Source organism: Phallusia mammillata, chromosome 7 (genome assembly GCF_965637545.1).
Source record: "Phallusia mammillata chromosome 7, kaPhaMamm4.hap1.1, whole genome shotgun sequence".
Lineage (NCBI taxonomy): Eukaryota > Metazoa > Chordata > Ascidiacea > Phlebobranchia > Ascidiidae > Phallusia > Phallusia mammillata.
In genome coordinates this window covers 793,014-863,154 of record NC_137258.1, presented here as the reverse complement: position 1 = coordinate 863,154, position 70,141 = coordinate 793,014, and the positions used below count along the sequence as shown (strand labels likewise).

At 39.9% G+C, this 70,141-nt stretch overlaps 6 protein-coding genes and 1 long non-coding RNA gene across 12 annotated transcripts in view; 5 read left to right on the top strand and 2 right to left on the bottom strand.

Annotated features, from left to right (window-relative positions):
* Positions 1–6,592, top strand: part of LOC145238964 (uncharacterized) — an 11,672-nt gene extending 5,080 nt beyond the window's left edge. For both annotated transcript variants that reach the window (XM_080102258.1, XM_080102259.1), the window contains exons 3-8: positions 436–611; positions 1,579–1,720; positions 2,187–2,575; positions 3,490–4,547; positions 5,070–5,438; positions 5,834–6,592. In XM_080102258.1, coding sequence (XP_079958384.1) covers positions 436–611; positions 1,579–1,720; positions 2,187–2,575; positions 3,490–4,547; positions 5,070–5,438; positions 5,834–6,197 — 2,498 coding nt within the window. In that variant the 3' untranslated portion in view covers positions 6,198–6,592. The remainder of the gene's footprint in view (positions 1–435; positions 612–1,578; positions 1,721–2,186; positions 2,576–3,489; positions 4,548–5,069; positions 5,439–5,833) is intronic.
* Positions 6,593–12,288: 5,696 nt separating this feature from the next.
* On the top strand, positions 12,289–15,443 carry LOC145239712 (uncharacterized). Of its 2 annotated transcripts, XM_080103102.1 has the most exons (4): positions 12,297–13,008; positions 13,381–13,541; positions 14,042–14,189; positions 14,799–15,443. In XM_080103102.1, exons 1-4 carry the CDS (start codon positions 12,426–12,428, stop codon positions 15,023–15,025), a joined length of 1,119 nt encoding a protein of 372 aa, XP_079959228.1. In that variant the 5' UTR covers positions 12,297–12,425; the 3' UTR covers positions 15,026–15,443. The 2 variants fall into 2 exon arrangements, with proteins under 2 accessions (XP_079959227.1, XP_079959228.1); XM_080103101.1 differs by lacking the exon at positions 14,799–15,443 and having other exon boundaries at positions 12,289–13,008; positions 14,042–14,529.
* A 3,448-nt stretch (positions 15,444–18,891) lies between these two features.
* Positions 18,892–22,036, top strand: LOC145237668 (uncharacterized). Its single transcript, XM_080100614.1, has 5 exons — positions 18,892–19,095; positions 19,681–20,144; positions 20,311–20,451; positions 20,650–21,217; positions 21,605–22,036. Exons 1-5 carry the CDS (start codon positions 18,892–18,894, stop codon positions 21,893–21,895), a joined length of 1,668 nt encoding a protein of 555 aa, XP_079956740.1. The 3' UTR covers positions 21,896–22,036.
* A 33-nt stretch (positions 22,037–22,069) lies between these two features.
* Positions 22,070–34,298, bottom strand: LOC145237973 (general transcription factor 3C polypeptide 3-like). Of its 3 annotated transcripts, none has more exons than XM_080100987.1 (21): positions 34,069–34,298; positions 33,161–33,338; positions 32,622–32,713; positions 32,008–32,310; positions 31,700–31,800; positions 31,238–31,355; positions 30,839–31,030; positions 30,075–30,234; positions 29,475–29,622; positions 29,235–29,304; positions 28,980–29,129; positions 28,318–28,589; positions 27,872–27,978; positions 26,839–26,920; positions 26,525–26,570; positions 26,325–26,452; positions 25,268–25,446; positions 24,605–24,719; positions 23,928–24,029; positions 22,962–23,090; positions 22,070–22,515 (listed from the first exon to the last, which is right to left on the bottom strand). In XM_080100987.1, exons 1-21 carry the CDS (start codon positions 34,148–34,150, stop codon positions 22,237–22,239), a joined length of 3,033 nt encoding a protein of 1,010 aa, XP_079957113.1. In that variant the 5' UTR covers positions 34,151–34,298; the 3' UTR covers positions 22,070–22,236. The 3 variants fall into 3 exon arrangements, with proteins under 3 accessions (XP_079957113.1, XP_079957114.1, XP_079957115.1); XM_080100988.1 differs by having other exon boundaries at positions 27,878–27,978; positions 34,069–34,297; XM_080100989.1 differs by having other exon boundaries at positions 22,320–22,515; positions 22,972–23,090.
* A 174-nt stretch (positions 34,299–34,472) lies between these two features.
* LOC145237975 (small ribosomal subunit protein mS35-like) lies at positions 34,473–37,072 on the top strand. The gene is made up of 6 exons (XM_080100990.1): positions 34,473–34,639; positions 34,851–35,091; positions 35,186–35,310; positions 35,388–35,527; positions 36,000–36,179; positions 36,635–37,072. The coding sequence occupies exons 1-6, from the start codon at positions 34,546–34,548 to the stop codon at positions 37,004–37,006; spliced, it is 1,152 nt and encodes a 383-aa protein (XP_079957116.1). The 5' UTR covers positions 34,473–34,545; the 3' UTR covers positions 37,007–37,072.
* Positions 37,073–39,295: 2,223 nt separating this feature from the next.
* On the top strand, positions 39,296–66,546 carry LOC145237516 (exostosin-1-like). The gene is made up of 11 exons (XM_080100413.1): positions 39,296–40,247; positions 40,380–40,532; positions 48,054–48,255; positions 48,496–48,615; positions 54,820–54,952; positions 57,417–57,535; positions 59,064–59,264; positions 61,397–61,557; positions 61,836–61,966; positions 63,991–64,114; positions 64,756–66,546. The coding sequence occupies exons 1-11, from the start codon at positions 39,439–39,441 to the stop codon at positions 64,871–64,873; spliced, it is 2,271 nt and encodes a 756-aa protein (XP_079956539.1). The 5' UTR covers positions 39,296–39,438; the 3' UTR covers positions 64,874–66,546.
* Positions 53,065–54,403, bottom strand: LOC145237517 (uncharacterized). 2 transcript variants are annotated; one of them, XR_013862003.1, is made up of 4 exons: positions 54,129–54,403; positions 53,788–53,860; positions 53,617–53,728; positions 53,065–53,553 (listed from the first exon to the last, which is right to left on the bottom strand). It is a non-coding gene; the product is annotated as an uncharacterized LOC145237517 (long non-coding RNA). The 2 variants fall into 2 exon arrangements; XR_013862002.1 differs by lacking the exon at positions 54,129–54,403 and having other exon boundaries at positions 53,788–54,100.
* Positions 66,547–70,141: the final 3,595 nt, after the last annotated feature.

The window sequence follows — 70,141 nt, the reverse complement described above, 5'->3', positions numbered from 1 at the left end:
CGCAAGGTCTTTAAATATACTTAATATAGCCTGCGAAATTTGCAAGCCGTCACAACCTTTGTTAAACTTCCAACCAAAAACGACTAGTTGCAACGCACGGTGTCCCCCGATTGGTTTAAACGTGACGTGGTCCGCAATATCTGTGCCTTGTGATTTGTTAAAAAATACCCGATTGACAAATTCGAATACATTTTGATAATATGCCAACCGTTTGAAATACAGTTTTAGTCTAGGCAAATGCACGACCGACCACACAAAGATGGCGGCTGAAGTGCCCAGGTAATCTTGACAACATTTCCAATAATGTTGATCCAAGCAATTATCATTGAAATCGAGCCAGATAACAAGATTAAGAATTTACTTTAGAATGAATACGGCGCTGTAGCCGATGTGGCTGAGTTTCACAAATGAAACAGTGAAGTTTGTTTGTTGAAGGTTACGGGCATTCAGTTCCACAAACTTCAACGGGCAAAATCTTCTGCATGATTTATGCAACGGTTGGAATTCCGATCTGCCTCATCATGTTTCAGGCGATGGGAGAGAGAATCAACAACGCAGCAAAGTTTTGCCTCAAAGCCGCTGGACACAAACTCGGCTTCAAGTTTGACGAAGTAAGCTGATTGTAATGTGTGCCTCTAGTAACAAAAAATAGTAAATCAAAAATACTTTCTAATAGTTTGCACAAAAAGTGGTTCACAAAACAATGTTTTGTTTTCTATTTTTTTTTGCTTGTCTCCTATGTCCGAAGTAATTCAGCAGTTGTTTAGTTGCAAATAATACGCAACCACCTGATACCTTCATAACTAAATGTGGCCTACGATTGCGAGTAAAACAAAAAACAGCAACAAATAAGACCACTTATGTTTAATTCACGAAAAGCCTAAACCTAATGCTTTGGCTTAATGTGCGAGGAGGAAATATCGCGCCAGTCAATAAAACTTGGAGTGGCCTAATTCTGATAAAGGAGATAATTTGGCAAAATGGCAAAGTTAAATTATTGATTTGTAGCGGTAAGCCGAAAGTGCAACTCGAGTAGCACTCCACCCAATAAACCCTTTCATTTAAATCCAATCTGAAAATGTCGGCTCCAAATATGATGGGTGTTTTTCGGGTCACGTCTGGTGGATAAAGCAAATAACTATAGGATGGCCAATATGCGTTTGACAGGGTGGAGCTACTAACATAACAACTCACAGTAGACAGGTTTGCTAAATAACGATAGACGGCACACGCAAATATTTTAAATGCAGTTTGTGTGAAAAACGCTAAATGTTAGGGCTATTAGGGTTGATCTGGGGTTTCATAATAATAATAACAAATAAATCAACCTAAAAACCAAGTTCGTTATGTTAAATTCAGCCCCTAACCCTATCCCCGTCTCAATGTTAATTTAAACAACTGCACTCTTTATTCCATATATCGGTATTTAGCAAGCATTTCTACTGTGTGCGTTCTTATGTTATAGCTCTACGGTTTGACAGCCATTATAAAGGTCCTGTTGTTACTTCACACATAAACCCTATATATGCAGGTAATTGTGATTGCGTTGGTATTTTATTTATTCTATTTCCTGGTCAGATTTCCCACCGCTGTCTCGTTCCCTTTGGAATTTTCAGTTGCGTTTTGACCGTGGTCGTCGGTTCCACTTCGTTCGCAGCATTCGAAGATTGGTCGTACATCGACAGCGTTTACTACTGCGTTATGACGCTGAGTACAATAGGTATAAGAATCCTTACGTGTTGTTGTTGCGGGAAAATCTATAAAGTGAGATCTGTAATTTAAATTACCCCTGCAAAGTGGGGAAATTTTGCTGTTTTGTAACTTGCACATGTGGTTGAATAACTTGTTTTTTAGGAACAGAAATATTGAAATGTAAATATAAATATTTGCAGTTTAGTTGATGGAAGTCGCAATGTGCCGTGATTTTGAACCAAAACTGAAAGTAAAATAAAATGTTTATCAAGTTTAATTATTTCGACTTTTCGACTTCCTATACAGGTCGCCTTCATCAGAGTAAAAATCGCACTATTTAAAAAAAATCGCAACTTTTTACTCTGATGAAGGCGACCATAGGACATTGAAACGTCGGAACAAAAATACATTTACCAGAAGAGCTCTATAATCTTGATATTATGCCTGGCAGCAATAGCTTATATAAAATGTTTCTCTTGACAATTCTCGGGCAGGTTTTGGGGACTATGTGGCTCTGCAAGACGACGGGGATCTGCAGGAACGACCTCACTATGTCGCCTTCAGCCTCATCTACATCATGATCGGACTCACAGTGATCGGAGCTTTCCTCAATCTTGTCATACTCAGGATGATGGTGACGTTACCGGACACACCCGAGGGATCAACCAATGGGGACAAAGAGTCCATCGACCAGAGAGTTTACTCATCGGGGTCACTCCAGGTCACTGATGATTACCGATCGTGCGATGACGTTTCAAGTCATTACGGAAGCGATTACGGTCGAGGCCCGGGACGGAGGAAGTCACGTGCTTTGAAGAAGTCTGTCCGGGATTATTTATATCGCGACGCTGAACAAGGGAAGCAAAGACAACCCCTGAAACTGGTGAGGATTTTGATTGTTGCGTGTCGTTACATTGTTTTCACCGTGGCGTCATCAACATTTGCAATTGTAATCAAGATAATTTTCTTCTTAAGCAGAGAAATAGTTTCAAAATACATGAATCTGCTACACGTGATGATTCATATATCACCCAAAACATGTAACTGCGTAACAACGAAGCCTTTTCAATCATACAAAGGTTTCAGAATCATGTTATGGCTCTTCCCTCTGATACAATCGTTTGCAATCTGTCTTTATCGGCTTGGGCGGGTCATTAGGTGGTTTACGACTCGAAGCTTCGCCGGTCAGCAACGGTCACTCCGTAAATAATTGAAGAGTTTTCTGACACTTGGTCGCGTGTCACCGAACCTTAGCGACCTCCCGCCACTTAATGCCGCTAGACTTGTGACAAATAAGGGAATATAATTTCGTCGCACAGAGCAACGTCACAAAGGGGCCTATGAACAAAAATGCGAGATGATCAATTGTGCATAATCAAGCCATAAATCGTTTGATTAGCTATCAATCTTTATTCCCGTCTTAATTCATATTATCTGGTTTAATACAATGTCATTAATGGTGATTAGCTCAGAATAAAAATCGATTTTACACAGCTTAATAAGGCTCCTTAATGTGACAAAGTTAAATTTTGACAGCTTGGGTTTTAATCCTTTCAAAAGCTGTCACCCATAACGTTACATTTTACGACTATTCAACAGATAGCAATAAGGAACGTTAATCAGTAGACTTAATTGGGCAAACGACATGACTTACATTAAATAACCTATTGCTGCCAGGCATAGTATCAAGTTTATAGAGTTCTTCTGGCAAATGTATTTTACATTTGAATTATCATGTCAAAAGGCTGGCTTCCCATTCGGAAAACTTTTTTAAATTACACATTTGTCCCTTTTCAGGCCAAGTTTTGTCGGATGAGCAAGCGCAAAAAGTTCGAGCGGAATTGGAAGCGTAAAAATAACTGCGGCACACATGGCGACAGTTCATCCGATGAGAGCACGACGAGCGAACGACCGACACGCAGTGGCGCTGTTGTGCACAACAACAACGTCAGCAGCAACTCATTCAAGCGAATTTCGGGGCAGCGGAGTTCACAAAGATTGGATAATCATCAATTATGTAGAGATGGGAGACTCGACATGGATCGGTGTGTCAACAAGTGGAGTGACGACACGTGCACGTGCGTAAGTTGCTCATGTGTGAACTGCCTCAATCAAAGGAGAGGGCGCCAGCAAGCGGATGCAGTGCGTAAGATTTCTATGACCAGTGAATCTGACGCACACGAGACGCGGGGAAAAAGCGGGAACTTGGAAGTTTTTTCGTTCAGCGATGGCAAGCTGCATGTGACGACAAACCGACGAACCCGGGCTGTGTCAGATGACAGCGGTTACTCGCCCAATCATCCCCACGACAACAACATTATGTCGACCTCGCAAGCCAGCGCGTTTCGCGAAGTTAGCGCGACTGCATTGAATGGTGCAGATTGCGGAGGCCCGTCAACCACTTCCACATCCAAACTGCACAGCCAGGTGGCAGCAAAGGGCACCGCGCAGAAGCAACAGCGCCCTCCATCGCCTCTTCTCAAACACAACAGTGACCCGGTGGTCGTTTTCAACAAGACGGGAGCGGGCAAAACTCTGACAATTCGAACTCGCGGCAGATTCGGCAGCAACAGCAGCAGCACTCCTACCTCGCCCGTCGGGGAGAAACGAACTGGTGAAAAGGCGAGTTTTTCTGATGCTGAGTGCGCAAGACTCACAGAGATTCCTGCCCAGCATAAATGCCTGAAGCGACTCGCCGGTGAGCGTCCTGCGACCCCACCATTGCTTCGCCAGGACGGATTTTCGGACCCGGTTCGGCCCTCTATCGTAGTGACTTCATGCTCCCCTAAAATCCAAAGAGCAAGTGACAGTTTGTCTCACCAGGACAGCAACGAAACAACAGTCACGCTGCTAACGTGAGTGGGGATTTTTCTAATTTATTTGCTATAAAACTGGTTTAAGTAAACTGGGTTGTACAGTATTTTTGACTTTAACATTGTACGGAGTACACGGCTTGCAATTTGTCCCCTTTTCTCACCGCATATACACACGACATTACTAATTGGAAATACAGTTTCTTCGCACAAACCAACGTCTGAAACGCAAGATGGTTAGTTACGTTTCGTTTAGCTATCAATCTTTATTCCCGTCTTAATTCACATGATCAGGTTTCATACAATGTCATTAATGGTGATTAACTCAGAGTAAAGCTCGTTTTTAAGCAGCCCAAATAAGTCTCCATGATATGACAAAGATAAATTAATGACCCTCACCCACAAACAACATCACTAATTGAAGCTAAGTTTATTCAAACCGACGTTTTTTGTGATCAGCAAAATATCGAATTAACAAACCAATGTACTTGGCCTTCAATGAAGCCTTTTGAATTTCTAAATCAAACACGATTTCTTGATTAGATGAACGTTTTATATTTTCAGTGCAACGAGCGATCAGGATGAAACAGGGGAGCAACATCTTGGACAATCTGACCACAAACATACGAACCAAGTAAAAACCCCGCCCATGACACGCCTCCAAAAACACAACGACGTCACACACCCTGTTCAATCCTGCGCAAGCTCGCCTCCTAGGGGCGCAACAGACCAACTCTGTGACGTCAAAAACACAAACTGTCGCTGTGGCGCATGCACGCAGGCACAGTCGTCTCGCATGGTAACTTTGGATAGCGACAGTACCCACCAGCGCCACCATGCAGCCAAAAAATTTCGGAAAACTCAGCGTTTTCCTCGAAGACCTGCAAGGGACGGACCAAAGACGACAAGTCCCGAAGCTGTCCAGAAAAAAAGGTAAATTTGTGTTGCGTTTGATTGAAATAAGAATGAACTTTAGTTGGTCGAAACTTGTGTAACCAGAATTGTAAGTCGGGCCAGGCTTTAGTCGTGTTTGTGTAAAGCAGGTTTGTATTGGGAATGACCTCACATTTACCCGATTTGGTGGTCATAATTTGACGTTGATAAATATCGCTTTCGAGTCAGATCGTTTTCAAAAATCTCGGGTCCAGGGCTGATCTCGGACCCGCTTACGACTTTGACTGTAACAAAACAACATAGATTTACGAACTCGGTCCTCGGTTACTAAACCCAGTCTTGTACAAACTTAGTCGCATTATAGCAAAGTTTAGTGGGAATAACATTGCAACAATGCGGTTTTCTGCAAAGAGTAACGAATCGATTTTTCACAGGTCGTGGTGGAATCTCCCAGTTTTTCAACTTTTCACATCGACGCGTCGAAAATCGAACGTTTCGTCGCCGCGAATCGCGTTCAGATCAATCGAAAGCGAATCAGGAGGCGAAGACGGTGAGTTGATGTCGAAAAGCAGAAGCAGAAAAGCAGAAATTCAGTTTTCCGGCCGGAAACCCAACTTTGCGCTTGAGACGCTCAATGAGAATGCAAGAAAACCAACGGTCGGTTCACAGACAAAACTTTGCTCCTTGGCAACGTTTGATGACGACTTCGACACAGCGTCATTGTCGAGTTTGACGTCACTGTCTTCTTACGTTGGCAACAAAACGTTTGAAGTTAGGAAAGGTGGAGATATGTGCTGAGCTTCAAGGTGGAGAAACAGCTTTGCGCTGCTTCCAGTGATGAAGCAATGTTACCGACTTGTACATCTTTTTCCTGTAAAAACTCACATTCAGCAACCCACAAACCTAATGCATTGTTAAAGGTTAAGGTGTAATAGTAATGATAGCTTTTGTATTTTTATTGACACGAAGCTGTTTTTAAATTAAAGTAAATCCACGATTCTGATGAGCTGGTTGTGACGATATCATTTATTCGCTGCTTTTATCACGTGACCAAATCAAGGTTGCCACTGCACTGTACCACGTGGTCGTGGGCTCAAACTTGTTCTTTGTCGTCACACGTTTTATTTTGTAAACTTTTCTCTATCGTGGTTCGCATTTTTCAGAAATCTCATGAAAACATGAAATGCACAGCACTTGATAAAATATTTTTTGCATAGGTAGCTGTTATTCCTTAAGTATGTTACAAGCACTATGACAGTTTTTTCATGGCCTTAACTCAGTAGCATATGTTACATCCGGCTTGTGGGGATATGTGCTGATCAGAGTTGTACACGGGACCTCATTGGGCCCGAAACTGGAGCCCCAACCCGAAATTACAAGCCCGAAACCCGGCCCGAACCCAAATCGTTTTTGAGAAGCCCGTTTAGGCCCGAAAGTTTGATTGACAAGCCTATACGTTGAAGCCTCCGGAAGGTCCAAGACAACAAACACAATAGATTTGGTCTTGTACAAGGCGGTTTAGGGCTGTTTGGCATAAGGTCAGGTCCAGCAACTGGCTACTTATCCAGTTAAATTTATTTAAAAAACACTGACACAGAGTGTCAGGCTTCAAGGCCGTTTTTTGAGAAACCAAAACCCCAGCACCCGGCCTACAACTTTGGTGTATGAGATGTTCCTCGAAAGTTAGGGGTATGCGATATTAATGTATTTTATCTGTAAACATTTAAAAAGCGTACTGATTTCAGACCTCCAACCAATATCATAAGCTTATTATATTTGTGTCGCCCCTTTTAACCCTTATATAAGACTTACACGAAACTTCGCCTATTAACGACAGCATTTTACACGAAGTACTTAAAAACTCTCGTTGCCACAAACAATAGGAACATCGTCCAGGTGTGAAGTTACAAGTGTCGTGAGGTAATAAGTCGGGGAGCTAATATCCACAAATATTTCAATTGTTTTGAGCGATCGCTCGCGCAAAGCACTTTACGCTTGTGGTCCTCGAAGGCGCGGGAGAAAGCGATCCGTGTTGACGATGAAAAGCTACCTCGTTCACATGAGCTGAACCCGAAACAAGGTCTAGCACCTCGTTACATGAACAGGACGAAGCTTAAAAAGCCAGATTGATCGGCTTGTTTATATCGAGTGAGGTTGTTGCAAGCAACGCGAGAAGCAAATTCCAGCTGCTGTTTTCTATTTTTGTTACCGGTTTTGATCGATAAGCAAAGTGTCAGGATTTTTAACCATTGATTGCCAGGTTATTGACACCAAAGCGGAAACACCATTGATTACACGTGGCTTTATGTATGGTACAGCTTACGTAAGAAGGTACATCTACTGATGACTGCAGATGGGTTTAAGAGCTAACTAAGATGTCGAGATGCTTGATTGCCAAAACAGGAATAGGAGAATAGACTGAGTTTCCCTTTTTACCCGCAGCTGAATATGTTAAGTGGCAGACGGTCTAAAAAGCTAAACATGGCGTCATTACGCGATCGCGCTATTGTGCTCTGTTCTAATTCGGAAAAACAAACACCATTTCTATTCTCGATAAAATTGTGACGTGTCTGTGGGTTTTCAGGGGTAGACTTGTGAAGAAATTTAAGACAACTCAACCAAGTTATAAACACGAGATCACGGACCCACACGAGCTCGTTAAAAGTTTTTGCAAGATCGCAAAATAAAGTAATTGTTTTGTTTTTTTATTTTTTTATTGTAAGTTGTCATTAAATCAGCCAAGAATTATACGGGGCTAAAATAGTCTGACCTTAAAATGTTTTGAAACACGATGTCTTAGGCAAAATATGGCATGAAAAGTTTTATTATACTTTGGGTGGACTTCAATTTAATATTTTTTTGACATGAGCAAGTTAGCTGATTTTTAAAAACCAATTCTACGCAATACGTTGGCTGCGTCGTGCACAGTCACATTCACCACAAGACGTGCGACATAATCGATAAGTACGTCACTCCGAAACCTGTTGTTTGCCCAAATTGGAAACGAACAATAGCAAAGAGGAAATTATTACACGCTTGGTTGAACACTGTTATAGATTTAAATTACACGTTCAGATGTCGCTGATTTTTTCTGACACGCAATTGTTTGGGGTTAAAAGTTAAACCCGAAACGTTCACGAGACAGGGTCTCGTTTAAATGTCCTGAAAAGTTCGTAAAATGTACCGACATTTTGGTAGAAGGGTAGCAGAGCGATTTCTTTATGAGCAAGAAATTTTTTTTACATGAAAGACAGAAAATAATTGTCCTTGTATTGGACTTGTACCCTGTTGTGTTGTTAGTAGAAAAGAAGAAGAAATGAGTGGCTCAGCGGAAAGGCAAGTTGCTTATTAATTGTTTAGCGTTAGTGAATTAAACTTCTTCTGGTCGTTCTAAATTGCTGCGTCATGCTGCACATGCTGACTCGGCATTGTCGCGTCATGGGAACGCACGTAAACATCATCAACAATTGTGGATTTCGTAGCAAGCTTTGATGATGCGACCAACTGCAGACTTTGGGTGTCACGTGACCTGTAGGATTTGCTGAATGCAACGAAATCAAACCAAGCGATTCGAACTTCCGTGACCTTTGGTCGCAAAACCTACTGTCAGCGCTTTAATGGTGCAGCTGCTTTGCTGAGCCGACAGTTTAACTGTAAAAAATGAATTGAAAACCTACAAACTTTTTTGTCATCCGACGTTTCGACATCCTATACGTCCTATACTTATATTTTTTATCCAGGTATATTTTTTCACGGGGTTCGAACCCAGGACACTCCCGAGGATAAATCCTGATTAAGGCTTTTTATGTTTGTGTATACGAGTCAGGCGCACCAGGCCATTCGGCCAAATTTCTGCCTTCAACAGGGTGTAATGTCACCTACGCAACACAGTAGTTCTCAGCAAGGCGCAAAAACACAAACGTGGATAAAAACCGTAGTTCCCAATGTTACCTTAAACTCTATGTCCCTTGCTTTTTGTTTCCAAAGGCATTTAAAAAAAATGCTTTTTGCTGCCAGCTGACTAACAGATATTGAATTGTCACTTCGACTTCCATGACCACCATCTCTTGTGACGAGACAAGTCAGTTTGTGACGTCACACTGGTACTGTGGTGTGGAATGAGGGCTGAGGGGAAGATTATGAAAACAATTACACAACCCGTATCCCGGCGCAAACACTCGAGCCAGCGCAGTGATGTTTACCCGCCTCTCCCCAGTTATTGTTCCACTGTTTATCGAGTGACTATGGGAGGGCAAAGCCTTAATTCGCGTCTCCAACAACCAAACGCTACCAGGTCGGTTTCCATTCAATTCTTTGTGAATAAATTTCATTGAACGAGTCACAGGACAACGTTGTAAAACTCACGATCCTTACTGGAAACGAAGGAAAAGTTTTGTCATGGCGTATACATGCAATGGTTACCTGAAACAAATCAGCGATTTAAAAATCATTTAAGCAGTAGAGTGTAAACAGTTACCTGACGGGCAACTAAATGCATAAGGTCAAGCGTTCAAATCACATCACAGAATAATGTATTTCTACCTGTTGGTTTGGCATAAAATTGTTTAATGTGACATTCTCGAACAGAACTATTTGACGCGTAACATTCATAACTTGGGCATTCAATTGTTCCAGCTCGAACAGTTGGCAGTGCAGTATTTTAATTATGTGTGGGAACTTTATTGAGATGCAGTGGTCCGACAAACGTGTGTAGAAACCTGTTTTGTACCGGGGTGAAAGTTCTTCGCTCCAAAGAAAGTGCAAAGTTATTTATGTGGCACACAAGTTCCAAGTGGTTGGACGACAATAGAGGTGGCAGCAAGGTTTAGTCGGTATGTGTTGATAAAGGTTGCTGATATATTGTTGCTGAATGCATAAGCAACGGGAGGCGACGTTTACAGCCTGATGATACAAAAGGAAGATGTTTCTACGACCAGGCTCAGTTGAAGAACTGACAAAATTAAGTGGTTCCATTGCGGTTTGAAATATAGACATCAAAGTAACAGTGGGTAAATCGGCATAACAAATAGATGCGAAAATAATTGAGCCACATTTTACAATCTGTAAGCTAGTGTTGATAGTTGATACTACTACATTACAGCGATTCTCTTAGACACCGTTAACTTATCACAAAGTAGTTCAAAGCGGAAAACATATTTGGGGCAGAGATACTATTTTTAAACTAAGTTAACCTTTATGTTAGTGCGGCAGATCAGAAGAATATAATATTTCAATAAATTTAGTCACAGTCGAAACTCGTTGCCATGGTTGTCAAGACCCAAATGGTTGAATAGATGAAAGTGATGCTACATAAACATGCTTCGTGCTTCGGACAGTTATTGTCAGTGAGATGTGGCCGACCCTAAGCTCATGGCACTTTAAATTCCTCACCAATCCTCTAAAACCTTTTAATGATCTTTCACGGTTGGGTAAAGTTAAAGGTAGGGTGGCAAAATATAAGCATAAGCATGACAAAAATTCTTCGCTGAAGGGAGATAGATTACGTTGTATTTTAAGCGCAAGTTTTGTGTTGGTTCCTGTAATTTCCTGTTTGTTGTGTGTTTATTATAAACACAGCAACATTTACGTTATTGAATTGTTCTGGGATAAATAACTGGTTAAAATAGCTAAGGTGAATACCTTTGCAAAAAAACTTACAGTAGTTGAGCTCAAATCGGGTTTTAGCAGAAGCGCAAAATACTTCGTCGTGAGTCAAACTGTTATCACGTAATTATTGCTTTCACGCCAATCCCCAAACTTGCTTAACTTGTGATGTTATCGATAAACTGACTGGCTAAGATGAGCCTGAAGCAACATTGCATGCTGATCGGGAAACATGCAACAGCAAGTGGCGGTTTCACATCAGATAAGTCGTTGAAGTTAGCCAGTAGTTACGTGTTGTTTCGTTGCGAAATGCGTTGGCGTTTCAGACACACAATCGTCGGCTTGCCGGGGTCGAGAGCACTTCAGTTTCAACTCCAATGCTTACGAGTCCCCAACGTGGGTTTGCTGACAGTAATGAACTTGTAGGTCAATATAACGCGGCATAAATCGCTAAAACGTCGTTCATGTTTACTCTTGGGAACTGAAAAAATCAGTTCAGGATGAACAAAAGTTTGATGCTTCAGATTGTAGGCGTGGTCTGACGTTAAAACTGCATGTTTCGTTCCAAACTTTATGATCAGCATAAACTGTTGAGAACAGTGAAATCTGCTGACAGATATATTCTAAGGGAGAACTTGTGGTTAGGAGAAATGCATTAAAATAATGCAGCCTTGCTATAAAAGTGTTGGGTGAACGAAACACCACACTAACATTGTTGAGTTGGGCATCAACAAACAAGTTCGAGGCATGTATATTGTTCACAACATGAAGAGTATACGACTTTGTACCTTAGCAAGTGAATTAAAAGAACAAAGAAGAAATTAAACTATATGTACATAGTCGATATATGTGTTTGTTAGAAGCAGGCAAGCGACAGATGTGATTTACAAAATTCGCATTGATAACCAGACAGAGTGACATCAGATGTTTGTTGTAGAAACACAACGTCACAGATTGAGTGTGTGACGTCATCTGCAAACCATACACGGCTGTCGAGCCGCTTGAGGCAGAGTTTGTTTAGTACACTAATCATTCGTGTGTGCGCGGGACAAAGTGGCCTCACATCAGAGCAGGTTCCAGGTCTGACCCAATACATGCTGCAGTGTAAACGTTTGTCACGATTTAATGCGAAAACGTAAACTGTGAATTCCTGTGGTGAAAGAACAAAATGTGCATTGTAAGGTGATCTTACAGATTTAAAGTTGTTTGTCCAGCTATAGAGAGGCGATACTGCATGGCTGAGAATTATAAGTGGTGTTAGACAAAACTGCTATGTTAGAAATGTGACGTGGAAAATTCAAAATATGGTGAAGACTTTTAGTATTTTTTGTCTGTTACAGGTGCATTTAAGCATTGTTATTGTTGCACATTTAACAAGCATTGCAGCAACAAATAAAGCACATACAGCAGCGATAAGCGAATATGTCGGACCAAAACAAACCGTCTCGTTTCGCCTCCAGGAACAGCGGCTTGTTGTCAAAGGCACTATGTCAAACCGACAAAGTCGACGCTCCGTTCAAGCTCTCCGGTCGTTATGACAACCATGACGTCACAACGGAGAAAACGAATCAGAACATCCGGACATCGGGACTCTTGATCGACATCGAGAGCAGAAGCAGGGACACGTGTAGTCATGGAGTAGCGAAAAGAACAATGCCGTCCCAGGAGACGACGTTAAGTTCACGTACACAGGAGAACGACAGCGTGTTTAAACCTCCGGAGGAACAGAGCACTCCCTTCTACATCCCGCCGAACTACCATGAGAAGAGGAGGATGTCAGACAACTCGATCCTCTCCTCCATCCAGGAAGACGACCGGAGTTCGGTGGATTCCAGTCAACCATCTTTAAACTCCACTCAGCAATTGAGATCAGGCTTCTTCCGAACGCTCAAGCGCCAGTATCCACTGCTTGAAGGGATGGGTTTGACTGATACAAGCGCAGATAGTGGGAATGGCGATAGTTTGCCGAGTGACGACGGATCACCTGACATACTCAGTGAAACAGGTGAAATACTTGGAACTACTTGAAACGATGTGACTTAAATGGTTAAAACAAATTCGCACAACATACAAGTCCCAATGTATAAGCTATTGCTGTCAGGCATAATATCAAGTTTATAGAGCTCTTCTGGCAAATTACAGTAAGGTTAAGCCCAGGTTTCAAGGCAGTGATTTTCTGATTTTCAAAGCTTCGGTGGAAAAAAGCTTTGAATATTTGCTGAATCTTGTCATTTGATCATCGTTATAAAAAAATTATATAAATTCCAATTCACAACTATAAGCTAATTTTTCGAGTGATTAGTTTCACAAATGCAGTACACAAAACATTAACAGGATGTGCACTTTTTTACCAAAACACTTTGCTTTGCATGAACAGACGATCTAAAAACGTCAAGATTGGTTAAAACGTCATCAATTGACGACGAAAACGCGACATTCATGACAAGTATGGCGAGAAGTAGATTGGCTGAATTAAGGAAAGTTGACCCAGCTAAAGTGGATGTTGCTACTGGTTTACAGTGGATCAGGCTGGAACTGGTAAGCAACACAACCTTTGTTTTCTTGCATGTGTTTCTGCAATGATAGAAAGCCAACTCGCAGAAGATTGTTTAAGAGTTTAGAGGGAAAACCAAATGAAGAATAAAGCAACAATGGCTTGTAGTGGTAAAGGCGGCAAATTATTTGGCAGATGTGATAGCTACAAACTACAGTTGACTTTTAAAACCGCTTTTTGGGAGCTTACATGTGACAGTAGGAAAGGACATGTATGGAATGTTGCGATCAAACTGTTCGATTTTTTAAAAAATTAATCACATTTCATTGTTTTTCGTCGAGCATTGTTAAGAGCTCATAGGGAAAAAGAAATTAAAGATTTATTGCTTGTAGCAGTCGGTAAATTATTTTGGAGCTAAAATTGTTAGAGCACCAAACAAATAGGTACGGGATGGAAATAATATGAACCCGAAAATACGAAATGTTGTGGCCAAAGCTGTAGCAAACCGTTACAAGGTAATTTGATTTTATTGTGTGTTTTCCAGCACGAAATGCGCGAACAAGACAAATCGCTTTTCCTTCAGCTGATCAAGCTCCACAGCGCCATCAAGGAACTGCGGACGGAACTGAACTTCGTTGACAACGATTCAGAATATTCGTATGACGACATACCAGATGCTACGTCACTGTGGTGTAAGTGGAATTTAGGGAGTGCACGAATAGGGTGGGGGTCGTCGGCTAAACATGCAGGTTTCCTAAAAACCAAAATTGCATTATTTGAGACTAAACAAACATTAACCTTAGTGAACACGCTGCGCGTAAATTCGAGGGTAGTTATGAATAAGAATATCGATGTTATAACATTGCATCAGGTATTTGTATACTTAACCGTGCTTTTGTGGGAAACAGGCGTTAACGTAACTGTGAAGTCTCTTTAAGCACAATTCGCAGACCAACTGCAAAAAACGTCGATTTCTCGTTGGTTTGAAAGCAGCTATTTTAAATTACCTAAACGATCTTTTCATAGCTCATGGTTTGCCGAACTCTTAATGTTTTCCAATGTGTTTTTTAACGATTTGACAGCAAACATTTTTTTGAAAAATATTTCAAAAAAGTTAGGTCTCGATAAACGACAATCAGCAAAGCAGTCTAGTGAAACCATTAGGAAACTGCTATGTTTGAAACTGAAACAAAATCCCGTTTATCATACATTCCTACCTATACTAAACTGCACGGGGAACTGATAAACGAAAAACAACTACCGAACTGGCCAAGTGTTTAACTCACTGATCTTCATCACAGGGCCTCGCTACAGCACAACATCACGTCCTCCCAACTTCTCATCATCAGACGGAGCTCAGTTTATCCGCAGACATCGTCATCCCGGGCTCCGAAGAGGATTTTCCCTCCACCAGCAGCGCCAACCTCCACGACTTGACTCCTACTTCTCGGCGATGTCGTCCGTCACGGATGACCGCGCTTCTTATCGCTCATCCGCTTCATCGGTACGCAGCGCAACCGCCATATGACGTAATCAACACGTCACTACAGCGTCAGGAGTGCATGGTAACCGCTACATGAGAGACTTCCAGGGGTTTAAGAGCAGGATGGAACTCAACGACGTACGCACTGTGTACCAGTATATGTCAGTGATTCAGAAAACTGGATAGTTTGAATTTATATGCCACTGTCCTACGTTTTCCTATTGTCCACTGGAACGTCCTGCCGTTAGTTGTTCCGTGTTTTCCGCATTTCCGCCATATTTTATTTCAATTTTTCACTGCAGTGCCAAAATTGTAAATGCTTCGAATTCATTCCTCTTCCACTTTTTCCTAGTTGCGTTTTGTGCAACATAACTTTGACAACCTTTGATTCAAGGACTTTTAACATTGCTCTCTGTGACAAATTCATTTTTTTAAAAGATTCTTGAAAGCAATAAAGTGATTTCAAAAAGACGAAACAAATTGACTACAAAGTTTTAGTAAGTTGAGCTGGTAGCGATAAATCGAAGAGAAACTGCAAGCACAGCAGATATCGACCACAACGTGCTTGCTAGCGACACCTTGGTCGTATGAAGTTTTGAAAAGCAACACTGTTGGCGCTACAGAGCACGTTATATACGGATTTTCGGAAGGTACCCGAACTCGATGATGTAAATGCTTGGGAAACGTAGTAGGTGGATAATTGCGTTATACGGTAAACCAAATCACGTTATTTATCACGAGAAGGCCACAATTTGACCACGTGTCAATCCAGTTGATACAATTCTAGAAAACGAGTTCAACTAAGCGTTCACTACAACACATGGTTCAGAGACGTAAACAGACCGAAATTCGAGCCCGGACGCGGCCGGAGATCCGAAAGCATCAGCCCGAAGCCCGGTCCGGTCGAATCGTTTTTAAGAAGCCCGTATAAGCCCGAAAGTTTGATTGGCGGGCCTATAATAAAAAAGAAATAGACAATGAACAATATTAGATAATTGCCTTTACAAGTCGTTTTAGGGCGGTTGGGCATTATAGGGTAAAGTCCAGCCACTAGCTACTTAGCTGGGTAATTTATATTTACAAACATTACCACAGAGTGTAAAGTCAGGCCAGAATCAAGACGATTTTTTAAGAGACCCAAGCCCGAACCGCGCCCGACTCACAACTTTGACATCGTTGCCCAGGACTAAATCGTTTTGTCTGACGCATACATCAGCGGGACAGGACCTTAAACTTCACAGCAGATGTGATCCTTTCGCCTCTCACAAGCAATGTTCCAGATCAGAAACGACACTGCACCGTGTGTCTTAGTTGTAAAGCTGTTTGTGCCGGTATTTACGTCGTCGTAGTCTGATAAATGCGGTCTCAAAATGACTTTGAAATGAAGGTAGAAAGCACACATTCGTCATTAAAAGCCTATTAGTGCAACGTAATTCCGTAAGGGACAATTTGATTTTTGAAAGAGGGGTAGTTGAAATCATAACTCCTTTGACTGTTATGTTTCTTATATTAATGTCATGTTCTTTGGTTGTTAGTATAAGCTACATTGATGGTAGCAGAAGTTAACTTTTCAAAAGGTTCACCTCATAAGACAGATATCTTACAAGACTGAAAATTAAGATTTACTGCTTGATTAGATGGGGCAAATATAATGAAAAAAAATAATGGAAACACTGCTCTGGTCTCTTGCATTACAAGTTATATTAGTTTGCGAAAAAAGTTTAAAAACCGGCTGAAAGCAAGAAACGTGAAATGCCAATGGTTCCCTTGAGAAGTTGTGTAAAGTTTGAAGCAAAACAAACATCTCAATCCGGCGAAACCTGTACATATCACGGAAGCATCGGGACTAAGAGAAACAAACCACATCACCAGTGTATTGTAGCTAGCATCTGTAGGGAGGGTTCGTATGTGACCGCACAATAGCGAGTATATCCTTGGCTTTGTGAGGTTTTATTTTCACCTCTTGTACCGTCTCCGCTTTTCATATGCGACGAGATACAAACGCCCCAACACATTTTGCCCATGTCGAGTGGTTGTTTCGCAGATGCAACTTGAAGTCAAGAACAATGTTACGTTATATTGTATATAATAGAATTCCTTAAATTTATTGAGTAAACAGTCACAAATACAAATTACAAGGCAAGAGAAAACAAAGGGAAAAAGTGTTGTCAGGTTTTAGTTCGCGACCGCAGAAAAATTTCCCAAAATGTGGAGTTTTAGAGTGGTATAGAAAGTTTAGTGGTCCTTGATCAAGGGGAAAAATTTTGTGTCGTTGATAAAAAATGTTGATTCGAACGTAGAGGTAGCGACCCTGATAGAGCAGGTGGGATGCGCCACAGTTTCATTGTTTGACTTGGAACAAATCAAATTACAGTTCATCCAGTCGCATGAAATCGATCCATTGACATAAGCCCTTTCATAACCCCATTTATTCACCTCTCTGCGGCTTTGCTGGCTCCTGACACGTGACTATACAACAGGTCGCATCCATCAATGAGACTAATTCAATTTATACGAGTGCTTGGTTTGTTTGAAGGGACTGAGAGGTCGGCGGCTGCGACAAAACATCGCATAATATGATTAGGGGCAATCAAAACATTGAGGGTGTCATGGCGTGAAGCAGAAACAATGTAGCCCTTGTATACTTTGCTGCCTGAGCCTACAAGGAACGGATCTATGTCGATAAATTATGTCCTGGGGTTAGTCCAATAGAGACTTGCAAAGTGAAAAGTAAATTGACTTTGTGCAGTTTTGCTCTGCTCAGCAGGACTGCTTAAAAATAATTTGGGAGATACATAATCCCACTTAATTAAGAGTCATATATAGATACAAACATCTGCAATTGTCAGTGGATTCAGAAAAATGAGACAAGTTTACGTTCAACAGATTCAACAGCACAGGAAAGTTCGTTCCAGTAGCACGCATAGGAATCTGACAACGCAAATTTGCGGTTTTGTTGAAAATACAAACTCCGAGCAGTAAAAACGAACTAAGCGCAATAAAAACACGTTGTGTGTTCCACCAGACACAACGGCAGAAATACAAAGGCATCAGGCAGCAGCAGGTTCAATTGTCGTTCAACAACGGCACGCTACGTTGCTTACAGGTTTGATTTTAAATCCGAAGTAGCAACAAGAACTTTATTGATTTCTGATAGAAAATCAGATTTTATCAAGTTTCAAGTTTAGTTTATTTGCACTTACATCAAACGAAGATAGGTGGTAACACAAAGATTGTACGTGCGCGGCAGCGGTGACCTCGTGGTCATCCTGTCAGCCACCCCTTCCACAAGGTTTACATTAGCACGTCACTAAAACCTCATCTTAAACGCTTGACCTATAGTGAGAAATTACAGATGAAAGAAAACCTGTTTTAAACAGTTTAATCGCCGCATAAGGTTGAGTTATTTGTACAAACCAACAGCTCAAATTTCACCACATTGTGCTTCGGTACGACGTCACAATACAAGTCGCGTTGATCCGTACCGCCTGCCCGCCCTCCCCCAATGTTTTCATACAAGACAAAATGTATCGAGTGGGAAATGCCGCTTGCGATTGCAGCAGTTTGCCGCAAAATGCACTCTGGGTTCGCATTAGATTTTTAACGAGTAGCCTAATGTATGCTTTTTTCTGCTGACTTGCCTATGGATGCTGACCGCCTTTATATATGTAAACTATACGAAGATGCAGGAGTGTTGAGGAACATTTTACTTGCCGGGTCATTTTAAAAAAAACGTAACATTTTAGTCGATTTTACCAGCACATCTTCAGCCTTGAAGGAATTCAGCCTAACTCGAGTAATTTGAAGAAAGCGTGCTCGCGTCTGCGTCACGACAAAGTTAACACGTGTATTTGATTGTCAGCAGGATATCATGTTCAGTGTAGAGCGGGCTAAATGTTTCATCACTTATAATGGGTGAAGTTGTTGTAGCTGAGACAGCAGCCCCGAAGCAGGGACGGAGTAATCAGGTCGGTCTGCTTAACTTGGACAAATACAGACACGCGAACCTGAGGTTGACCCAACAATCCCAGTCTGATAACAACGAGAAATCAGAAGAAAAGGATCCATCGTTGTCACCGGAGTACAAGTCGCTTTGGTCGGATGTTCATATTCAGGTACAAATCAAACTGTACATTTCAAGTTTATAGAGCTCTTCTGGCAAAAGTATTTTTATTCCGACGTTTCGACGTCCTATACAGGTCGCCTTCATCAGGGTAAATAACACTGAATGAGCGTAGTACAATGCACGATATTATGCTTGGCAGCAATATAGCTTATGATGTAAAGTGTACAATTAATAAAACTTATATCAGGTAATTCCCGCTGAACATTGACAAAATTAACGGTATACAGTAGAAGCGATTTTGTTTTAGAAAGTCATTTCTAACTTCTCGATTAACTAATAAAAAATATGAAAATAGTTGGGCTTGTAGCCTAGGCTACACATTAACGTCAAACGCCTGTATGTAAACGCCCTATAAAAGCTTGGAAGATATTTTGTCCGGCATAACTTTGCCAACAAAGACTTAGCCTGCTACATTACAATACCAGGAGTACGCCAATCGTTGACCTAATTATAGTTCGCCATATAAATGGGACAAAAGCTGACTTACTCTTCTGAATCCTTCGACTCAATACCGTGTAATTTAAGCGAGTGTGTAAGCCAAAATGGTTCACCTAAAACTACGTGAATTGTGCAGGGGGATTACGATCAATACGCCAGATCCACGGCCAAAGCTAAACAACGGAAACAGGCAGAAAACTCGCCGGTGGCAAAAATAAGCGACACACCCCAGGTGGTTGTAGCCCAAAACAATCCTGCAGTGCAGAACCAGGTTTCACGACAACGACGGACTCGCATAAAACTCAACAGACCAGTCCTCCAACTTCCAATAGATCTTCCAGCTCAAACACCACGCGCAATGGAGGCCGAAAAGCTTGTAACAAAAACCAGCATTTCACCTCGTACAGAAGGCAAAGAATCGCAACCTGTGATTGGTAGACACGACGATGACGTACAAAAGGGTGGGGCTAATCAATTAGGCAATGGGGCAAATCAGAACGAACGTGTGGAAATGGAACCAATCAAGAACCGTCAAGAAGACGTCGAAACAAAAACGGATCCCGTGTTAAAGAACAAAAGTATCAACAAACATGAACCAAGGTTTGATTGTTGGAAGTTTTCTTGTTGGTAGGCTACTTGTTTTCAACTTTAATATGAAGTGAAAAAGGGGACAAGCTCTGTTACAAGACTTGTTTTTTTTGTTCTTCAGTCAATATGTAACGCTAATGTGTTCATACTTTTAAATTAATATTAAATTGACTTGCAGCAAGGTATCGGAAAGCCGGCACAAATCAGGGCATGACTTCGTTCCACCAGTAATATCAGCTATGGAACTTCGGCCACGTGATGACGCACGTGAGTTCCTCTTCAGCAATAACACTCCGCACATAGGCAGCTTCGCAATAAGGTAAGTTTGAAATGTTTCTACAAAATGACTTTATCTTAAGCCCTTCCCCGTTCCACTCTTTTAAACTGATAGCGACAATACATTAGTCAAGGAGTAGCAAATTTAGCTCTAACCAGTGACAAAGTGACGCCATTTTTTCTGAACTGCAATAATTTTCTCAAGATGATCACTTATTTTCGTTTCATATCGAAACCGCAGAGATGGGCGCCTAGAGTACGGAGTTGATTACCACGCGGCACATGGGGCTCTCTCGCGCCAGTCAGCGGTGTTTATGGCGGACTACCTGGAGCTCGGAGCTGGTCCAGTGCCAAGCATGGTTACCTCAATCATTGTGAAACCGATACTCCCACCCCTCCGCGGGCGAAACATTAAAGTGCTGAACAGACTGCGAAAGTCGAAATGGTCGAAGCGAGGCGAGAAACAGGCTCCACCACCGCAACCTGACAACTCCCCTGTGAACAGCAGTAAAATGGAAACCGGCCCAGATGCAACACAACTAAGCCCGGTCCGGGATCACTCACACTTCCACGCTGCCAAACACGATACAGAAGCCTCGGAAAGATACGATTGGGATTTGGGAGGAATGAGACGAAAACGTCATCAGCTTTGGAAGAAAGATGAAGATTCGATATTCGACCAGGTCGTTAGGTGGCGCTCAAAAGCCCGACATTGCTCCAACCCGGCCATGTATCGGCGTATTACGTCACCGACGTTAGGAGAAATGGCTTTGCGGCGCAAAATGACAGACAGCTTGCCCACAAGACAGGTGAGTGAGGAGATTTTGTTATTTAACGGCGGTAAGCTCGATTACAAAAGCTAACGAATTCCTGATACCTCGCGTACATTAGCGTCATTGTCAAACACCAGTCCGTAGGATTTTTGAAAAAAAACGAGAGGTGCAAATAATTAAGGTGACTGCAGGGCCTTTCGCTACTTCGCACATTCTTCTGTTTCCAATTTTCGATGGAATATTTTTTGCAAATAAACTTGCATGATAACAAGTGGTTTAATAAAGCACAGACCCCCGTTTTGTATTTGATCACCATGAATAATTTGCCCAAAAACAACCTCCGTAAAGCGATTTGTTGTATTTGGTAAATGATTTTGTTAACCTAGTTGCACCGTAATCTTGTACTGAACCGATTCTATTCAGACCCGCCGACCTCGTCCAACGTCGAAAGAACTTCAGCCACGTGAGGCGTCCGAGAGCTGGCGACGGGCACCAAGTCACGTGACACAGCCTAGAAGCGAGTCGATGACGCAAGTGTTCGACACAAAAATTTCGGGTCGCGCTTCGATGCGAAAGATGGGGAGTTTACACAGGGGGTGGAACGCGCATGCGCAGGAGAGACCTCTGATGGAGGCACCGAGTATTCTCATGGATCTTCCGCATCCACAGATGCCCGTGCGGAAGAGGAGGCCGGTGTGGCAGAGGATGAGATAGAGATCAAGATGAGGATGGGACCCGCTTCTCCACTTGCACTTACCATTGTATGTTATATGCACCAAGAAACTCAGTATTGTCTGTTAAAATTCATTACCACATAAGGATAAACCTACCAGTAATACTGTGGAACCATTTTACCTTGCTCACTTCTTACTATCTGCCATGTATCGGTTATATCGCTTCGCAATCCTTGTATTTTCCAGCCTTGTCACATTTCGCCAATAAACAACACATGCTCCACACGACGGCGCTGTTGAGCATCCATCCAACCCATCTTACCCGCTGTGTACCACAGTGAACGTCATACATACCCGACCGACCAATGGCGTTACGCCACGTCAAATCACACAATGCTCCATTAAAACTTTGTTGGCCATCACGTGGTTTCCAGATCGGCGATAAATAAGCGACAGGTTGTGGGCGATTTCACACCGGAGATCAAATATAGAAGCATCGCTCGGTGGCGCCACCTTGCTGCCGTCGACCACAGGATTCTTTACAACCGGTGGAGGGCAGTCAAGAGCGCGCTCGTAGTAATGTATCGCAAAATGTTCCAGGCCGAGTTGATGAAGTGCGCGTCCCACATTGTAATACGACTCCTGCGGGAGGTCACGCATCTAGAGGGCGATAGAGATTAGTGTGAGGTTCTGATGAAGGAAATAGGCATCAATCTAAATTAACTGGCAAATAGTGAAACTTTATTGATGTAATTTTATACCGCGCGTAACCTAGATTTTTAGATTTTTAAGATTTCTAAACAAGCTGTAAAGGGGCAGGTAAGATGAACAAAAATTAATAACGGGGATCAGGCCTAAGGCAAAATGGCAGCGTTCGCGGCACACTTAGAAATAGTACGCCAGACGAATTGAAGGCGTTATACCGAATCAGCCGGTCATCAAGCATTCCTAAACATTGCTAGAAAATCTAGTCACTACAGAATACTTGGGGCCAGGTATAACGCCTTAAAAAGCCTGGCCTATACTATGATGAGGCTGATAAGGGGTTTGTTCAATTTACGAGTTACCGGGGAAACAACAAAATAACAAGGAATCTCAAATCTAACCCGCATATACTTGTGTAGAAACGCAAGTCCTTGCACAATGAGTGAGTTTTTCTGTTCACTAAACTTCTGACATGCGATGTGAATGAAAACGATTCCTATTAACATTACCAGGAGGGAATCGTTGGGAAGCTGTAAAGGAAATGTAAAAATGAAAGTTGTTTTTTAAATAATGTAAAAAAGTTTAACAATACCTACCCTAACCAACGTTTGAATTTTGAAACACCAGACATGGACCAGAAAAGAGGGTTTGATCGGGAACTAAACTATGTGAGAATTGTAAACAGAAAGGCTAGGTTCGACAACCCATCTGCAAGCGTGTTAAGTTGGCAATTGAGATGGTGATACAAGACAGGCCAAACTATTTGAGAGTTCGTATGCAAGTACATTTTGATGAATTAAATTATTACATTCCTTTTATTCAGTTCGTTGCTCAAATGTGTTTCCTTTCTGATTGCTTTTTCAAATCAGTTGCGACAATTAGGGAGAAGAATGTTGGCTTCATTTTGACAAACAAAGTAGCATTAAAATGTTGCAGACCCATAAGTTAGGGCAGGGGTGGGCAACCTGCGGCCCGCGGGTCGCATGCGGCCCTTTATCAAAGGTTGTGCGGCCCGCAGAGACGCTTGGATTTCAAAAGTACTGGCAAACGAGTCCAATTAATACATATTTTTGAGCTGATTAATGCGCCTGATGCTAGTTTTCTGCGATCTGGCAAAATGTGGCTAGAATCAAAAACGAATTATACTTGTAGTTAAGCATATTTGGTAAGAAACCAAGCAAAATCACTTTGTGTTATACACAGGTGCGGCCCGCGGTCCAATTTTGAGATTTATAATTGGCCCTACAGTAACAAAGGTTGCCCACCCCTGAGTTAGGGCATTGTAATGGAGTCGAAGGTTTTTGACTTTACATCGAGCCAAGCTTAGACTGCACCAAACTCCTTGAGCTTTCTATTTGAACCCTTACCTTTTTATGAGCTCTCACATATTCGTTCATCGCGTTTCTGTACGAGCCTGTCGCTAACCAATTGTGTCCGTTCAATATTCCAAGCACTGCATGGTCCGGTAGCTGTAATAGTAATCACTCCGTAATATTTAAAGCCATATTTACCTTGTATTAATACGTCAGTACAGAAATGATTGGGGGTATAAAATGCGTTCAAAGTATGTTACGAATATTACTAGACTGGAAAAATTAAAACGGTAGAGTGCACATTCATCATGATATGCAAATAAGGAGCATATTGCAATTCAGGATTGATAAAGGCTTCTTTTTATGCCAACTATCCAATATTAGTCAAATCTCATGGAATTACTTTGTTCGAAATCAATTTCTTTAGATGTTCAACCTATGGTGCAATTTAATTGGTTTGAAATTGCCAACAACACAACGCGAAATTCAGACACTTCAATGTTCTTGGAGGACAAGAGACAGGTCGCTGAAAAGAAGGACTTTTTTATACAAGTTAACCAAACCACAACACTCAATACTTGGTTATATAGCTCTAATATACTTATCACCACAGAATATATCTCTATCATAAATGGTTATATTTTATGCGTTGGAATACTTAATCGTGCTGACACAAACAGCATGAGTTTTAGAGTTTGCAAACAGTTTAATATCTAAGCAGTCGAACTCACTTTAGCAACAAGTCGCATGCAAAACCGGTGATGACGCTGGTCCTCAGTACGGGCAGTGATTTGGTTGAACAAGTTCCACAGCTGGGATTTTTCGGGATGTTGTAGAATCCAAACTCTGTTGAACAACAAAGTGGATATTTTAATGTAACCATCGAGACTCTTGCAAACTAGTGTATAACAAACTAATATGAAAGCCGGAATGGTGCAAAAGTTCAGTTGAAGCTGCAGTTCAGAAAGATATTTACACCCAAACTTACTTTCTTGTGAGCTCCCGACACGTAACGCTACATAATACGGTGTAGCTGCAGCGCGTTCAGCCATTATCCACCAATTGTGCCCTCCACCGTTTTGCGCCCCATAACGTCTTAACGTTGTGCAGCTATTTCTGGCTTGGTGATTGTTTTAGTGCAATTGTGTCGCTATGTGTTCTTCCACCAAGCGAAATAAACTCCACTCAAACTCATACATTGATACTGGCATTTGTCAATGTACAAACGGTACAGGCACCAATTGTGTTATCAATCAAATATATAACTGTGTGGCGGACAAACTGCTAACGTTGCTAAACATGCCAGATTAATACTTGTGGACTACAAGTTTCATATCGTTTTTAGAAGTAGTTGTTTTTATATTCATGGCATGAGTGGTAATGTGCAAACCGACCTGATGTAGTTGTAAGCATAATGGTAGTTGCCTCCCAACATGCAAGTGGAAAATGTGAGATGCTCCATAAGTTGTCGTGGAGCGGCATGATCGTTCCACACGCTCAAATACTGTGCTCCCTCGCCCAAGTTTACTGCGTCACGATATCTGCCGCACGTCACAAGCATCTCCATGGTAACCTGCACGAACAATCAAACTGTGAGAGAGTGATAACTAAGCATTTAAGTACGGATGGGACAAGCCAAGCCAGAACTCGAGTACTCTGTACCTAGCATCGCTGTTTTTCATGCTCGGTGCTCGGCCGAGCGGTTGCACAAACTGACCTCAGTACTAAATTTGCATGTTCATCATAAATTTGCGTATCATCTGCTAACATACGAAACTAGTACTTAAAGGGTAGCATTAATGTGAGACGTTCGGTGCTCGACCAAACATAACATTTGCAGTTTTGGCCCATCCCTACATTTAAGCGTTTTGTTCAAATAACACGGACAACACGAATGTCAGTCCTTCCATATGATACAATACGTTTTTGGGGGGAAATCAAAAATCGAAATTAATTTGGGGCGAATTTGAAAAGTATTGCTGCTAATTGCTACATATCATCTTGAATCTCTGTTATTGATATAAATGAGGGGCCATGTAGATGTAACGGCAAGTCAAAGGGGGAGCTAAAAATGTCTTTAATCAAACTTTTTGCGGCCCCTTGGAAAATATGTTTGAAAACAAGTGTAAAAAAATGATGAAGTTACAGGGTTTCAAAGACCTTGTCTATAAACCATTGGTTCTCAAACTCGGTTTTCGGATTTTCGCACCAGACCTCAGAAAATCACCAAACATTACTATTTTAGCTTTTAAAGTAATAATCTTTAGTAATTTTCTCAAGATTTTGTTTTTTGCGGCTCCCTACACACTAAAAAAATACCATTGGGCCCCGACAATAAAAAAGTTTGAGAACCACTGGTCTAAACCAACACAGGACAATAAACTCGCACTATATCTCCGAACTACTGCTCATTTATAAAGTATAAACTCCGGTCAAGGTTGCATAACTCGCCTCAAACATTTTTAACCATTCCTCTTTGTTCAAAACAATGGAATTTCCGTCTGAGGCCACACAGTCGGTGTGCTGAGGAACTTTGTCGTTCTCACTCGTCACTCGTCGTCGTAGCAACATGACGTCACCTGCGATGTATGAAAGCTTCAAATTGCAAAAAAATATAATTATTTGCAAATTTTGTTTTCGTTTTTTCTCACCTGCCAGAGGATTTCTGGAAGTGTGACGTCGTCTGATCAAAACCAACTAAAAAGCAAATAATAAGCTTAGAGTGATGTTACTAAAATGAGGAAATCTTTGAAAAACATCTGAGGCAACATAATGTACATTTTGAGGTTTTGAATTCATGTTCGTGAGCCCCTAAATTTGGGAAAGGCTTTTGAATAGCTTTTGAACAAAAAAAATGTAAAAACGTACACACATCATCCGAATTTAAAAAGGGGAACAAACCATATATTTTCAGGTTTTGAATTCATGTTAGTACAAAAAAGTTTCACAAATATGTTAATCACACCTTTCCATCAATAAATGGAACTTTGAGTCGGTTGGCAAACATAAGAATAGCTTCATCAGCTGCAGCACTTATCTTATCCTTCCTGTGAAAAGATATGGCAATTGACAACAAAAGTACTAATTTCTTTAAAAGGCTTGATTTATGTAATGTTGGTAAAGTTCCGAATTTGCAGTTTTAAGTTTGTTGACTATTTTAGCATTGGAATATAATTCATATTTCAATTGAGTAACCTAAAACTTTAACAAGCAATTGATTTAGAGCAGGGGTCACCAAACTTTTTTCACTGCGGGCCGGGTGAGTGCTAATAATGATTCGCGCGGGCCGCATAGTTTACATGCCCTAGCGCCGTCTTTCCAAACTTAGCCCGCGAGGTGTTTTTAGGTGCGCCAAGATATGGTCTTTCTACAATCCCATTCAAAAAGTAGTCATGCGACTGTTAAACTGTATAATTAGTCTCATCTTACGAGCAATGCTTGTATATTACGCCACAAGTGACAAAAGAAGGCACTTATTTGCGCACAATTAATAATTGTAGTCTTGTCTGTGACGTAACAAACTGGCTTTGGATCAATCCTGGGCGTTATAATCCTATGAAACTCGGTAACATCAATTCTGAATATCCCCACAGAAAAAAAATTTAAGGAGTAGATTAAATTTTAATGTTACAAAGTTATTAATACAATTTGGCAACCTAAAAATTGTGGTCGCGGGCCGGACGAAATGACCTCGCGGGCCGGATCCGGCCCGCGGGCCGTAGTTTGGTGACCCCTGATTTAGAGGATCGTTATTGCCCAAAGTTCAAACATTTAACATTGAACATCTTCCAATTAGTTATAACTGGGTTTTTACAATGCCTATCCAAAGGCCACAGGTTGCACACTACTTATTTATAAAACAGTTTTTCCATTTAGTTCTTTACATTTATCCAAACAGGTAAAAGACAGGTCGCTGAGAGTTGACATTAATAAACACAAAAAGTAAAAAAAATGAAAAAAGTAAAATAACTTAGGATTATAATAACATTGAAACAAACCGGGACCTTCCAGTCTCTCCCCAGGCCTTGAGGACGTTGAATCTCTCGATGTGAAGTTGCATTCGAAGTTTGCCGTCACATTCATATCCAGCAGCTTCATCAAGTGCCTGGGAAATATTTTAACAGTCAGTGAAAGTTAAAACAAGTGTCTAAATGTTCTTCAACTTGACATACAGATTCGCATACACTAACTTTCAGATGAAATCAAATTGTTGTTGATGAAAATTGATAAACAATTGTGCAAAGACAAAAATTAGGAGCAGTTGAAATTAGAAAAAAATTTGTTTGAATGATTTAGAAATAAAGTTGTGTCACATGGTTTGCAGATTTGGAAAAACAATTATGAAAATGAACAAACCATTATCCTTACGACATGTTGATTGTTACCATTTATATCAATACTTTGCCAACTAACAACTGCCATGGAAAAACAACCCAAGACAAACCTGTATTGCAATATCAAATCTCTTCATCTTTCTCAACACAGCTGAATAGACAAGGTAGGTCTGCACATGCCCAGGTGCCAGACTTATACATTGTCTGTAACTGAACAAAGCCTTCTCACTCTGACCACAAAGTTGACAACAGTCAGCATGTCTCAGCCAAACAGCAGCTAGACCATAGTGTGGTGAAGCCACCAGCAAGTCAAGTATAGCAAGAGCTTTTGTATAATCTTTTGCATCCATGAATGTCTCCGCAAGGTCAAATTGAAGGTCACCTACAAATAATATCACACTGTGAACAGTTCCAACTAAAAATGACTATAGCAAATAAAAACTAGAAGGGTGGCTTAGCACATATTGCCCTTGCATATACACTATAACCTATTTTTAAACATTGATATATTTCCTATGCTTATTTTATATTGGGTCCCATACCATCCACTATCTTTTATAACCTTAGTTGTTTCTGCAAGCAGAAACTCATGCTAGATTTTTCTAGCCTATGCCTTGCCATATAGCCTTCAATGGGCCTGGCGTACTTTGATTTACTTATGATTAAAAGACTAAAATACTTTCATCAAAGACACATTTTATTTCGACAAAGTTAGTCAGTGAGGAATCTAAAACCACAAATTCATTGTAACAATTTGCCTTGAAATACCAACCTATGTCAGCAGGATCATGCTCACAAATATCTTGAACCATCTCTTCAACCAAATGTGACTTCTTGAGTCGAATCATAGCAACAGCCAGTTTGCATCTTAAATCCACTGCAAGTGAAGATGGAATAGAAATCCCAACAAGTCCGCTGTAATCTGAGAGCAAAATATAATGTAAGAGATGAAATTAATACATTTCCAAAAACATTTTAACAGATCTAAGTTATCATTGAGTTCATTTAATTTGATAATTTTAACTACCTTCATCTGTGTTTCGATTCTCAATCTCATCTTCAAAGCGCAAAGCAATGCCAGAGTGTTTCATAAGTGCCTAAAAGATATGGAAACTCGGGTTGACAGGTTAAATTAAATCTTGGTAAAACAATAAAATTAACTAAACAAAATTTAAACCCTTACACTTTCTTATTAAAGACTAAATGTAAAATTTTCCATAAGCTTGAAAAAAAAACTTAAATCAAAAATGAATTTGGTGATATTCACCTTTAGTATATGTCCAAACTTTTCACATAGCAACAAGAGTTCACAAAGCATGTTCATGTCAACATCTTTAAAGTGTTTCGGGTGTTTCATCATCGCCTCTTCCAAAATATCAACAGAAAATGAACTCTCCCGTTTCTCGTGAAAAACCCTGTTTGATAAATATGTTGAAAGATGAAAGGCATATCCATATATTTTCTCTCACAGTATGAAATGAATAAAGAAAAAAGGTTGTGGACCTGATTTATTGCAGCAAGTGGAAAAATACGTTTAGGTAGAGAAAATCTGAGAGTAGGCAATCTTATGTCAGTCCATTATCCAACCAAACTTTCTTTTGATATTTGAGAGAATTGGTAAGCAGTACACACTTTAACTAAACAATACATTGCATTATTTTTGGGGGATGGCACCTTTTTATTCCAAAAATGAGGATGTAGGTGTGAAGTAGATGGTGTAGGTGCGGGACCAGTGCAAAAGTGACAAAACTTGCCAGTTGCATCAGATGTTTTATATTGTTTCAGTAAACAATACCAAACAATAAACAATACTTGGCAGGTTTTGCCTGCTGTAGTTTAAGCCTTTTCCAGGACAAATTTATCTTACTTTGCGACATCTCTCGCCAACTGCACAGCTTTCTCGTCATCCTTCATAGCATTCATTGCAGCCTTGTACTTGTGTAATGCATTTGCACAACTTCCGAATTCCTTGTACATCTCCGCACACTGTATCGCAACATCAACATTGCTCCGATCAGCATTATAAGCTGTGGAAAACAACCACATTATGAAGAGTAGGTGAGAAATAAACTGAGAAATGTACACCAGTTCGAAAACATTGATTTTAAATTATAAATGTAAATACTGGAATTATCTGTGAATTCAAGTGTAGGTTAAAACAGATTCCTATACAACAATGAAACAGGACAGTTAAACAATTCTGTCTATTTTTTTTAAATCTCTTCTCTACAAGGCACCACACATCCCTCTTGATTTTCAAATCTGAAAATAGTGCACTTATATGTTGGGAATTATAAACAATTGAAACGAAGTATTGGATGATTTTACTGCATAGTTATCTTCTTTGGCTTCACACTATTGTTAACCATTACCAACAAATTCCACTCAGCACTGCCTGCATATTCTTTTATTTAAAAAAGATTTATTTCACAGAAAAGTTTATGTGCACATCCATTTCTGTCAATCACTAGTTTTTCACAATGACTAACAATTAGCTCAGCTGTGTGAAAAATGTGTGTTTTTATCTCTGACCTTTAAAATGAGTAAAATTGTTCAGCTAGCTTTGCAGCAGCAATGCATATGTATTCTTTGCGGAGCTCAACCCTGAAGCAATATACACATGTGTAATACCTTTGCAGAAGCAGTTGAGTGCTTTGAATTGGTCGTTTTGTTGTAAACAGAGTTGGGCCAAATGCAGCCACTGTTCAGCATCAGTGGGTGAGACATGAGCTGCCAGCAAACTGTACTGGAGAGCTTTCTTTGTTTCTCCGCGTTCCTCATAAATCATTGCAAGTGTTTCAAATGGTTCTGCTGCGTAAGGGGCTGTAACAAACAATATAACTATTAATTTTTAATTACTGAAGAATAGTTTCACCCTGGTATAAGACAGGGTAGAACAAAGTTCTTTGGAGTCAGGTTTAAGAAAATTTTTAACTACGTAACTTGACAATCTTTGACATGCAGTTTTTTTAAGTAAACAATATCTTTCTGACACCATGTACAAACTAGTGTTGCAGCTCTTAGACTTACCCAGTCTGATGACTTCCATGCACATTTTTATTGTATCTTCGTGTTCCCCTCTCGCATATCTCAAGTTTGCTTCACCCATCAACCCTCGAAGTTCTCGTGGAAGCTTTGTTGATTTGCCCTAAATCACAAAATGTAAAATCTAACGAAGGAATTTAACTAAGATAACTATGAATTCACAACAGGGATCAGCTCTGAAGTGTCTATGCAGACCCACGATCATGAAACACTTATCAATCATAAAATATCAGGCCGATCGACGGTGTTATACTGAATTCTTGGTGACTGGCTGATTTGGTATAATGCCTTCAGCAGGCCTGGCTTACTGTAAAAGAAATTTAACACTGCCTTCTGTCTTCTTTTATTTGATTATATACTTAGTTTATCAGATAAAAGCAGAAAACGAGTCACATTATTCTTATGTTATATATAAAGCAACAAGCATCAGTTTTAAACCAGTGTCACCTTTGTGGCAACTTTTCTACTTTCCGTCAACACATCTTGATCAATATTTAAATCTTCTTGAATATCCTTCACATTGCGACGATCAACTTCCTCATCACTGTCTGCAAAGAAACAATAAAACATGCAAGATTAGCAAATTAATATTAATTTTAAACTTTGGGTGAAATAATTTCAAACACACAGGACGTTGAAACGTCAGAATAAAAATACATTTGCCCGGAAGAGCTCTATAAACTTGACATTATGCCTGGCAGCAATAACTTATACACTTGACAGGCACAATATTTTGAAAATAGATGCAAAATTACCATGAGCAAAGTTAATTGTCCTGTTTGCACTTGTGCTCGGCTGTTTGTTGCTGGTTTCATCCACGTCCAAGTCACCATGAGAGGAATCAGGACTATTTCCACCAATCACAATTTGGAACTGTCTCAGTTCAGTCTGACAAGGTCGTTGTTTGACACTGGTTGGAAAAGCATGGCCATGAACTTGAACATCAGACAAGTTGCTCCTTTGTGGCTCAGGTGGCAATAATTGAGGCATGAAAATTGAACTGAGCTGTGGAATATCGTTTTGTACTTCTTCCTCTTTTCTATCCTGGTCAACTTTTTCTGTTACATGTGAACAAATGTTAAGCATTATGGCATGGAAAGGTTTTTTCAAAAGATAAATTATGACTGTTATATAGATAGAAATTAGGGTTAAATGCGTTTTAACAGATATGTAAACTGTGCTTTTGTGCAATGATCTCTAACTGGTTTGGTGTGTGTGTTTTACTTTTATAACTTGTTTAGATTTTTTTCCATTGTAGGGTTGTTTTAAAATCACCAAGCTGTTAACAGGGAGGTGCAGAAAAAAAGTTTGAGATACACTGGTCTGGAACAGTTTTGGTCGTTTGGGCAAATTTTGAGACCCTACATACTTATTATGGTTTTTGGAGAAATCCCTACTCGTGATGGGGTTACAGTTTGCAACTCCATTAGTGATGAGGAGTCCAAGTTCGAGGGAGGAGATCTGAAATAAAAGTTTTATTCGCTCAAGTTTTGTTTGGTACAAAAAGTTTAAAGGACTGTCATCACATGTCGACTTATTAGAGTAAGATACATAACTGGCCTTTTAACGACATTTTGTGGATTCAGGTATATGTTCATTTTAAGTGAGAAAAACTTGACCAAAAATTAGATATGATTTAAGAAACAATTTAAGTGAACAAAGTTTAATTGAGCAAGATTGCTTAAGAAACAAGGATTTTGGAGTTAAATCAAAAGCTATTTGGTGGGTTAATTAAACATAAGGGTTAAGAACTTGAGATCGCAAGTGTTTCAGTAAGATTCACATCTTTTTTGAAAGTAAGAGAGTATTGGGGTGACTGTATAGAATCTATATAGATTTTATAGACTGTATAGAATCTATACAGTCTATAAAATCTATATATACTATAGATTAAACAAACAGTCATACCGAAATGGAATTTGCTCGTCATGTGTTCTCCGATGTCCAAACCCGATTGACAATGAAGATGGGGTTGGGACACTGGGTGAGCCATCCAACACATTAGCAAGACTGGGAGACTCATAAAGCGGTGGTGCTGTGTGTAAATCAGACCAGGTCAAACTTGATGATCTTTCTTTGTCAACATCTGTTCAAAAAATGTTCCGTGAAAAAAATGTTTAGCACAGAAATTGTTGCTTGGGTTTGAAAACAAACAGTTTCTTGTATTTGGCGCGCTTGGCATCATGCGAGAGGCATGTATGTAATTGTCTATTTATGAGTGATATGTTCTAATGAAGTAATTTTCCTGACAGTTTGAAGTGCACCAAAACCAGTTTGGAGGTCACAATTTAGTTATTTATAGAGCAGTGTTTTCATGCTGTTAAAAGTTATAACCCACTACAGAGTAATAGCATTTAGTTGCCAGCCCTGGGAGCAGTATCATTAGTTTTTGGCAAACTGTAAATTTTACCCATAGTCTAGTCTGCAGAACATGGCAGTTCCTGACAAGATCTCGTGCGTGCAGGACCAACATGTCCTGCATGCACGACCCGTAAGTTCATGTGCAAGGCCAATTTCAGCAAGCGCAAAGCAAGTAAGAGGTCAAGACAGCCCAATTAAATGCCTTTCGTGCAAAATTTCCGCATGCAACCCCCTAAAATTGGCGTGCAAAATTTAAAAAAATAATAATCGTGCGTGCAGCTGCCACACTCTGCAGACTGGCCCGTACTTCACCTAATGTTTGAAATATTTCTAATTATAATCTAATAAAAAAATGTGTTTTTACACAATTTCTTAGTTTTTATCTAATTTCCAACTTCACTATAAATGCTAGTTTGTCTCACGCCAACGATAACACATAAACATTCTTAGTTCACCTGTGTTTTTGCTTGGGCTTGGCACAGGTTGTATTGATTCGATAAAGGTTGACAAGTTCGAAGATTGGTTGAAATCTTCCATATTGCTAAATCAGTTGAGTTTAATATACGCTAATATGTAACTGAATTACTTTAAAATAGGCCGAACGGCCGTAAAATAACGAAGGCAAGCCCTTACAGCCCTAACTGAAATAAACAAACACGATTTTCCACCTTCCCGCACTGATTAGTCAGGGGAAACACCGCCACACAAAAATGCGACCAGTAAAGCAATTTAGATTCTCAGGATTTACAAAAATTCAACCCAAAGATTGTTTTGAGATTTTTTATATGGCCACCATAAATTTTATCTTAATAAACATTTTTCAATAAAACTTTTGTTATAAACTTGGATATTACCTTTATGTTGACCAGCACGTTACAGCAAAAAAGTTCACAGAGTTTGAAAACAAATCGTGCAGAAAAAAATGTTTAACAATGTATAGCTGTATAAAAATGTTGCACATCGGGAAGATTTATAAGCGTGCATCAACACTGCAAAGTTATGAAGCACTTATTAAGTTTTCCACAAGTAAGTGGTACAAAAATTTGTTTTGAGAGTTTTTAAAACGTGCTGTAAGTGACATGATATTCTTAAGACATCCAAAATTATACTAGATATAAGTTTATAACTTAAAGATTTACATATGTCAGTTTTTAAAATGTGAATTTAAAATATCTATTAGAATAACAAGTATAACAGACTACAAATGATACTAATATTCTGTATTTTTGAACTGTAGAACCAGATGTTCAAGAAGCTGATACAGTTGCAAATCCTGATGTTGAACCTATTCCTGTTGGTAAACTTCCAAAACCATATTTGAAAAGCAACTTACTTACGAGAAGAAACCTCAGATTTGATAAAAACCAAGATGAGTTTTTCCAGCATCAGTCGTTTATGCCGCATGAAGGAAAAGATTGGACAGCTGTTTGGCCAGCTCCAGCTCCTTTTAAACCATATGAAGTCCCATTGCCAATTCAGTATGTATTGATAGCAGTTTTTGCCCAAAATTTATTAATTAAGCATGACTTTTCGTCATTTGTGCAATGCCTTTTACATTGTCTTTGTTTTTAGCATGGGAGTAAAAGCAAAAAAGTGTGTAAAACCTGACAAGTTTTCATCCCTGGAACTTCTAAAAGTCCAGAACTTTTTGCACCTCACTCCTCCTGCTGTGGAACAACATTGCAAAGTTTTAAAGCGTGAGGCACACAACATATTTATATTTTATTTAAATGTTTTCTCTCTTTTCAATGCATTGCATATGCTTTCAATGCAGAATTTTGCACAAAATTTCCTGAGGATTTAGACAGTGACATAGCATGTGAAATGGAATTTCCAGTCACCAAACATACTGTGGATTACGTTGGGGCTTCAAACTCGCCCAGAAATTCCAAAGCAAGAAATGTAACTAAACAGGTGGGTGAGAACATGCCTATACACATAAGTGTGGTGCTTATTCACTTTGCCAATTTACACGGGAATTTACAAATTTACACAAGGTTTAACACAAAGTCTAATTGTTATGGAAACTATCTAGAAAGTTGTTTTCGTATTCCAAGTGAAACACCTCTTTCTTGCCCTTCTATAGTTTAATATCTCAGGGTGAATGTTATGCTGCATCCTGTATGTTTTATTCGAAGTGTATGCTGTATTTAAAGCAGTAAAAACAAACAACCACTAGTTTACAACTAAATGCTGACAATTTGAATAACCAATACTAATGTCTATATCATGAAATGGTGCATTGATTTGTTTGAAGCAGTAAAGATGTTTTTCCTGCAATGATTTATTAATACTACTTTTAATTTTAGGATCCATAAACTCAAACTTGTGCTGGACAAACATGACTGTAACTTACACAACTGGTTAATAACTGGTTTTGTCACAGATTCGTCTTGTACATCTGGGTTTAAACTTACAAGCACGGGAAAAAATTACAAAGCTGCTGGAGTGGAGGTACAATGATGACACTGATGTGGCCACAATACAATCAAAGAGGTGTCCAGTTCGAAAACAAAACAGTGACTTTCTGGATTATGTCTTTACTGCACTTTACTTTGAGTCGTGGGTAAGCTGCCTGTGTTTGTTTGAGTTGGTGCAGTTTTGACAAATTGCAGTTGGCAGACTAACTAGTTTTGCATGGCTTGTGCTTTAACTATAGCATATATATAATCATCCTCATTTAAAAAGAAATAATGCAGGTTGCCATTCTATATTCCTGTATTTTTTGCACTTTGTTCATTTCATGGGCTGTGTACTGTCTTGTCAGTGTTTAATTAGCTTAATATACCAGAAGTTTTATGCAAAAGTTACATTATGTGTATAAACGAGTATTGCTATTCCAGCAGTTTTTTTATTTTTATTATTTTGTGGCAATTGTTGCTTTGTAAGAAAGTTGAAGGTGATGAAGGTGTCTACCACTTGTCTATACATTATCTCTGGCAGTATTTAGCTTATTTGAGCTTTGTGTGGTGGTTTACCTTTTTTGAAACTATTTGGTTGTAAAACTGTTCTTGTGAGTAGAAAGTGGAGGAGTGGGAGAAACCTGAAAACGCATGTGATGATGATTTCTATGTGTGGGAGAACAGTGAATCATACAAGAACCTCCGAAAAATTGTTGAAAGACGGGCTGATGTAAGTAAAGAAACAATGTTAAGTGACATTGCTGAGGTTCGAGACTACAGAAGTGCGGTGGTGGATGTGAAACAAGATCTTATCCGAGCAAAACGTCTTGAGAAACAGAGGTTGAAACAAAAAGCAATTGAACAGCAGAAACAAGGCAATGTCCTAATCGCCAAATCTTCACCACAACGAATGGAAATCATTGACAGTTATAAGGAATCAGTTTTGAATTTACTAAACTTACAAAAAGTGGGTGATGCAAAGCATTGTTAGCATATTTGTTGAATGAATTCATTTTGTTTCGCTGTTTTTTTGTGTGAGATATAAGTTGAAAATGTAGGATTGCAAAAGCAAATTTAAGTAAAATCAGGTAGAATCTTACACATTTAGGCGGCCTTTTGAGTTGGCACAATGTTGTCATGAAGCTGGATTTTTATCTAGCCTACCAGCCAGTTACATACTTTTAGGTGAATTGTTGTGGTGCATTTAATTTGATGGTTTGGCTGCAAAAACACAGTCGCGTGTGTACCATTTGATTATACGATTAAGTACCTAATTTGTTTTGTTTGGTATCCTACATCACAAACGAAACATTTTTATGAAAACAATGCTCCAAAACGCTCTACAAAGGTAGTTTTTTCTAAATTAACAAAGGATTAATTAGCTCAGCATTAATTTAGTTTCATTTAGATGTCTTCCTGTATTGTGCCTGGATAGAAAAGGTGGGTAGGCTGGTCACGTGTAGTTTACCTAACGTTTGCTGGGTAAGGTGATATTATCCAAAAACGTTCCACTGACAATCACCAAAGGATGATAATCATAACTGGAGATGTTTCCACCCTGAAAATCCAAAACTTATGTGCAAAGTTTGCCTTATTTTACTCATCGAATTAAGGCTGTCAATATTTAACAATTCTATGTTCGTTTGTGATTGCGCAAACAAACAATTTCAGCGGGATTTGCAACAATGAACACTTTGTTCCATGCTTCACTTAAAGCAGGGGTGGGGAACCTGCGGCCCGCCGGCCCCATGCTGCCCGCTTGCCTTTTTAATGTGGCCCCCGTTTGTTAAAGTATACAACATAGCATAAAAAACAATAAAATGTGTTTATGTACAAATATTTTCTAGAAATGACTTCGACATTATTGGTAGTTTATATTCAATATTTTCCTATTCCACATTATGACGCCAAACTTACAAAAAAAATGCACGCATTCAACCGCTTGCTATAATTGTGACGTAACAGTCACTGGATTGCCTCACCTCGCAGTACCAAATCATTTGCCATGTGTTGTTAGTTTTATTGTTGATTTTAGAGCGATTAGCGTGCGATCCTTATACTGTTATTTAAAACATATTCTTGAAAACAAAAACAGATCAGTAATAGAGATAGGGTGTTACAACTCTTATTTTTTAGTCAAAATAAGTGATAAACTTGTATGCCCTGTTTGTTGAAAACATGTAGCAGCAAAGAAAAAATCAAATCTGGAGCGATATATAAAACCGCTTGGGTGCTTTGGGTATTTTACACGGAATTTGAAAATAAATAAATAAATGGCCCGCCCGAAAATGTTGTGCAATTCATGCGGCCCGCAGTATTAAGTAGGTTCCCCACCCCTGACTTAAAGGTAGGTTGATTAAAACACAAAGTTTTTATTAATCGTTTTTATTGCTGCTTGCACTATTTTTTTAGTGCCTGGCGTTAAGTGTGTGGTTCTACGATGCAAAACATCCTAACTCGATATGAAGACGACTGTTATGAACGTAGAAGGTTGAATATTGTGGACATAATGAACGAAATAAAAGTTCAAACAAGGTAAATTATTGTTGAGTTCAAAATTTAGTAGCAATGCACAAATCACCAAATATGTGAAAGCAAAATGTTGGCTACGTTGTGCAATAGTTTTAAAATACCGATGTTTAATGAGTGAGGCACATTGTTGTTACTAAGCATCTGCTATTAATTGTTTCATCATGCCTAATAATTAAATAAAAGTAAAAGTGCAAAATGCTGACATTTGTTTTTATGTCATCGGAGGATACAATAATTTGCTTTAATAGGAGGACATGTCTTCCATAAGATGGACTTAGGTACTAGTTAGGGGTAGTTGTTACAAAAACGGTTTTTGACAAAATTGGATTGGCCAGCAGTTGTGTTGTTAGCGACCGATTGATGTCGCTACGAGTCGTGCGTTGCCGAACTTTAAACCCGGCAGTCGAGCCGCTCAGCCGAGGTTCTTTAAATTCAGCTTGTCTGCTGTTCGCCGTGTCGGTGTGTTGAGCCACTCGTCAACAAGGCGCAGAAACAAAGTGCACCATACCAATACTATAGAAGCGTACTGCGTAGCGTTATAAAGTTGAGTGGTTTAGAACCAAAAAGAGTTTGCTGTACTTAATTCTTTCTCTGTAACTTGCAGCTCAGATTAAATACCAGGTAACTATGTCAGACAGTACAACAACCCCAAGTGGAACAAACAGTGTATGCAAAACTTCTATGATATCAGTTCAGCCAAGTGCTGTGTTTAAATTATTTATTCAATCCAAGTGTTATGATTTGATTATATACTATTTCTGTTTAGTATGAAAATTTTTTAAAGTTTAAGATAGTTAAAAGTAGTAGAAACTTATTTGTGACTGACTTGCTGTTGGATGGTAAAAGCTGCGAAAAAGCACATGCCTGCTTTCCCAGCGCATACCATCATAGATGAATGCAAAGAAAAGATATGGCTTTCTATTAGCTTCCATAATTCTTTTGGCTATTCTTTATAATGGAGTCAAATGGACATTACATGATTTGTCACCGAAATCGGTTGAAATTGACCGGCGACAAACTGTCCATAACTCAGCTTCACAGGAAAAGAATTCCGTATTGTCCAAGCGCATGTTGCGAAGTTTGTCGTCAGTTGTGGAGGAATACTATGACACACTGGAAGATGACACCAGTAATAGCCCAAGCGAAAAGCAGGAAACAAGAAAACATGTTTACAAACATCGCAAGTGTCGAATGGAGACTTGTTTCGATGCTGAACGTTGCCACAAAAAAGGCTTTAAAATTTATGTCTACCCAGACACCGGTGATAAAATATCACAGAACTATAGAAGCATATTGTCGGCATTGCGATTATCAATTTACTTCACAAACAATCCAGAACAAGCTTGCTTGTTTGTGGTGCCTTATGACACGTTAGATCGTGACAAAATTTCTCAAAATTATGTACATAACATTGGTGCCAAAGTTTCAGCTCTAAAATATTGGAACAATGGGAGAAACCACATTATTTTTACTTTGTTTTCTGGTACCTGGCCAGATTATTTGGAGGATGTTGGATTTGACACAGGCGAAGCAATCCTGGCCAAAGCCAGCTTTAGTGACAATTATTACCGACCGGGTTTTGATGTTTCATTGCCCCTTTTTGGAAAAAATCATTTTTCTATGCATGGGCCAAGTGGTACAATGAAGTCTAATTATTTTCCACCACGCAGGAAATATCTTTTGACCTTCAAAGGAAAGCGGTGAGCACCATTTTAAAAGTTTTAATTTAATGCACTTCCAATTTGTCTGAGCTAAACTTAACCAAATCTAGTTGCTTTTTATTTTGCTTTAATAAACGTATTTTTGAATGTCTTTTGTGTTATTTGTTTCAGCTATACCTATGGAATAGGTTCGAGCACAAGAAATGCACTTTACCACATCCATAATGGCGAAGATATTATTATGCTGACAACTTGCAAACATGGCAAACAATGGGAAAGCTTCAGTGATGCCAAATGTGCAGCGGACAATGAAGAATACGACAAGTAAGTTTGGTTTCATACTTGGTGTTAAAAATATTTACTTTCACTATATTGTGTAATTCTTTCTTATGAGTTGCTCCTTCTGGTAGAGTATGGTGGTTTTAATAATACTACCACTGTTGCTCAAGGGTCAGTTTCGTATAAACTATTTATTCACTATAAATATCTGGCTTATGTACACATGTAGGACTTTGGTGGTTCAATATTTATCATTACACTATACAGTTCCATACATCACTTTTGGACAGTTTTATATATTGTAGGAACAAGGATCTAACATCTAGTGTTTGGGGTGTTTTGTTTACATTTGGCTGGTTGAAAAAGAAAAGTTTATCTAATGTTTATATTGACTTTTCTACCTTTGGTTCACAGCTACAGTGATGTGGTTAGGATGATGGAGTATATAGTGATAGGCTTAATATGCTGAAACAAATGTTTTTGAATGGCCAGTCTTTTACATGACTATCGTATGTTGAGGTGAACTGTTGAGTGTAGGATGCTGGTTTTAATTGGCACTAGACAGAAAACGCTTCATCCAACCACAAACAGTGGACATGTAACTTGAGAATGGTGATTGAGTTGCACTGGTTTCCGTCAACTTAGTAACTTAATGTTTCAATTTACAACAAGCCATTTTTAAAGCTATAATATTGTTGGAGGAAGTTACATGTATGATTTTTATTCTAGCAACAAGATTGTGCTTTAAAACTCTTCTTTTTATGAAGCTTAGGTTTCAAAATGTTTTTTTTTGCTGTCAAAATGGGCCACAACACAAATGATTGACATGAGGAAATTCATAAGGTTATGACTTTTTAAAGGTTCACATCAACCTACAGTCCTGTGATTTCAGAGGGCAGCTATAGGACTTGTGGGCAGTTTGATGTTAAGTGTTCAATGAGAAACTAAAAACGTCCTATTTCCGACAAGCTTTATATTGCGCTGACAAAAGCTGACCCAATGCCCACATTGTTCTATTGTTTTCTCCATAGCACCGGGCCTTTCTGGCCAACGCAGTGGATTTACATCAGGCCTCCTTGAGGGGGAGGCCTTAATTGTGAGTGACATCGACTATTGCTTGATGTTGTAAGAAATTGCGAAGTTTTGTTTCACCATAACAAGCACCAAAGACCCTGGTACACTTATTTTCGTGCGTTTTTGCGCTAATGCATCGACGTGTCTGCCAAAAATAGAACATGACACTTTGCACTCTAAGTAGATTGGTGTCACGTTACAACTCAACGAGTTCTTGATTACTCAAGAAAAGTTAAGTTTTAACGTAGCTTGTTTTTTGTTTAAATGGCCGCAAATAACCTATCTTTTGGAAACCTAAAAACGTACAAAGATTGGGATAAAAATGATGCCCATATTAGTTACAGTGTATAAGTCGGATGGTAATTGCAAATTCTACATAATTGGTTGAGTTAATAGTGAAAGTGGATCCATTGACAACTTTCACATTTTGAAGTGAATTTTTGTGGTCGGAGTCCGCGCCTGTTAATCTCACGAAACAGTCGTCGGGCCGGAAGCGTCTGACCGCCTCGCCAGTCTCGGCGTCGACTTCAATACGTCGCACCTCAAGATCAAAACACTTACCGAGTTAATTTACAAACTTTTTGGGGGGCGCTATTTGGTGGTTATGTGTGAGTGTGACCAAATCTTCTTAAAATGAATCAGGTGTGTGTAGTAGAGGGTGCTGTACAGTAACTTTTGTTCAAAAATGTGTTTTAGGGATAAATGTCGGAATAAAGTTGGCTGTGAACGACTCAAGCTAATGGTGCTTCACTAATATGATTTATATTGGCAGGTCCTTCACAATTTAAGTGCCAAATACGTTGATCGATTTTTAAATTTAATTTACCGTCAGTTTGGTCGACTTCGGTTAGTTTGTTGCTCCTGTTTGAATTATACCTGATACCTCAATGTTTTGGTCAAAACAGGTGAAATGTAACCCACTTTAACCGTTGCTGGTTTAACCCTGACAAGCCAACGGTTTAAAATAGCCACACACGCCAGTGCGCCACTGCGCCACTGTAAAAAAAGTTTGTTGAACAATGATTTGCAATAAACTCGATATGTTTCGTGGCGAATTCCAATGCTTATGTAGAGGTCAATCCCGTTGTGTTTTGACACTGGCACCACTGGTTGTGCCTTCTTGCAGGGTCATGTTTACAAACAGTTTGAGCCGCGCACTCTAATCCCCGCTGACTTTGCTCGCTTGACATTATTCCTCGGCGATTGACCGGGAATAGTTATTCGATTGCCGGCTTAACCCATTCAAGTTGGCCGGCTAGTTTTTATTGAGACTCAATTATGTCACTCGTCCCAGTAAGTAGCTCGGCTGGAGACTGGTTAACGTCGTGAAACATAACATTGAAACACCCCGACATAGGATTGTCGAATTGTTCTCGTAAACTAGTTTCTTTTCCCACACTGTAATTGTACACTTGACTTGCTTTTGTTTTATTATGCAACATGATCCAGTGGTATCCTTGTTCTTTTCGCATCGCCATAATTCCTCCAGATGTGATTATTACTTGAACAGCCACCAAGCAAGCTTTTTACAATAACTTATACATGCGTTAAAGTCTGTTTAAAACCACGGTACACAGAACATACAATGCGGGTGAATTAAGTTGCTAAGCTGCCTTCCCCTAATAAATACATCATTATGTGTGGCTAATATTATAAAATGCGACGCTGTATTGACGTTTTAAATCGATGTAAATGAAGAAATAATGGAGAAATGATTGCCAAACAGACTTCGTAAAAAGCCAATAAATGAGAAACTGCGTGGGGTCGCATCCCTTGTGAATTCAACCGATCAATATGGCAATGCCAGTTCTTTCATTCAGTAGCATTGAATTAGGTTTGAAGGGGTGAATGATTGAAACACTAGGCCAGTTGCCAATGTCCAGTTTGGACAAAGTTCTCACGTTTCAGGCGGGATTTCTCAATTTGGCATTTTTCCATATCAATAAGAGCGTCACTGATGCACCATACACTTACTGGAGGTTAGCGCGAACTAATCCCACTTCACTACCACGTATGTTTGATGATTACTGGGTGGCCCGACCTCTTACACCAGTGCGTGCTGCCTGTCGCTGCTGACATTGTTGTATTACAGAAGTTCCCTTTATCTTCAGGTTGTCTGTAGTTTCAGTTGCTGTTTGAAGTGCGTCATGTTGATAAAAATCCGAACCTTACTTTCCTGCAACTAACGCAGCACTATGTAGGGTTCTATTTTTTATCTCATTTTTAATATGTTGGGCCAAGAAGGGGGACAAACAGGCATCAATTTTGGCAAATGCTCATGCTGTCATTACTAAAATAATGTGGTAATTTTCGGTGCTATTAAATCATCTCGGATTTTGCTTGTTTTTGCGACTACATTTTTCGCAAGACTGACTTCCGATTTGCAAAGATAACTAAACTGAGCAACAACACAACTGTTTATGCCTGCAGTGGTTCACCACTAATGCAGTGGTTCACCACTAAAATAAGGCATTAAAACGTTCGATTTTATCATGAGAGACGAGGTCGGTGAGCTTCAGTGACCCCTTTCTCCTACACCTTATCTGTCGAAAATTTATTTATTCCCCATAAAGTACTTTGGCCCGACGTCCAAGCAGCGGACAACATAATAGCAGCGGTTCATCTTGTTATTTAAACCTGTATGAGGTGATGATTGTCGTGTTTTAGGAACCGTTCCTCTCCATTTTGCTTTTGCCGAAATTTGTCACGACCGTACGTGCTTATCGTAACACGAATCGTCTGCCGTTCCTTGTCGCCCCGCTATATCGGGTTGCAACATCAAACACCAACACCTACTAACGACAACTTTCCAATATTTTGCACGGTGTGCCTAGACCAGTGTTCACCCAGGCAAATTTGTGATTATCATTTGAATACCATCCAATTCATATGCCAATGTACCCATTTCGGAATGTGATCGTCACGCTTCATCGGTGCGTGACCTCCAAGTTTATGTGCCTTGAGCGTTTACTCACTTTCCCGATACCGTCGGGTTCGATCCACCTTATCTCTTACTAGATGACGTCGGTGTAGATAACACGGCTGTAATGTTGAGTTGTGTTTGCCCCATCTGTAATGTGCATGACGTCAGATCTTTCAGGACAAAGGTGGCAGGGAATCGTTTTTGTGGCTTGCTTGCCTGTCTCTGTTTGTTCGGTTGTGCCCCAGTCGCTGCCAAATCATACCATCGGCACGAACGCTCAACACATGCCTTACTTACCAACCAACGTGGTTTCCCGTCTATTTTTTGCTTTACTGTTAAAGTTTAAACACTGAGATTGGGCAATATTTATTTCAAAACGAAAAGTTTTTGTCACATTGTGTTCTTGTGTGCCTACTGCCTAGTTAAAAGACAATAATCTCACTGTAACTCTATGTCCCCAAAACAAGGGTTTGATCCACAAAGTCGGTGCCCTACAGGCTTTTTGGTAGAGCTTACATACAACGTTCACACACACACACACACACACACACACTTTACCATCTCAACCACATGTGTGTTTTGTGGCGGTCCTCAACTACGCAGCAACCCTGTCAACTTTTCTACTCATTGTCAACTTTCATTGATGCCATTAGGCGAAATATATATATTCCATTTCATTCATTGACGGATTTCGTAACTTGGAAAATGCTTTCCATTCTCAGTTATACAATTAAATAAACGGTGATCGTCGATGACCATGTTGCCTGTTGAAGGGTTAGATACTGTTCAGTTCAAATACTCTCAGTTTCTACTCATTGCCGGATCTAAGCCAACTGTTACAAGGTTAAAGGTTGACGCAGTCTGTATAGTTCCCAGGGGATTCAGCATCAGCCTGTAAGCTGGCTCCCCGCAATCCCACTTTGCTTTGATGGTTCGTAAATCACATCTGTCGATTGTTTTGTCAAAGTTTCTTGAAACTAAGAGCTAATATTTTGTGTAGAAATAGAAACATGTATTTTGCACTGATTCTAACCAGGTTTTGTTTTACATACAGTGTTCAAAATGCGACTGTGAAACTGTTGATAAGTCCGTGGCTTGGTTGGCTTTGCAACCGTGTCCAGCCACCTGCTCTGCCAAGTTTACTTTGTAGATGAACGTTTACGGTTAATTTACTGGATTTTAACATACCTTTAAACCTTACTGGTCTGCTCAAGCCATGCGTTTTATTTTTCTGTATTTGTGATTTGTTCTTTACGTGCTTGCAGCTGTCTAATGAGTCACCAGTACCACGCACCGGCCTAGGGCGGTTGTTACATTAAACGTAGTGGTTTTGGTCAAATCATTTTTGGAAATTTTGTAGTTTCTCTCTCAATTCACAGAATTTAATCAAATGACTCATATTTTAGCGTTGTTAAATGTTTCAAGTTTTCATTCAGCACAATCCAACACGCCCAGACATAGCTTACCTCTATGCAAACACACGATCGTACATTTCACCCCCCTCACGTAGACAACACCCTGAAACAAGACCCCGATTCTCCGCCCCCAGTTTCAGTGACGTCATCCCCCGACTAACCCCGGTTCTTTTGTGTTCCCCACTCGTCGAGTGAGACAGACACGGGCCGCCGTTTTTCGGCTTATCCGACTGACTAGCTGCGGACGGACACAATAACACTACTTAACGTTACACGCTCCCTCGTTTTTCGGTGTCGGCTTCCAACGGAGTCCTTAACACACCACGTTAGGACTCCGTTGACCATCGGTGCACCGACGCGTCTTCTACCACGTGACCCATCTAATCTACTTTAAGTCTATGCGGTCTTAAAACACCAACTCCATAGTTGCAAGCTAATCACGCGAAAATGACTCAAGTCTGCCCGAAGAGTAAGAAAACTGTCGTAGTTGTTTACTAATCAGCAAATCAACTTTTTGTGAATTGTATTTTCATAATAATTTGCAGACACATAATGTGATTTTCCAATCAACCTATACGTTTTGTATTGTTGCAGTATGTAGTCGTTCACCACAAAACAGTACACCATGTTCTAGTTATTCTGTCACAATCACCCCTGCTTATGACTTATATACATGGCTTTTGTCTAGTTGATCTGCACTAATTTTGCATGTGTGTGCGTTAATGTATGCGAGACACGCAAAAGTAGCTACGGCTTGTTTGTTTTCGTTAACCCCGGCCCGTATCTAAACATTGGTGAGTGGACTTCTCTTAGTTGACATAGCAGCGGTGTAAGAGTGGACAGCACTTGTTCATAGTGAGTCGTACACGTCGCCCACTACTTACACAGTCAGGTTACCAGTTGATCTTCCCATTGTTTGTTTAACTACGCAACGGTCTGATCACCTGCAGTAGTCCAACGTACACAGTGTTAATGTTTAATATGTTCTTGTCGATAGTTTGCTGTGTCTGCTCCACGCTTGTTAGATGGGAAACATTTCATCCGTATCATTTTACTGCTGCCCGCTGACATCTCTTGGTGTAAATAGACAAAGGTCATTTGGTACCTTTGTTGGTTATGTAATTGCCTTCTTCTGCTCTTGAAATTTGAAATACGTCAGTCGGCGGTGCATCTGGGACCAATGACTTAGTTAATACACGATGCCATGAGGTGAAATAAATATATATATTCCACGACATTTATCGTCAGATTTCGTTACTAGGAAAATACTTTTTATTCTTACTCAGGTAATAAACTACGCTTTTTGAAGATAATACGTATTTGATACAAATGACCAAATACATTAGTAGATACATTATGTGGTCTTAAAGTCTGGGTGTTTCGCTTTAAAGCTTGTTCCTTACTTGTGAACAACTGCAGCATGAGTTAATATCAGTGGCCAAGTCCTTGTGGTCAAGCACCGGCTTTGGCTCGGTCATTTGCCACAAACACTCGACATAATGACTGAAGGCAATAGGCGGACAATTTGTAAAAACAACTTCTTCCATGGGTCGTGCCACAAACAGCCTTTAACTTCTACAGGTCATTGCTAATGATATCCTATATACCGCACGTCGTGTGTTTAAGCTTCGGAAAATCGAACAGTTACAGTGCAGCGCTTTACTTCTGTTGTTTCTGCACCTCTCTCACTCCAGACAAGAATCTCTTTAGCTCTAGTTGAGTGGGTTTTGAATTTGGGATCGTAAACTTGTATTCAAGGTTGACTGATTGGTGCTAATGCGTTGCTAATGTGCGAAGTAACCACTTGCTCTGGAACAAGCTCCATACAATCCTCCTCCTGCCCTGCTTCCGCTTAGGACACCACCTCTTACTGTATCGGCCGATATCATTGGCATTATGCGCTCATCATTCGCAATGTAATGAATTTGTACTACGCGCATTCAGTGTTATTTACCCTGATGACGGCGGCCTGCATAGGACATCGAAACGTCGGTGCAAAAATGCAATTGCCAAAAGAGCTCTATAAAGTTGGTAATAAAGATTTGTTACAACCAAGCTGCTTTTGGGACTTGTTTTAGGACAATCACGTTTGTGGAACCGCAGCATATTTTAATGGCAACTTACATTTAAATTTTAAATTTTGTCTGTTTGCAGATGGGACTACCAAGCGTTGCTGCACAACTCAACATTCTGCATGACTCCGCGCGGTCGCCGTCTTGGCTCGTTTCGATTTCTGGAATCTTTGCAAACCGCCTGTGTTCCGGTGGTTCTGGCCAACGGATGGATGCTTCCTTTCGCCGAGGTGCTGGACTGGCCCAAGGCGAGTTTGGTGTGGGACGAAAGGTTACTTCTACAGGTGAGTTCAATGCGAGACTGAATTCCGTATGTTTAGTATACTGTCGTAGTCCTTGCTTCACAGCGCAAGTTTTAGGGGCAAGGTTAGACTGTCGAGCCTGTGTACTTAAACGTGTAATTATCATACAACAACTTCAAATTAAAGCGAAGTTGAAAACACTACGGTTTAAAAAAAATCACGCAAAGTTGCCATGGTGGAGACTTGTATATTGTGTTAAAAACGTGGTTTTCTAACCCTCAGGTCCCAAACACACTAAGGGATATCTGCGACGAAACGATCATGGAATACAGACAACAATCACAGTTTTTGTGGAACACTTACTTCTCATCGGTGGAAAACATGGTTCAAACAACATTAGAGGTGTGTTAGCTACTTTAATTCAAATAGGTTTGTCGGCCTTTTCACACTGCGGTTAAAATCCTGGGAAAAATCATCCCTCCACGTTCTTATGGTTTGTAAAAACGACTCCAGTTTTAATGAAGTCGATAAAAGACCGCATCTTGCACGATGTTGGTTTAATTTAACATCGTCTATAGAATTTGTGGTCCATAAGCGAAGAACGAAAGTGTTTTTAATCCTAAAAATTAGCAACTTGTCAAAAAGTGTTGGAAACCAATGTATTGAATGTTGCCACAAAAGGGAATTTGCATTTAAGATTGGAATGCGCCTTTGCTGTGCATTTTTGATTGTGACCATTTTTGAATTTTGAACTGCTAAAGTTAATTAATGGTGAAAGCATTTCTGGTGAAGCAGTAATTTTTCCTTGTGTCTCGGCATCAAATAGCACCCCTTCTGTAATCAGGAGTTATGATGTCCAAGTTTAACGATGTAACACTTCCCATGTCGTAAAGCAATGTCCTATATAGGAAACCTATGTGGTTGAGATTGTTCCTGTGTTGTCATGTGGTAACCCGCATATGTTCTTACCGCTCATACCCACATATAATGCTCTCACTTACATCAACCCTATACCCATTACTGTACTAAATATATTCTGGAGGTTTCTGTATGGCGAGAGTTTAGAAATCGATTCTCGCAGCTTCTACTGCTTGGCGCACTTCCTGTTGAAATTCGATAAAGGGGAAAATACTTTTACGGGAATGTTAAAGCGTTGAAAGTAAAATAAAAATTTCCACTGAGCAGCGGGAAACCACCCATAACGTAAAGGCTCTGATCAAGGTTGATACTTTCCGCATAGCTGGAATTCAATAACAGTTGGTAACAAAACCTCTTGTGACGTTTTCTTACAGTGTTTTGTGCGACCAGTCAGTCTTTGTAGTAAATGAATGTTTTTTGTAAAACATGTATTTTTGGAAACAACAAAACTCCCGTACGCATGAGCCGGGCGCGTATATATTTCGGCTAAGACTAAATTATATCATTGTTTGTACGGAGAGCAGGGAACAGGAATTTTGTTTGCTATCCCCCAACAACATATGGCACGGTTCAGTTTCTGTGGTCAACCAATTTCCCCACGTTAAACCGTCAGTGACGTAATGTTTGCTCTGTTCAATGCTAAAGTGCCTTTCTCCACACCGCTCAATACCACTTACGTCATTGTCGCTTATGTGCGGAGGCTCTTTGTGACATAATGTTCGTTTTGTCGCTTTGACCCTTTACCGCTACACGACCAACAAAACACACGACAACATTCAAACTACAGAACGGTGTTGTGAAATATTGCAAGTTCTTTCGAGTGAAGATTAAGTATCTCACATAATTGAGAAAATAAATGGTTGAAACGTATGGCCTTCTACGTTTTTGTATTGAAATGTTACCCTAAAATTTTTATGGTTATATGGAAGGAATAACGTAATAAGATTGGGAATAAATTTGGTGAAAATTCTTGGCTTGAAAATAGCTTACCGCAAACAGATGTGCGATTTAATCATCCGGTTGTTGTCCCTTTTCACGGCACACATGGCCAGTTAGGCCCAGCCCAACCATCATACCCGTAACACACATTGTACTATGGGTTAATTATAATTCCACAAATTCCTATCGTTATTCCATCCAATAAATTGTACCAATTATCACAGTCCACGTTACCTAACAGGGTGACTTATTGTTCTCACATTCTGCCCTGCCTAGATTGGCTGTGCTGTTTTAGACTTCATTGAAATTGAAAAACACTTCACCAAAATTGGTGTAATTTACAGCTAGTAAAAGGTGGTACAACCAGCCTCCAAACGTGTTATTGTGTTGAAGGTTTGAACACACACAGGTGAATTAAACCTTTACAAGTTGGATAAGAAGATGCAATTTAAATTTTTCTCCCAAGTTGTGCCGCAAACGAAACCTTATTGTTATGTTTTCTCGAAGTCTTTTAGCTGATTAAAGTGATCGAAACTCGTTTGGTTTCGTACGTGGGACAGGGTTTGAAGGAAACGCTTTGAAATGTGATTCTACATTAAACTTATAATACCAACATGTGGTTTAAGTAGCATTTGTTTGCGGTGTTAAAAAACTTGATGTGATCTAAATTAGACGAGACTGCTTATCAAGTTTAGTGTTGTTATGTGTAAAGTTTTTTTTCTGAACTGAATTTGTTTTGGTTTTTGTATTCATGAACAATCACTACCAAGATTCCCAGAAAGCCACCGTCACCGGTACTATGTACACTGCCTAACAATGCTTTCTATGCATGACTGCCATTAAGTCCACCAAGTCGTAATCTATTAAACTTTATAGATATGCTATTCAAAGCGAACTGAGTTAATAGCTTCATCCTTGGGTGGAATTCTAATCCTTTGTGTCCCTTCATTGTTATGTCAAGACGCGGGTCAGTCGTAAACCCAGCTCATAAATGTTGATGAGGTCGTAAAGGGTCGGCTTAGCACAGTTAGAACTCTTCCCTGTGCTTTGGGATAGTGTCTGCTAGTTCGATGATCATTCCACATTATCATATACCTGCGTCTGTGGTGGATTCTTCACCTACCAAAAGTTAAATGACTAATTCACAGCAATTGTTTGTCTGTGTTTGAGTTTGTCATCCCTTAATGATATGAGTCTGCTTCTACTGCAGTATTGTAAAATTTTTGCTAAGACAACAGCTCCACGTTGTGAAGGTGTATTGATATTATTTAATGTGCTTCCAATTTTTTTCGGAACAAAATTGTTCGTTGGATGTTGCATATGACCAGTTTGGTTTGAAATTATGACCAACAAAACTGCTTGGTTTGAAATGCGAAAGCACTGCTTGGGTAACTGAGTTGGTCAATCATTGCCACACTTTCCCCCAGTGAGTGCCTGTCGTGAATGATTCAGTATATGAACCTCTCATTGAGATACCTTGCCTATATTGATGCTTGATGTCAAGGTGCTTATGTGAATGTCCGTAATAGCAGGGTTGGCGGTTTTTTAGTCACGCTGGGTAGCGACGTTTTATGTTTGCGACGTTAATATCGATTCGAAGCCGATCAGCTATTTCAAATTACCTTACAACTAACAAGAAAAATGCCGTCGTGTAAACATGGTTTAGACCACTGTACATATGTGATAGGTAGGGTTATTAAATATGTTTGCAGTTTAATATCAATGTCTGAGTTTATTGGTACAGAACGAAAAATACATTTACTTTTGTGAATATTCAAAATAACCGTAACGCAATGAAATGCTGTGCGCCTGAAAGTTATTATTATGTGGCCGTTAAAGTGGAAACCAAGTGTGAATTCGCTAATTAGCAATTCACCTATTTTTTACCAATAACCTTACAATGACCCGACAAGTTGTAATTAAATTGCCACTTTAAAATCGCAACGATTAAACATCGGTGTGTGAAATGCGAAGTACGAGTTTGATTTGAAACAAGCGTTTGCAAAAAAGTAATCTTGATTAGGTGCGAACATTGTAAAAATTGAAAATTGTCCAATAAACCTTTTTGATGTGATTATGAAAAAAAATGGTTTGCATATGTTCGTGTTTGAGTTTAACCCCAGATCAGATAAAGTCTTTTTTTCTCGGTCGTATATAAATCATCCATTTGGCGACAGTTTATCGTCTAGACTTGGTGTATAGGCACTTCAGCATACATATTTCATGTCGTGGAATAAAACTAAGCGATTAGAAAACGCTATTCACCGACTTCGCCCCCCTTGTACGGGTTAAATGACGCAATAAAGTGAATGGAGACTGTGGAATGTTAAGTCTTACATGTGAGGTGTGCCTCGACATCCACCAAGACCACCTTTAAGCCGGTTAGCGCTGTGCTGCAACCTTACATTTTGGTGAGTGTGCAAGTCCATCAGTGTGGGTTGCTTGTTACAAGTCGCGTTGTATTTGCGTTTCGGGTGGGTTGGTATTTGTACATCTGATTTGCGGATTTCCAGACGTGTAAAACACATTTAATGATCGGCTTGATGGTGAACCGATTGGTAGAAGAACATTGAAGTATCTATATTTATCATTTAAACTGCAACCTGTATTTACATAGGGTTCGAAAATGAGTTTTAAAAGCAAAAATAAAGTAGGGCTACACTCAAAAATACCATTTTTCATTTGACATCTGACGTGTCCTTCCTATAGTACGTTGCGAACAGCCTGTGTGGATAAAAGCTATACAAAGAAAATTATTTAGGTGAAAAATATTAGGCCAGACAAAGCGTTAAGGGCTCTGCACACCAGACGCGGTTGACGGTGGCGGCTAGCGATGTCAGCGCCGGCGGTTGTTGGCGGATTTTGCGCGTAACGTTTGACGCGACGTTGGCCCTTCACACCGGCAGTGCGGTTGCCGTCGACTACTTTTGTTGCTAAGAAAACTGGGTCAATGTACTTGACATATTGAGTGTTTCTACGTCTTAAGAAAGTTGCTACAAAACTTCGTTTAGTTTATTTTGTGACAAAATATAATGTTGATCATCATTCCACGGTAAAATGTTTCCAAAAACAATTACAACAGCAACATTGGATTAAGTTTACTTCTGTCATTGCTGTTGAAACACACTTTCCTGTTTTACAGACACTTTATGTTTCAAAGTTGGTAATATAATAGCAATAACATAAATGAACACATTTTAGAAAACACAAGATTGCAGAAACGCAAAGAAAACAATCATATAACAACATACAAAAAGCTTAAATGTAAAAAGATACATTTACATTAAACTTGCACATTGTTGCACAATTACAATGATGCTAAATGTTGTCAAATGCGAGAAAAAAACTTGTATTCTTTGGCTTGTGGCATACTTTTCTGAAGTTTGTAACTTCATCAATTTGATCTGTGATGTTGGATGAGGTTTTTATTGGGAATTTGCTTTCCAAGTCTGACAAACATGTCACAAATTCATATCTTGAACTCTATGGAAATATATATGGAACAGTTGATCGGCAGAAACTACATTTTTATTCAAGTATACCAACCTGGAAATTCATATATAACATTTTCTTTTCTTGCCATGAAGTTTATTGAACAGGTGCACTGGAGTTGCTGAATCAGTCATAGACATGTAGATTAGTAAAAGTTCCTACACTTCTGCAACAAATCATAGTTGTTAAAGGAGCAATACATTTAGAACTTATAACAAAACTCACCTACGCATAGGCTCATATGAATAGTGATTCCATCCTGGTAAGATTTCAACAGCAGCACCTCTCTTGTACTTTTCTTTTTGCAAAGTAGTGATTAGATAATTACAAAATCATTTCGAAAAAAACCCAAGACTTAACAAAAAGCTGTGAATAGAAGTTCTTTAAACCACTGGTAAGAAAATTTTAGTATGTTTGTGTTCAGTATTTAATTTCAAACTGTTTAAACGACCATTTCAAACTAATTTACTAAAAACAGACAAAAAACAATTAAAACAAGACAATTTGTACCAATACTATCAGTACTTCATTCTCATTTTCTTGGTAAAAACGATAAAACAACCCACCTACAAACAAAAAGACCTAAATCAAGCAGAAATGTATCTTAAACAAGTCGAGCACCCGCCGAATACCGAGTTTTTCATCCAGCAGTCTAGCGCGGCTGACGGAAAAGTTAAATCCGATTTAACTTTGCCGTCAGCCGTTTCAACCGAGAAAATCACGCCGTCACGGCAAGTCGCTGTCTGGTGTGAATACCCCGTCGCTTGCCGTCGAACGCAAAAACGCGTCGCTATCCGCCAACCGCGTCTGGTGTGAATCTTGCTTAACGTCATGCAAAATATCACTTGTTCAGTGGAGCGTGTCGAGCTTATGAGAACTGTGGCTTGATGGAAAAAAAACGAAACGTATTTGTACATCAGAAGAACATCAGTTTTCAAACTCAAATTATTGTTCAGTTACGTCTTTACTTTTTAATAGTTTAACTATATCGGTGGTTAAGCTTCATGATTGAGATGATATTGTCGGAAACTCACGTTACGCGTTAAAGTTTCTTACAGTATAGAGATAGCTATAGATGGCTGGTTGCAGAGACATTGGTATTGAAGCATTGCAAAGTTGGCATGACATGCATTTTAAGTATATGATAAGTTTGAGATGTGGATCATATTAACACCAAACTTGATAAATTTGTTCAATCCAACGAGCCGTGTGGTAATGCTGACGGCAAGTATTATATTTGTTGTATTTTTTTCACAGATAATTCGCGATCGTGTATTTCCTGCTGAAGCTCGTCCCTCGTTCGTGTGGAACACACCACCAGGGGCGCTTTTCTATCTTCCGTCATACAGCGGTGGATACTCGGAAAGTCCCTTCTACTACAGCTTGCTAGGTATGTTGGGGTTTGCAACCAAATAATTTGTACGTTAAACTTGGTCCAGTTTGGGAAAGGCTGCGTTGAGGCTATGTGGCCCTGGCGCGACGTTCTTAAAATAATCCGGCCTGTTCTGAAACAAGTTTGGTGAATCCTGTACAATGCGGTCTATGGCCTCTCGCTTTGCGATTGAAGCATGTGGACGGGAAAATGGTGTTACAATTAGCATGTTTGTCCCAAACTATTAGTATTCGAAGAATAAAAGACCAATAGTGATCAAAGCCAAATTTTAAGCAAACTATTGAGTGTCAAACCTCTGTTTTCGGTGCTAATCATAAGACTAAATTTTCCGAATAATCGTTTGAATTTTATTTATTTGCACCAAGCTATGTACGTGATTGATTTCTATTAACAGTTAAAATGTCCTCGGATTTTATCTGTTGTAAAATATTGAAAAATATCCGGATTTTTCGGTTGTGGCGACGAACGCCCGGAAGCGCTGTGTTGGATTTGTGGCAAATTACCGATGTTTGCGAGCTTGCGGTGTGTGACGGCATGGACCTTGACATCTGTCGGGTTTGCCACAAAGCTTGTAGACTGTGTTTGCCAACCATGTCGCTAAACCTCGCATAACATGCTGTGAGATGGGTGAAATCGGCTTTAACGTTAAGACGTGCTACCAAAACCTGCACAAAACTGGACAGATATTCAAACTTGGATTAAACAAAACTTCTGATAAACACACTCAGGCTTGTGATGCACCATTGTGTTGTGGTAAAGCACCTCGTACGTGGAGGTATTCCCTATCGGCGTGCGAATACAAGCTTGTCCTTGTGATAACAGCTCATTGTATCTGGTCCTCCTCGTGATGAAACATCCGTGGAATGCGTGTCATGTTGCTAGGCACCGTGTCGCTGGGCAACCGGAATATTCCCGATGCTTTTGCATGTCTATAGTGTTTGGGCGCGAGTTTGCTCAAAGTCGCAAGTTTTACTGGAGGTTGAACGTTAAACTTTCATCTTGGCAACCATGTTTTGTCTCAAACTCTGGTCCCCATAAGTCTTTTAATTCAGCAAACTACCTTCTTCCACGGTGACTTTTTAATATTTTTGCCCCACAAAATAAAGCAGCCATACACAATAGTGTGGTAAATAACTGCTGACCTATGTTGCTGTAAAACTTTACCAGCTACCGCCATTAGTTCGTCAACCGTACGACCGGTTCCTTCAAGGCTACCAACTGTGCTGTTGAGGGCAAAGGTCTTTTTGCGATTATTTGTTTTGTTGGTCATGTCCGAACTTGCTGGTCTGTTCTCAAACTACAGCTTTTGTCTCGTTTTTTTTTCTGTTCCTAAAAATCTGATGAAATCTAATTCAACAACAATGGTTGTAACTAATATGGTACAAATTATCATGACAAAATTTATGTTGATGGTTGATTTTCGCGTGAATGTAAAACTGAGGGCACTTGCAGTGGACATGTCACTTGTATTAACCGTAAAGAAAGTAATACGGCATACCTCTAGTTTGTGTGTGTTTCGAAAAAATATCAGGAAACGTTAATACAGTGGCTGCAGAAACCCTTTCAATGTTCTAATTTCTTCTGCAGTGACACAGAAAATATTCAACTATGCGTCGTGCAGTTAGATCAACAAATACGTTAAATCTTGGTCAAGCCCATCTCTGCATATCAAGAAGCTTAACGTTGTCCAAACAAATTAAGGTTCAGATTTTTGTGCCATGTACAGTAGAAATCTCTCCCTAGCGTTCAACAACAACTCCGCGCCCTGAGATCACATTACTCGTGAAAATGAACGTGGCCTGCTTTACCCGTGCACAGAAACAACACAAACTGACTTGAAGGGAAATGCCTTTCAACAGACGTCGTGCACTAATCTTATTAGCCCTATTTCATCTGTCCTCTGTCAGTACCGACCTCAAAGTCATTCATCTCTCTCCACTTGCCAATCTGCAATCCAATCTTTCTGCGAAACTGCCTTCCCTCTTCACCACAACACACTTACCGAGTTATGAGGCTTCGGTCTTGAGACATTGCCAACTGTATGAATCATCTTAACGCGGTTTTCGGGTTGATGGAAAGTAATCTTTAACAGTTAACAAACTACACATGCCCGTAACGTTTACGTGCACAGACTTAGTATTCATGACAACAAGAGAGTCAATGGTCATAAATTTAAATCACCCAGAATTCCTATTTGCATGCGATGGAAGTTTTTCTATTTTTACTTATGTGCAACGATATGATGTTTTTGTCTCACAACTTCTGAGGTGCAAAACACACCGACACCACACCTGCTGAATGATAACTTTGTTAATTATGTACCTTTGTCAATAAACATGCAAGTTAGTTTTCTTATGTACCGTGTTGTGGAACTATAATCCAACTTTAATTGTACACACTTGTGTCTCATGTGTCAATATATCACAGACTAACTTCCAACTTTTCCTATTTGTGTGTATAGGTACAGAACCGCCTCGCAAGTTTACAGCAGTCATTCAAGCCACCTCTCCTGTCACAAGCTCAGCCGCACCGATAGTGAAGTTGATCAAGTCTTTGCTGCAGACGGTTGCATGTGGACAGGTGGGTGAATTGGATTACCAAACAGTGTACCTTGGTTGGTGCGAAAGCCCAGGCTTTTACAACGCTCCCAAAGAGTCGGGCGGTTTCAGGTTTTGAATTAAATGGCATTTGAAAGCTCTTGAAGCTTCATAAGTACTTTTGAAGTGTGTAGCAGGCAAATAAACCCAGCTAAAACTGCACAATATACTAAAAATATAACTCATTTCTACGCAATGGCGACTCTATAACTTATCATGATGACTTCTTCGGTGTAGGTTCTAAATTAATTTTCTAATATTTTACATAAGTGTAACATCGTCAGGGTGCATTGCGTGGCGGCAAACTACAATGAATAAGTCGAGATGTTTCAACAAACCAATTGAAGTTGAACAAATATTTGGCGCATACTTCCTTCAAACATTTAATGCTTTTTACATTTCGACTAGCCTTGTTGTGGCTGTAAACGCACACTTACCTGAGAGTTCGTCAGCAAACTCATTACACTTACGAATTAACAAACATTCAAACATTTATTGGATAAGTGAAGTGATCAAAAACAGAGCTAAAAGATAGATTGTTCCCAGTCTATTTGCATTCTATTGCAGCCGTTTCAGCATCTACTTTTGTTATCTTTACAATTTATTCACATGTGTCTAGCTCAATGGCAGCTTTTTGATTTAAATAGTAAATATGTTTAAGTAAGAAAAGATTATAAGTAAAAAAAGATCGACAAACTTTTGACAACTGCCAGAAAAAACCCAAAGGGAAAATATTAGGGCTCATTGAGTTGAAAAAGGCCAGCTTTCACAAAACTCACATTGTCACTTCGTCTCCTGGTACCTGATTATTACGCCACAGACTTGAACGGGTTCGGTTTAAACATCCAACCACACTTGTGTATATAACACTCCCTCTAACTTTGAAAGCAGTTCAACAAATATGTGAATGTGACCGAACTATTGTGAAAAACACGTGTTTCTGTGTTCAGAGTAACCCACAAGTACAAATACATCTGGCTTGGGCGTAAGGAACGTGGTATTGACGCTTTTTCATGGCGAGTAAACTAATTTTACGAAGTCTTCGTTTAACCGGTATGGTGCTATGACAGACTACTCGTTGTTTTAAAGAACTTGTAGTTTTCTGACGTTTCGTCCACTAGAACGATAAAGCTTCTACAGACCGAATAAAGTTGAATCGTTGCGAGCGCAAAAACTATATGACAAAAACCAGCGGGAAAATCGATTATACAAAGCAAAGGCTATGTTGAAAACTAATAATCCTAAAAGGTGTCACTTTGCAAATTAACTAATACAGGAATCATCGTGATCCACGATGTGCTCAACATACGATTCCAGTCACATATATTGACATTACTTAGCTGACAAATTCACCACACACTTAAATCAGTATGTATATATCTTATTGCAAACCACTGCGGATATCCATTTCGCGTCATCAGTCCTAAACAGGAAATAAACTAACAACGCAACCTTAAGTTTACAACACAGTTTCTATATCCACATTAAAACAAACAATTGTTCACTTGTAGATCATCATTATATGGCACAGCGGGAGTTCCCCGCCCCCGTCATCACGGTGGAAAGTTTTATCGATGCAACGTGAGGAAATCCCCATTGAGGTGATAGAAGACTCGCCCAAAGTGATCGGCAGGAGGTTTTTTCCCTTCCAGAATATTCGATATCACTCAGTATTGAGTCTGGACGACGATACGACGCTTAATGTTCAAGAGGCAAGTAGATGTAAATTGATGTGTTGGATTGATGGTCGAACGCGTAATTTTACTGAAGGGGACACATATTGTTTCTGCTGGTATTTTTTCATTTTGCTTTCTAACGCTGGATTGTTATACGCGTTTGGTCAAGAAAGAGTGCTTTAATTTTTTTCATATTTGGACAGATGTTAGATATTAATCGGAATTTGATCCCCTTGAAGTTTGACCCCCAAAAACCCAGCGGTTTACCCTCAGGCCCCAAAATGAGAAAACGACTGTACTGACCAAAGTACATGATCAAACGTCCCTTTTCGTGACGTCACACAGATGTGACGCGATTATTAGATCCATCGATTCCCGAGTTTTTTTAATACTTTCCCGAACTCCAGCACTTCTGCGTTTTCCGCCGTTGTGTTATTAGTTTGCGTTGAAACTTTGCAGGCGCTGCAATATATCATCCTGCTTGCACAGATACCAGTTTAACCGCGAACTTTAAGCTAAGCTTGGTTTCCGACGTTTTGCTAATCTGTGCTGCGCTTATCACTGGCCGAAAGTTGGCCGAAAGTCGATGGAACCGATGTCTGTTTGTTTCGTCTACAAACCATTTCACTGTCTGACCGCGTTTGTTTTTCACGCTCCATGACGACCGTATCGTTTCATAGCCAAAAAAACTCTCCTAAATGATGAACTGAAACAGATTGGTATGTTTTTGTTTAAATGTCACCAATAAAAATAACAAGCTCTTACCTTTCAACCTGTCAGATATAAAACGAACCCGCCCCAGAACACCGGTTAGTCAACTATATGCAAATATAGAGTTGCTGAAATCGCATTTTGATCAGGGCACCATCAATAATTCAACGGCGTCGTTGCTCGTTTTGTTGATTAAGTTGTGGTTTTGTGTCTTCCGTCTCAAGTGCAGGCTGTCTGTGACCCAGTACTGGCCTTACTAATGCTCGACACGCATCAACTGGTAAGCCTCGGCCCACGCTGAAACTTACGTAACTCCAAACAGTTTCGTGAGTGCCCAGATTACATCCGCAAACATAGTAGAAAGCATTCTACGCAACCGAATGTCTTAAACAAACCTACGAAAGTCAAGTCGAAAGATATTCCTTCACCTAAAACTAATTGAAGATTAGGGTGTTGCCATTTTCTCAACACAACTAATACAATTACTTTGGTAATTTTAATGGCATCACTAGACAGAGTCACATTGATTGAACAAATGAATGCAAAACCAGTCGGTTGTGTTTATTAAGTTAATTCATTTATATATATATGTATCACTGTTCAAACCCACTCATCTATTCATCGTTATTTTTTTGACCTAAGACTTTACATCAATTTCGTGTTTTGAAGTTCAAGCTCGCTTGGGGAATACAGAATATCGCCTCAAAAGGCCGACTCTTGGCGCAAGGCAATAAATCACTTTGACATTCCATACGCATGTGACGTCACATCTACGTCAGCCCGTTGACGCGATGTTGTATATGGACAAGTATAAATGTTCGACAAATCCGTTCACGCTTTTCCTGGCATTGAACAACCCGTGCACGGGGTCAATCTTTCTTGGAGTAGAGCAGGCGAACCTTTCAGTAGTTTCTCTTTTCAACGCCTCCATTGAAATTTATGCCACAGTTGAATTGCAGTCTGCGTTCATGGAGTGTTTTTGAAAATACTTTTAAGTATTTCTCTTTGATCACAGAAACTCTTTCAGTTATTCACAATACAAGTTCAGCACATTCGTATTCAAATAAAAATAAAGTATATAGTTAATAAACAAATACAGCATATAGCAAACAAGTCAATGTAGAAGTTAACGTCAGCCAAACAGCTCAACGCTAACACAAGGTCAAGTTCTAAACTGAAACACTTTGGCAAACCGCCACATGGCAAAATAAATCAACGTAAATAATTTCACTCATGCATAAAATAAAACACTGATGCATATAAATAAAGGTATGACAACTTAAAGGGTGGACACAATTTATTATAACAGATTGACTACGCGACATTTGCTTTACCAATCAACCCCAAGCATTTAATTTCTTTTCACCCCAGAAACGACGGTACGCGTTTGATGTTCGAATCTGGCTGTTGTTGCTCGTAATTTTCGAGCAAACAAATTAATTGAAATTATTTTTCAGATCGACTTTGCGTTTGAAGTTTGGCGGAACTTTCCCGACCGGATCGTCGGATTTCCAGCCCGAAGTCACTTCTGGGACGTGGCGAAGAAGAGATGGGTTTACACCTCCAAGTGGTCGAACTCATACAGCATGGTTTTAACCGGAGCAGCCTTCGTTCATAGGTATTTATTATCATCTGTGTAACGAGATGCGATTCCAAACTTATCCATATTATTAATTGCTAGCACACAAAGATTCTGTTGTGTGACCACAGCGTGCACATCTAGTGTTGCTCAAAGTGGCCCTCCGTGTACTCAAGGAGGTTGTGTGCATACCCACACATGAAAAAATGCAAAAAGACTTTTCTTCTTGTTTAGTTTTGTTGCAAATGTAGTTTCGACAAAACGCAATATAGTCTTGTGTTTGCTTTCTATCCTGACTTTATTTTCTATTTTCAAAGATATTATTTCAACTTGTACTCGGAGTGGTTACCGGCATCGACTCGCGCCATTGTTGACGACCTGAGTAATTGTGAAGATATCCTCATGAACATGCTCGTTTCTCACGTGACAGGCCGCCCACCAATCAAAGGTAAGCTTCAGAAACCAACCTTCGAATATTACAATCTTGTGGTGATTAGTTAACAATCCCAACCAGTTTCTTACCTTCAAAACCAACCTACTCATGCTGACAATTTTGAACGTGGCAAACCGACCTGGAGGTTATATTTGGGAATCCGCGGTTTTTCTTTTGCGGTTTTATCTTTTGTCGCGGGATTTCGTTTTATTCCCTCGCCATCGAACGCCAAACCCCTGTAGAATTGATAGAAGTGGTTCACCACAGAAATAAAACAGATTTTTCGCTTCGAATGTTCGTTGCCTTGTAATTCGATTATTCAAACCACTGAAGGGAATTCGTCATCCAACTCTGAAATTTATACTTCCGCTGGTGACGTTATTCCCATGTTTTTATGCAGTTATGTCGCTGTTAATGATTTTAACATATTATGTTGGCATAAAACAACTAAATTCAGTTAACAAGTGCAATTACAAAATAATTATTCACATTTAACAGTGACTGTCAAACTGTATTCAAAGTTAATTGTTACCGAAGATCTCATCAACCACATGAAAGTTGCAACTTAAAGTTTTGTTCAACGTCGTTTAGTATTTTTGTCCTGTTTTTATCCTGCGAAAAATTTCGTGATTAGTTGGTCAACATGTCGCTAGCTTAAAGCGTTTAAAAAGACTCTGATTTAAGCAAATTGTCGGAGTACGAATTACAGCATACAATGTCCCCGAAAAAGGTCGAACAAACCTCACTTTTACGCTGCACCACTCAACGCCAAAACCGGCCACCCTGCCCTTTGTTTACATTTCAACCCCGACATATTTATGTACATAACCCCCCGTGCGTGAAACAGCGCCTAAAATCTCGACCACTCCGCTCTCCATGACCTGATGTCTAGAGTATTTTTGGAATTGTGGTATACATGTTCGGTTGGCACAAATATAAAGCCAATGTCTAATGCGTTTTATCTACACGTGACGGAATGTTTTTTGGAATAGTACAGTAAAACTCGAATAACGTATAAGCTTTTGCTGCCAGGCATAATATCAAAATCATAGAGATCTCCCGGCAAAACTTGCGTTTAATTGTTTTCCCTTGTTTATCGTACACTTTACTACGCGCGTATAGTATTATTTACCCTGATGAAGGCGACCTGTATAGGACGTCGAAACGTTGGTAGAAAATACAATTATAATGCATAGAAAACAATCGCGCTTTGTGTGGGACACCGCCACTCTCTTTTCACTGATGTTGCAATCCATAACATGCGCCCATCGCAAGGTGTGGCCCAACATACAATGTGTAGAGCGACAACATTCTTGTCCATTGTCGGTTGCACTCGCCCGCTTTGTCACGAAATTGACCCAGAAATTATTTATACTTTAACACGGTTCATCGCAGCGCTGCACCGAGACTAAAATGTGACGACATTTTTATAACTACGATGATATCGTGTGCATTGGTGCGCGACATTCACGTGGCAAACGTATTTGCGGTTTACGTGGTCCCGAGTGTTGAGTTGCTAATTTGTGAATGACTGAAGCGAAATACCTTTGACCGAAATGTCACTTTTCGTCACTTTCAGTCATAAGTTGTCTGTTGATGATGTAACGTTATTCAAGTCCGCTTTTCAGTTTTCGCCAAGTGCTTTGTTTTTATGTTTTAAATTCTGATAATTTGCAAAGCATGACATAATGAACCTAATTTGAGTAGGGTATTTTGTCCACAATCCTTGTGTCTTGAAGTGGCGATAAATCATTACGATACGATGTAATGTATTCTCGCCAATTGAAACCACTTTACTTTGTCCTGCAATCTTATCTGTCATCCCACTCTACTTTAGATGTTTTTGTGTAGATTGTCTAAATATGCTCCCGGTGCCGAATTTCACCCACAAACCCCAAAACTTTACCCCACCGCGTGCCCCAAGCGCGTTCTGTCCCACCACTTCACACGCGCCGTGTAAATACCCTGCGGTTATCCGATGCCGTACACGCACCGCTCTCTAATCCCAGTAACAACAAGGTGTGCATTGTGTGTTGCAGTTACACAAAAGAAGCATTATAAAGATACAAGTCAGCAAGGCCAAGCTAAACCGGCTCCGGGCGGGGTTGTATCCATGTGGTCCGACCCCCAACACTTCGCCGATCGGCAGACCTGCATGCAAAAGTAAGTCGCATCTACTTTAATCGCTCCACAACTGTGAATTATACGCGTGAACTTCATATTTCATTACTGGGATCTGCCCCGAGGCGTTCTGACATAAATTTTGTATTTTCACTGAGTAGCTAATATGTACAGCATATAAGGCGTACACAGCAGGCACAGTGTACCACCAAAGCTGTGAAGCTCAGTTTGGTAAAGCTGTGAACCCTTAATAGTCTTCTGTCATGGTTCGAATACCTTCCTCGCTCCAGCGAAATCCGGTTTAAATTTTCTAGGTCGGGCGTATTGTGATGGGTTTTGATGTGATTTTATTTCATGTAACTTGGTGTCATTCAATTTAAGTAGATTACAATTAGTAAAACGGAGAAATGATATGAAACAAATCAACATAACTGGCAAACAAACCAATATCATTACTGTTGTCATAGGTTGAAATGTTAGGATGCTTTTAAAACCAAATTAGGTGAATATGTGTCACTTATGCTTCTCAATTTCCAGTATTTGTGTTTATAAGCTGGGCTGTTATCTGGGACAAACAAGATGTTGTGTTTTTTGCTAAAAAGGCAAAATGCTGTTGTCAGTTCAAGATCTATTACTGAAACCGTTCTTGCGTCCATAAAGTGATGTTTATACTTTTTCCGCAGATTTGTCGAATTTTTCGGTTACATGCCCCTGGTGTCGTCTTCAACCAGGATGGATCCGGCATTTTTCAAAGACAACGTTTCGATCAAACGGAAACGTTACCCCAAAATCGAGATATAAACTTCGTCTAATCTAAACAGTCCCTGGCAGATCGAACACCGTGGACCCCATACCTTGTTCAGGGGAATGAGACAACTGACGGAGAATATGAAATATTTTGGTCTGCGATCCAAATGCAAAATCCATTTATGTATTCTTCACATAAAGGAAAGAAAAAGTAACTTTTACACGTATCTAGTGTTTTGAAGTTGAGATGGTACAAGGTGCTACAAAAAATGGAATTTTGAATTTTAAAACCCATAAACTTCTCCATGTATCAAGTCGCATGAAGTTTGAAACAAGTCCGCTAGTTTTGGAACCAACGTTGAGGTGCTGAAACGTCATTTGATCCTCATTTTCTTATTTTCCATTTTTTCTAATCTGCTTGCGCGACTTTTTATTTTTCTACTTCATTTTTTGTGCTGTTTAAATGTGAACCATTGAACATGTATTATAACCTTGCGCATTGGTGCTCAAATTGCTTGTTTCGTTCGCTCGGCAATCCGCTCACCGCCTCCTTTATAATAATTTGTCCTTTACATCCTGTACTTCATCACCGGTGCCTGTAACGTTTGCTGATGCGACATTTCTTACACTGCTGGAGCCTGAAAATCAGAGGCACAAGTTTTTTTGCTTTTTTTTATCCAACTTACGAACTTTGCTTTAACAAACAAAACCTCGCAACAGACTTTGATCCTTGAAGGTTTCATGTTTGCAACATCTTCCTAACTCTCTCAAAAAACAATGGAATTCTGAACGCCAAAAAGACTGGCCTCTGGAAGCCAAACACATTCGAAACAAGATTGATTAATACTGGAACCATTACGCATAAATCTTGTAGAATGTTTCAGCATTTAATTGTATTAGTGTCAACAAACTTTTCATGTCAACTGAACTGAAACATTTCAAATCCACGAATAAGTGGCTTCAGCATGCATCGGAAACAGCAGAAGAAACTCACTACACGTTCTGATGAAATCCTCTCGTTTTTTGGTACTAAGTGTTTAATTCCACGCCATGTCACGTGACCTCCTATCAAGGGGATTTTCTTATTTCATATACAAACAGTTTTACTTTCGTGTGCCACGTGATTTATTTATTGAGTTCAACGCCTCTTTTCGTCTGTATTTTCCCTATTTTATTTAAGGTATCTGCGAGCGTCTGCTTATTCGCCAAGAACGTAGCTGTGTTTCGCATCTGGGCAAACCCAGTCAAGTTTTTGACCAACTTCTCTCCGTCTTACAAGTGATAAATGTTTTTCTACCGAACCGCTTGTAATTTGTCCAATCGGTATGTATTTACAGTATTAGAATTTCACCGTTTTCAAGTTGGCGAAATTTTCCTGCTCGATATTTACAACCTCAAATTGAAACACATTTTTGAAGCTTGAAGAGTTTACCTCATTTTAACAACAAGAGTTGCAAGCATAATTTCAAGTTCAACTCGTTCAGCCTTTGCCAAAAGCACCACGCCCCCGCCCCACCCCCAAAATCCATGCCAACTTGCACAACAGTAGCAGGTACCCGGAAACTTTGTTGCTCAAACAGAGGTTTTGCGCGCATCCTTCGCTTTCGGTGCTTGTTCTGCCTCTCGCCTTCACTTGATCGTGTTTTGTTGTTTTGCCGACTTCGCGCTGAGTAACTTTCCCTTGTACACTCGGTGCGCGCTAATAGATACTTCCCTTGCAAGCGCAACTTTTCAGCAAGATTCAGTTCTGTATTGGTTTAGTACAGTGGTTCTCAAACTTTTTTTTGTTGCGACGCCTCTGGGAAAGTTTTCTGGACTTGCGACGCACCAGCAATTAAAAGTTAATTAAGATACGTATTATTAAAGTTGTGTTTATTGATACAACAACAAAAAGTTACGAAACGGAAATATTCTGCGACGCCCTTTGAAAATTGAAACGACGCACCAGGGCGTCGCGACGCACAGTTTGAGAACTACTGGTTTAGTAGTTTGTCAAGCAAGAAGCAAAGATAGGTTTTCTTTGATATTTAATCAGCTTTTGTTTCAATTGTGGTTTGCTATATCAGAGCAGGGCCTGGTGGCTTGTTACACTTGTGCCTAGAAATGCAAGCTGCTAAAAGAGCTGATATTAGCAAAGAAGTCAGCGCAGTCGTCTTTTTGGTTCCAATTTTTCCACTTCAAGCATAGCATAAGGGCAACTTTTACCAACCAAGAATAGAATCCAAACCACAGAGATTAATTTGGAAGAAGCAACATCTGCTAATTGTTTTGTAAAATGCCGTAAAGCAATGTAACTGGAGTTTACGAACCGTAACTGCGATCCCGTTTTTTTCACTTTGGTTATTTTTTGGTATTTTTCTGGAACGTACGATAGTTGTTCGCTTTCACGATTAGTTGGTCATTATAGGCAGTGCTGGATTAACCATTAGGCAAAGTAGGCACGTGCCAACAGGCCAGTCAAAAATCCAGGCCATTTTGGCGATTTGGCGACACTGATAATTCTATTTTTTTAGTTGGCAACCCTGAATTTCGGGCCACTTATAAAATGTGCCTACAGGCCAGCAGACCCTTAATCCAGCACTGATTATAGGGGAGGTTAGTTTGCACTAACCCGCAATAACTTGTAATTAAGCTTACGTCGAATAGCTTGTAGAATCCTAAATCAAATTTTGATATTAGGTGATTTTATTTTTAATTTCCGCTTGATGGTGTCGTAGAGTTGGGAACGCTTATTTTACGTGTCTGCGATAATTACGCATGGCAGACATAACTAATCCTTGATCGGGATTCGTTGCTGGTTAAAACCAAATGAAATAATATGACAATTACGCACAAACTTCAACTTGCAAATTAGTTTATTGTTTCAAGTATCGTCCACTTATTTGCTTCAAAAACTAAACGAAATTGTGTTCCAGCATAAAAAGTAGCAACACATGTTGGTTTAATATGAATGCTCTTCACAGAATCTGTTATATGTAGGCTAATGCGAACAGGAATACATTTAAAAACTCTTCAGAGATGTTATCATTTCCCGGTATTCCTCGACGCGGCATAGTAGCCCGTCTAAATGCAGCAAGCACGTGTTTTGGCAACCTTTATGAGAGTTTTTAAATGTGCGTTACATATCACTTACGCCGCACACTTGCAGCTAATGATGATTTGATCATGCAATACCAGTTACAACCTGCAGCCTCATCTGCACCTGATGGGGAACGGAAGTATAAGGTTTGAGAGGTCATAAAATATCAAGCTATATCTCGCACTTCGAAATTGAAATCCATGTTTTAGTTGTTGCTCGAAAAGTTTTGGTTCCTCGCGCTCTACTCCTCCACTATTCGGTTATCTGTTGCCCATCTGTGTGCCATGTGCTGCTAATGAAGGTTTATCTCGCCTTCCACACAGCACTATGCCATTAGGAGAATACGTGCAGTGAGACATCGGTAATGTATTTCCCTTCCCGCCCGCAAAGCGTTACACAGGCGTGATTTGTTTTGCATTGTCAACTTAACAGCTTTATTTTCCGTTTAGATCTTATGCTTGTGATGTTTATGTGAAGTCCGGTGTAGGTTAACCTTTCGCTGATCGCCAGATATTTAGGTGAAAGTTTGCGCTTGATTTCACCTAAGCTGTTGCCATTCAGTGACCTTTTCAACTTTCAACTGCGTCTTCCTTGCCACAATCGTTGAAATCTTGCGATGGCGTTACCATCTAAGGAAACATACAGAATAGGATGTGACAAATATATTCTGGTCCACAGGTTGTTAAAGAGTTGACGTCACTGATGATGTCATAAGCTATTGTCGAGATGATTACCGAACAAAGCATATGGTTTTCCATACAGACCATCTAAAAGTTATTCGAATGTCACTTGTTTGTTTGTTTTCGATGTAAATTTATTTACGATGTCGATGGAAAAGTAAAAAAAGATCATTTACTAGAGGGCGCTATTAAATTGCAACAGATCGGGCGTATTCCTAAGCTATTCCTAAGTTTCACAATTACACAACGTTTAAACATAAATTCCATGTAATATATTGATGATGAATTACTCCACAACAAACTATGGGAGTAGTTGATCGACTGGTTCGGCTTATCTCTCTCCATCGCGCACGTGAAATAAAGACTTATTTTAGGCTCTCTATGTATCCGAACGACCCCATCACGCAGCAGTTCCAGAAACTTCCAATCAACTGTGGTTGGTTGTTTCAATGTAGCCAATATGTTTCTGCTGGTGACATCAGGTCAAATTGTTTGCTTACCTTTTCTTATCTGTACAAATGTGTGCGACTCGAGGGCGGACTAAATGCGAAATAATGTCAACAACCAGTAAATTGCTTTGAATGACATTTTAGATTTACAATTTGAATTTTGCTGCTTAACTAATCAATTTTAAGCACATTTACTCGATACAAAATCACATTTAACTGTGGGTAAAATATAACGTGTTTGAGGCAACAAATCGAGCTGCTTCAAACATTTGATCAAAACTTGCTAATCTGACAGGATAATTTTGGTTAGAAATATTCAAGAGTTTGTAATTACTCGCATTTGTTAACACGGAAATAACTCCCTGTACGGAGCTCACTGGGCACTTGCGGTGGCGGCTTATAACCAAAACCCGCTCGTAATTGACATCAATTCGGAGAAAGTCCCGGCGACCAAACCCTACTACCTCAAATATGCTAATCGCTCCGGCTATACTTGTCACGGAAGCTTCGACACAAAAACACATATTTACCCCCGCACACGCCCTTCGTGCTTCCGAGCTACTATTTTAGGTTTTTCCGCGGATATCTGTGACAGATTTGGTTGGACCTCCCGGTTTGGGGTTTTATCCGTTCTTGTGCATTTACCTGTAGGTTGAAAACAGTTTGAGGTCGCGGCAATGGCTATTGCCACTGTACTGTTGCGAAGCTACACCCAGTCTCCCGGGTTCCCAGGCTTAGACATAACAATTTGTGCAGGTTCTCAGTTCGTCCGTGCCTCTACGCCACTATTTTAGTTTAATCCCGGATCTCGAATCCGCCCAGGTTGGGACCTCCCGGGAATTTTGGTCGCTCTGGGTTGTGATTTGAGGTGCGTTGTTGCCTAGCAACAGACCAACCCAGGGATGGCTTGGAATCCTTGGCTGCTGCGAATTCGGTTTGCGGTGTGGCTCAATTGACCAAGACGCCAGACGGACCGAAATGTCACACCACGTAATAATAATTATTACGCAGTCGCATCTACTTAATGCGTGGCTCTTCACGGCGGCCAGCTTTGCGGATTTCTACCGTAAAGTTTTATATGGCCGTGTTTGGCGTGTTGCGACCACATAACACA

Coding starts and splice junctions, on each gene's coding strand:
- LOC145239712 (XM_080103101.1), top strand. CDS start 12,426: ATGTCGGACCAAAACAAACCGTCTCGTTTCGCCTCCAGGAACAGCGGC. Junction 13,009..13,380: donor TGACATACTCAGTGAAACAG/GTGAAATACTTG, acceptor TTGCATGAACAG/ACGATCTAAAAACGTCAAGA. Junction 13,542..14,041: donor AGTGGATCAGGCTGGAACTG/GTAAGCAACACA, acceptor TGTGTTTTCCAG/CACGAAATGCGCGAACAAGA.
- LOC145237668 (XM_080100614.1), top strand. CDS start 18,892: ATGGGTGAAGTTGTTGTAGCTGAGACAGCAGCCCCGAAGCAGGGACGG. Junction 20,452..20,649: donor ATAGGCAGCTTCGCAATAAG/GTAAGTTTGAAA, acceptor TCGAAACCGCAG/AGATGGGCGCCTAGAGTACG. Junction 21,218..21,604: donor ACAGCTTGCCCACAAGACAG/GTGAGTGAGGAG, acceptor GATTCTATTCAG/ACCCGCCGACCTCGTCCAAC.
- LOC145237973 (XM_080100987.1), bottom strand. CDS start 34,150: ATGGAAGATTTCAACCAATCTTCGAACTTGTCAACCTTTATCGAATCA. Junction 31,356..31,699: donor GTAGAAAAGTTGCCACAAAG/GTGACACTGGTT, acceptor TTTGTGATTTAG/GGCAAATCAACAAAGCTTCC. Junction 23,091..23,927: donor ATGTGAGAGCTCATAAAAAG/GTAAGGGTTCAA, acceptor TTTCCTTTACAG/CTTCCCAACGATTCCCTCCT.
- LOC145237975 (XM_080100990.1), top strand. CDS start 34,546: ATGTATAGCTGTATAAAAATGTTGCACATCGGGAAGATTTATAAGCGT. Junction 34,640..34,850: donor ACTTATTAAGTTTTCCACAA/GTAAGTGGTACA, acceptor TTTGAACTGTAG/AACCAGATGTTCAAGAAGCT. Junction 35,092..35,185: donor GAAGTCCCATTGCCAATTCA/GTATGTATTGAT, acceptor CTTTGTTTTTAG/CATGGGAGTAAAAGCAAAAA.
- LOC145237516 (XM_080100413.1), top strand. CDS start 39,439: ATGAATGCAAAGAAAAGATATGGCTTTCTATTAGCTTCCATAATTCTT. Junction 40,533..48,053: donor GACAATGAAGAATACGACAA/GTAAGTTTGGTT, acceptor GTCTGTTTGCAG/ATGGGACTACCAAGCGTTGC. Junction 59,265..61,396: donor CGACGCTTAATGTTCAAGAG/GCAAGTAGATGT, acceptor ATTATTTTTCAG/ATCGACTTTGCGTTTGAAGT.